General features: G+C 38.6%; 1 protein-coding gene across 6 annotated transcripts; it reads right to left on the bottom strand.

The window, feature by feature from the left end:
- Window positions 1-8,146: 8,146 nt before the first annotated feature.
- Window positions 8,147-50,292, bottom strand: ZFC3H1 (zinc finger C3H1-type containing). Of its 6 annotated transcripts, none has more exons than XM_051611172.1 (35): window positions 49,695-50,292; window positions 45,380-45,799; window positions 42,382-42,446; window positions 41,925-42,123; window positions 41,489-41,712; window positions 40,641-40,764; window positions 38,926-39,023; window positions 37,774-37,977; window positions 36,959-37,123; window positions 33,647-33,784; window positions 33,159-33,277; window positions 32,758-32,904; window positions 30,779-30,953; window positions 30,469-30,600; window positions 29,260-29,808; window positions 29,062-29,171; window positions 27,681-27,812; window positions 26,553-26,674; window positions 25,908-26,009; window positions 25,485-25,601; window positions 24,406-24,589; window positions 22,464-22,650; window positions 21,790-21,981; window positions 19,580-19,817; window positions 18,364-18,469; window positions 18,089-18,287; window positions 17,529-17,623; window positions 16,469-16,579; window positions 14,106-14,210; window positions 13,843-14,008; window positions 13,029-13,129; window positions 11,790-11,891; window positions 11,135-11,174; window positions 9,137-9,199; window positions 8,147-9,011 (listed from the first exon to the last, which is right to left on the bottom strand). In XM_051611172.1, exons 1-35 carry the CDS (start codon window positions 50,290-50,292, stop codon window positions 8,874-8,876), a joined length of 5,967 nt encoding a protein of 1,988 aa, XP_051467132.1. In that variant the 3' UTR covers window positions 8,147-8,873. The 6 variants fall into 6 exon arrangements, with proteins under 6 accessions (XP_051467132.1, XP_051467139.1, XP_051467149.1 ...); XM_051611179.1 differs by having other exon boundaries at window positions 41,925-42,120; XM_051611189.1 differs by having other exon boundaries at window positions 42,382-42,440.
- Between the last annotated feature and the right edge of the window lie 7,605 nt (window positions 50,293-57,897).

Raw genomic sequence — 57,897 nt, 5'->3', positions numbered from 1 at the left:
GCTGGCTTGCCTCCATGCTTTTAGCATTTGACTAAAGGATCACAAAAGCAATTAGGGACCAAGTACTGCTGATTTGACAAAGGTGGCATCACCACACACGTTTAACCAGGAACAGGACAGATCACAGAATGGTTGAGTCTGAAGGGACCCCTAGAAGTCATCTAGTCCAACCTTAAGCTGTTTGCCCAGGACCACATCCAGCTTTTGAATGCCTTCAAGGATGAAGACCCCACCACTTCTCTGTCCAACTTGTGCCAGTGCTCAGTCACCCTCACAGTAAAAAAGTGTTTCTTGACATTCAACCAAACCCCGTATGTTTGTTTGTGCTCATTGCTTCTAGTCCTGTCACAGGGCACCATTAAGAAGAGCTTGGCTCCATCCTCCTTAACACCTTTCTTTTGTACACATTGATAAGATCTTCCTCAAAGCCTTCTTCAGGAAAAGAGTCCCAGCTCTTGCAGTCTTTCCTTATAGGTGAGGTGCTCTAGCCCCTTGACTATCCTTGTGGCTGTTCAGAGTGCTCTCTCCAGTAGCTCCATACCTCTCCTGCACTGGAGAGCCAAACCTGGACACATCATTCCAGGTGTGGCCTCATCAGTGCTAAGGAGAAGGATCACCTCAGGTAACCTGCTGGCAGTGCTCTTCATGATGGACTACAGTCAGCTGGTGGCCACCACTGCCACAAGGACAATTTATTGGCTCATGTTCAACCTGGTGTCTGCCAGAATACCCAAATACTTTTCTACTAAGGTGCTTTTCAACCTGTACTGGTGCCTGATGTTATTTCTCCCCAAATGCAGCACTTTGCACTTCCCTTTATTTAACTTCAAAATGTTCCTGTCAGACCATTTCTCCAGCCTGTTGAGGTCTGTCTGGATGGCAGCATGACCCCTTGGCATATCAGCCACTCCTCACAATTTTGTATCATCAGCAAAGGTGCTGTGGGTACCCCCTGACGCATTCAGATCATTAAGGATGATGTTAACAGGTCTGAACCCAGCATTGACCCCTGGGCTACACCACTACTGACTGACCTCCAACTCAACTTTGTACCACTGATCACCACCCTCTGGACCTAGCTGTTGAACCAGTTTTCAGTCTACCTCACTGTCTGCTCATCCAGTCCATACTTCACCAGCTTCTCCATGAGGATGGCATATCACTTCCCATGATTATTGTCCATGGAAGAACTCTGCATCTTCCCCCTACATATGCCTGTGAGTTTAGCTTCCTTACAGACACCTAACTTGGTATGAGAGTGACAATGTCACTGTGGCTGTTAAGTGGGTTGTCAGGTGAGAGAAATCAGTTATGAAATCTTTAATATCAAACACCAGCATCTACTTATCCTTTAAGTACTGGTCAGGTTCTGATGCAGAGCTCTAACACACCTTGTAGTCTCAAAATAAATCAGTACTCCAAAAAATATAGGTACTGGGCTATTGTCATCGTGGATGAACAGGAAGAAGTATGTTTTAATTGGGTAAAAATTCCTATTCTTTATGTGATTAAATTTTTTGTGTCTTTGCAGGTTTATACAACTCAACCAGGAAAACTGACATTATATTAATGAGTTAAGCCAAGGCTTTGTTTTCCCTCCCTTCACTCCTCAGGGTTGTAATCTGGATAGGAAAGATAAAAAAACTCTTCCCTTTCTCACAGTGTGTGCTAGAAGCATGAAAGGGGTAAGGTAAAGCAGCTCAAGACTCTACCATCAAAGCACAGAATGCAATTCATATGGGAACAGCATTAACTCAGCACTACAAGCAGAAATAAAAAACAAATAGGTACAATTATATTACCAATGACTGCAATTCAAAAACTTGGATGCTTCTGCAAAACAACTTGATGAATGTGGAGGCCAACAGCTTTAACTTCTGGCATTCAAAGATTCTGAGCTAGCGAGCCTGAAGATCATTCATAGGCTGACAGTTCTTACTGACACCTGATGTGGGCTTAAAAGCTAGAGCTTGTAAGACAGAGACTTTTTGTCAAAGTCTGATAGTGACAGGAGAAGGGGCAATGATTTTAAACTGAAAGAGGGTAGGTTTAGACTGGACAAAAGGATTTTTTTTATTATTATGAGGGTGGTGAGACACTGGAACAGGCTGCCCAGAGAAGTTGTGGATGCCCCCATCCTGGAAGCATTCAAGGTCGTGTTGGAAGGGGCTTTCAGCAACCTGATCTAGTGGGAGGTGTCCCTGCCCCAGGGGACATCAGTCTATTCAGCTAACTAGGGTTTTGCATCAGATCAGAGCCCATCCCCTTTCTGTGCCTACAGAGATACCAATGCCCAAAGTTCAGAGCAAATAAACCCATGGCACAGTTATCCAGAATGACTGTATTGAACACCAGTGTAGCCATCTCTGTGTCTCCCGATACTAGCCCAGTGTTTCAGAACAGCACTAATTTTATAAATGTTACTGATGGAAATCCTGTTTGATGGTGAGTCTGCTTTCATAGTTGAAGGCTGCTGAGCTTTGAGACACTGATCAGTTGAGACCTTGGAGGAAAATTCTTTCCTTTCTGAATTCTAGAGAAAAGAGCTCACAAGCAGCCCTGAGCTCAGAGCAAAGCCAGTTGTTCAGAAGGACCTCAAAAAAGTGAGGTGGGGTGACTCAACATCTGACAATGCTTCGCTCTAAAAAAACCTGAAGAGTGGAATTAAAGCTCTAAGGAATCCTGGAACATGCACTGCTGAAAAAAAGCTGTCGTGAAGGATGCTATAAGTTAAGGAGTGGACAGATGCTCACTATACTCTTCACAGGAAGGTAACTCCTAGTGGGATCTTTTTTTCTGTTTTTTCATTTGATTTGCTCACTGCTGCCTTTCTCCTTTCCCCTGGCAAAAATTTAAGAAACTTGCAGATGAACTGGAGAATCACGTAAGTAAAGGGAAACAGACACAGCACAGTTCTGCCTCACAATCCCAGGCAGTAGGAACAGTTTTGAGGCTTTTCTCATTTTTACACTTCTGGGTAACAGGAAGCACAAGGACCCCAAACACAAAAAGCATGACAAAAGTAAAATATGAGTAAGAGCAAGTTATTTATAGAAGCACAGAAAAAAACAGTTTAGAAGTCACAGTGTGAGATCCTTGTTTTTTCTCACTTACAGATGGCCAACTAGGCTCTCAGGTAGTGAACTCCAGCTGTAAGAAAGTAAGAGCACCAGCTGCCCACCATGTCCAGGACACCAAGACTTAGGGAAGATAGAGCAGCTGGCAATAGCTAAAGCCAAGAGCAAGCTGGACAGTGCATCAAAGCTTCTTACAAGACTACAGTGCTCTTAAAGAAGCTCAGCGGAAGAGGTGCCCAGCTGACACCTCTAGCATGCTGTGTACTGCTGTTACAGTAGTGTTGAAGTTTACCTCCTGCTCTTGTCTAATGGAAGCAATATTCCATTTTATGTCTGTGTGTTCTCAGCTTCCTGCATACTTGCACTGCATCTCTTTAGTTTGCCAACCTCTTCACACCTCTCTGAAAACCCTGCTGCTCTTGAGATCAGGTAAACCTGCTCACTCATTAATTTCAGGCAATGTTCCTGTGACATTGAAAATTCCTGGATCTTTTTAAAATTTTGTATATAAACACAAAACATGCACTACAAGTTTTTTAAATCTTTCACCTGAAACAGGGCCTGTAGAATAGGAAAGACATGTATCTTTTAAGAGTTGCTAATTCCCATTAAATTTTGCTGTATAAAATGCAATTAACCAAGGGGCCTAGAAGATTAATAGCCTCATCCTTGAACCCAGTGAAAAGACAATGCATCTTGCAGAAAAATGCTTCTTATCCAAAAACTTTAAAAAATTATAGGAAAAGGTAAGCCTCCATTATCTTTTGAAAGTTTAAGACTACCTTAAGCCTTTCTATGATCGACTCTCTGTTGGGATCTAAGATGTCAATGTTGAAGTGCACATGGAATGGTGAATGATGCCTGATGGCTGGTGGGGGCTCAAGGTCAAAATATAAGCCTGAATTGTGAAGGTGATAGAGAGCCAAGGATGTGGAACTTACAGCAATCAACAGGTGGTGTCATATTGGACTGGACAAATGGTACCTCAACTATATCAGTCAAAGGAGGTGGGTGATTCTCCACCTCTGCTCTGCTCTCCTGAGATCCTACCTGGAGTACTCTGTCCGGTTCTGGAGCCCATAAGAAGGACCTGGAACTGTTGGAGCAAGTCCAGAGAAGGGCCACAGGGCCACAAAGATGATCAGAGGGCTGGAGCACCTCTCCTATGAGGACAGGCAAGACCTTCTAGCAGCCTTCCAGTGCCTGAAGGGGGCCTAGAGGAAAGCTGGGGAGGGACTTTTTACAAGAGCATGTAGCAATAGGACGAGGGATAATGGTTTTAAACAGAAGAGGGCAGGTTTAGATTAGACATTAGGAAGAAAATCTTTAGCATGAGGCTGGTAAGACGGACAGCTGGAACAGGTTGTCTAGGGAAGCTGTGGATGCCTCCTCTTTGGCAGTGTTCAAATCCAGGCTGGATGGGGGTTTGAGCAACCTAGTCTAGTGGTAGGTGTCCCTGCCCTTGCAAGAGGGTTGGAACTAGCTGATCTTTAAGGTCCTTTCCAATCCAAATAATTCTATGATCCTATTATTTCCTATCCAAATTTCTTAAATAATTGTTTAAAATCTTTCCGCTTGCCTCCTCTTGTTGCTTCCCTCTGCACTTACTTTCCAACATGCCTTCACCTTGTCATTTTGGAGAGCACATATGTAACAAATCTAGCTTACAACTGAACTTTGGTGAAAAGCAAATGGTATGACATCCCACAAATTCATCATTGTGTTGATGAGCGCTTTAATAACCAATACTGAAAGAGATTATCCTCATGTAGGTCTTCACTGAAGGTACTAAACAAAACAATGAATAGTTTACATTTATTTTTCCTCCTAATAAATGCAGCTGAATGTTTTGTTCGTGTTGTGTCTTTGCAATACCCAGAAAATGAAAATTACTGCAGTGGCAGTGGTTTGGTGCAGTTTATTGAAGACCTAGACTTTGTTGCCAGAAAGACTTAAAAGGCCAAATAATCACATCACTATTCATAAAGTAGCCATTCTGACCACAGAACAAATAGCAGCATAGTTTTATGTTTATGTTAACTTTATGTTGAAAGTTATTTTTCCTCTTGCTTGACTGAGTTTAGCCTTCCTTCCCAGTTACCCATCACTACTGCCTGTAATGGGAAAGTCATTTCTCAAAGAACAGAAGTCCTCGGGAGAGATGACCAATTTAAAAGACCAGTATCTAGATTAATTTAATACCCTTGGTTAAATTTAATTCTTCCTGGTGATGAATGAAGTTTTGCAAATGACAGAAAGAAACCACCTTGTTTGCTTCTTAAATGGAATGCCCTCCTTGTAACTACCAGAATAACAGAGCATGGAAAGGATTCAGTGGTAACCACAGACCTGTGGATGCACCAAATCCTTCCTGGCAGTTCTGTGTTGTGTTTCTTGCTTGGTGAAAAAAAAGTGTTTGTGCTGCTCTGAAAATCACACAGCTTCCTCATACTTCTTCATTCCAGCTCGTAAATCAACAATTCCCATTATGATTAGCCATGTTCGCATACCATCAAGCCAAGCCAAACTGGGTCAAAACAACACATATAAACTGGGAATATTTTAATTGAAACAATGTGGATTAAGACCAATGGAAGATGGAACACTGAGGGGTTTTAGTTCCCCTCCCCCATCTCAAAGTACATGAGAATCCATTAAGGCAGAGTACCTATAATTATTGATGAAAATTTAAAACTTAAGGTCTCCTTAGAAAGAGACACTAGGCCTTGTGTTATGAAGTCATTGTACTGCAAAGGACTTGCGCCAGTCCAAGGTGCAAGACAAGCCTAAGGTAAGGAATGTACAAGACAGCACTGAAAGTGTTGTAACCCTTGACAGTTTAAGCTTTTCTATATTTAACAGTAAGTAAAATAATACCCCAGTAAAAACAATACTGCAAGAGTTTAGGTGTTGCTGCAGAAAATTATAAATTGTTTGTCAGCAAAGTTCTAAAGACAAATTTTGAAAAAATATTTACCCACCTACAAGAACTTCAGAAAGCAGGATTCAGGGAACTACAGGCCTGTCAGCCTGTCCTTGGTGCCAGGGAAGGTTATGAAGTGTATCATCTTGAGTGCAATCATGTGGCATGTGCAGGACAACCAAGTGATCAGGCTCAGCCAGCATGGGTTCACGAAAGGCAGGTCCTGCTTGAGTAAACTGGTCTCCTTCTATGACAAGGTGACGTGCTTAGGGGATGAAGGAAAGGCTGTGGATATTTTTTACCTGAACTTCAATAAAGCCTTCACCACAGTTTCCCCACAACATTCTCTTGAAGAAACTGGCTTGATCATGGCTTGGACTGGTGTACTCTTCACTGGGTAAAAAACTGGCTGGACAGCTGGGCTCAAAGAGCTGTAGTGAATGGAGTTAAATCCAGCTGGCAGCCGGTCACAAGCGGTGTTCCCCAGGTCTGAGCGTTGGGGCCAGTTCTCTAATATTATCAATGATCTGGATGAGGTGAGGGGATTTGGTGCACCCTCAGTGTGTCTGCAGATGACACTAATTTGGAAGGGCTGATCTGCCTGAGGGTAGGAAGGCTGTGCAAATGAATCTCTACTGGCTGGATCAATGTGCCAAGATCAATTGTATGAGGTTCAACAAGGCCAAATGCCAGATCCTGCACAACAACCACATGCAACACCACAGGCTTAGGGAAGAGTTGCTGGAAAGCTGCCCAGAGACAAAGGACCTGGTGCCAGCTGAATATGAGCCAGCAGTGTGCCCAGGTGGCCAACAGAATCAGCAACAGTGTGGCCAACAGGACAGGGGAAGTGACTGTGCCTCTGTACTTGGCACTGGTGAGGCCACACCTTGAACAGTGTTCAGTGTTGAGCCCCTCACTACAAGACAGACATTGAGGTGCTAGAGTGAGTCCAGAGGACAACAAAGCTGGAGAAGGATCTCAAGCAGCTGAGGGAAGTGGGGTTGTTTAACTTGGAGGAAAGCAGGCTGAGGGGAGACCTTATCACTTCCTACAACTACCTGAAAGGAGGTTGCATCAAGGTGGTTGTCAAGTCTCTTCTCCTAAGTATCAAGGACTAGAGGATAGGACAAAAGGAAATGGCCTCAAGTTGCACTAGGGGAGGTTTAGATTAGGAAAGGATTCTCCACCAAAAGAGTTGTCAGACACTGGACCAGGCTGTCCAGGGAACTGGAGTCACCAGCCCTGGAGGTATTTAAGAGATGTAGAGATGTGGTGCATAAAGACATGGTTTAGTGGTGAACATGGCAGTGCTGGGTTAATTGTTGGACGTGATGATGCTAAAGGTCTTTCCAATCCAAACGATTCTATGACACCCTAAGTTTGAAGAAACTGGGCTTGAGTCAGCTTCTACAATACTGGATGTGTAGCCTGCAGGAAAACCTGGCCCTTAACATGTGTATTTGAGTCTTTACTTATAACTAATGTTTACATGTAAGCATTATCTTAAAAGGACTTCAGGTGCAGGATCACCCCTCCATCCCCCTAGACAAAAACCAGATATTCCCACTTTTCCCTGCTTTAAAGAGAGCTGCTTCATGTGTAAATTCAGAGAAAGTAAGGGTTTTGGAAGTTAGTGGAAGTTACATCACAAACTATTTCTCAAACATGAACACCACTTGTTCACTGTCATCTTCATAAGTCACATGCAAAAGGTACTATAACAATCTTTTGATATAATTTGGCACAGATGGAAAAACAGGTGGAAAGCCAGCCTGGTATGAACAGTCCCAGCACTGGTTCAGTGGGTTGACGGTATCTCTCTGCAATGTACATTTAGTGACTTTGAAAAGTGGGCCTGATTTTCATCAGTAAAATATACTTTCCGTTACTGAAGTGGTGTTACTGACAAATATTTGCTATGGGACAAACAACTGTGTACCTGAGGCAAGAGTTGGAAAAACCCATTGAGATGTAGTTACTCTACATCCATAAGAAGCAGCTTAACCACATTTGCCTACCTTTTGATCAAAATAACAAAAGACAACAGGTTGTTTTTTTTTAAAAAGGTCAGCTTGTATTGAAAATATCTCTGTAAAAACACCTGTAATACTACAAGGTAGTATCAATACAAAACAGATCAATGTTAACTTTCTTTAAACTGTTAAACTTTATTATAAATTAAATTTTCTTTACAAAAAAATTGCACATAATTGACCACTCTTAGGTTCTGATGCACTGGCATTTGCAATAGTTTCTTTAATCTTCAAGTTTAATAGTCTCTGCCGTGAGTCCAATGCAGAAAAGGGCAGTAAGCAACCCTCTTAGAGCCTTCAAGTGCAAGAAGCATACTTGTGGCCACGGCAGTTACACTTTCCTTAAGAGCGGCTGCTTTTGTTTTAAATCCTGTAATGAAAAAGTCTCAAAAAAGGTTTAAAAAAGGAAAAACCCAAAATGGACTACTTGCTTTTTACTGTAAACACAGCCCAGTAAATTAATCCCAAACACAGATCTCTCAGGCATCAGCGAGAGTGTCAAGTGAATCAGGAACAGCAACACAAAAAAAGAAAAAAAAAAAACAGAAAATAAAAGGAAAACATAAAAAAATAATGTCTGTCATTTTGATTAACTATACTTACGTAGATGACGTTATGAGAATCTGGCAGGGCCCAGAAGCAAGGCCAGACAGGAAGTTCATTTTTCCAGAGGTGGATCATGTTAATTGTTTCCAGGTTCAAGGAAAGCAGACTGGAGACTTGGTATGCTCAGCAATACTCATCTGCCTTACACAGATCTTAGGCATGGATCAGCCTGAAGAATCATTCAACTGATTTTGGCATTTAATAGGATTTATGGCTGACCGTACCCAGCGTTCAGTGATTCTTGCTTTCTGTTCTGTAAGTGTTTAAATTTAAAAGCTCATCTAGGCTGACTCCAACCTCTTGGCACTTGGAAACTAGTTTTCTCAGGTTATCAGTTTTACCTCCTCCTGATGCTTCAAACAAGAGTTGCTGTAAGAGATGGGGAAGCAGATATAAGATTTAGCCAAAGCTTGAGCATCACCACATCTATGGATATGGGATATGCAGAAAATTTAAATGAAACCTCAAACTGTATCATAAGGAGAAAACATTACATCTTTCCACAGTGTTGCACATAGAGGTAACTTCTGAAGGGCTCTCTGATATAAATGATGGACCTGTAAAATAAAAAGTATTAAAAGTCAGCACAATTTCATGCACTCATAATCAATGACTTGAAGCACAAAAATCTCTTGCACTAATTTAAAAAAAATTCAAAGTCAAGCATTAAATTGCTACTAAAAGCAAAGGCAAGTTTATGTCTGACCTTAATTCTGACCCTTGTATGCATATGATTAATTACATGAGGACATTCTATTTTTCTTCACAAGACTCTTGCCTCATTCATTGCACAGAATGGAACATGCTCAGGGAAGGAAGCAACTTACTGAATATTCTCTTTCACTAGTCAATATATAGACTCAGGGTCTTGCTTATTGCATACCACCCCAACCCTGCAATGAAAGCAACTCCTTCATAGGCTTTTTTCCCTTCAGCATCTATCTACCTGTGCTTTAACAATCAGTATGCATCTTTGCAACTCTAAAGAAAAAATGGTTTTCAGAGAGTTGTAATTTTAAGTATTTGTAGCCACTTTTATACTCTTTTAGCAAACCTTTACATGACCTCTGTAGGGAATAAAAGGTTCTCCAGGAACAGTAAATCCAGAATCTGAATCACAATTAAATTTTAAAACAATATCCTACTCATTTTCTGGAGTTATCTGGAATAGTCACTGATTCACATAAATAGCTGCAAGTGCTCACTACACCCCAAACTAAGCATTCCCCAAAAACCCAAGTGCACCACATGTGCTTACTTAAGTGATTTTACTCCATACCATATAGTCAGGTGAAGAAAAGCACCACATTTCTTCTGGGTGTAATGCAACTATGATGTTTTACCTATGCCTTTGTTCTAACTGGTTCATTTTAAGGATCCTCCTTTTGATTCATTTGAAATAGAGCTTTCTAACTTTCTAACCAAACAAACCAGAGACCTTCTAAGTCACTGGCCTCACAATAGGCAGTGCCTTAAAATGTCCATCTAATACAATGACTGAAGCAGTGCTCTGTGACTAATTACAGATTACACCAAACCATCAACACAGAGACAGAATTAAGCTTGAATAGGCAACCATGCCTTTGGTACCTCTGACTTTGAACTATTTGACCTTACAAGCCAAATAACTGTCTGCTTGCAGTGTGTTCTTTTTAAACATTCTAGCAGACAGTACAATGGGAAAGAAAATATTTAATATGCAAGTCCAACAATAGTCATGCTACCCATTATGAATCAGTTAAAGCTGAAATACTGTTTCAACAGAAAGACTACTGAGAGATAAGGATGCTGAGAATCAGCCACTACAAGAATAACACAAAACAAGATACAGGAAAGTGGCAGCAGCTCAGAAACACCACAAGCAAGTGCTGAGACACAAACCCAAGGCCTCATTATCCCCTCAATATGCAACATCTTTCCACTGGTAGAAAAGTATTTTGAAGGTAACAGCAACAATACCAGGAAGATCCATTCTGTTTGACTGAAAAGTGACTCAGCTGCTGTGCCAAAAGCCTCTTCTATTTGTATATAGAGTCCTAAAAATATTTCCTTCTCCAAAGTACCAAATAAGTGAATTTGTTATCTTTGGAGAAGGAGACCTGATGTCTTTGGTGGGGTCAGGAACTACTCAAACTCGAATCACACATTTAGCTTGTAAAGATAGTCCTTAGCATGTTCCAGCACAAAAATCCTTCCTTCCCTCTACTTCAACGAGCAATCTCATCCAGGCCAAAAAAAAAAAAAAAAGGAAGAACACAGCCTCCCTATGGTAAGGGAAAGATACACCAAAACAGTAGGCCCAAGCAGTCATAATACAATCCATGCTACCTTGATTGCAAAGGTATTTATCATACTTGAGGCAAATGCTTTGGTTTTTTTACACACAGTATTTCAACTACGTAGAAATCCTGAGTTTAAGAGATGACCATTGCTTTGAATAAAGTTTTACAAAATATTATAATTATTTATTTTAGGAAGTTGTGCTGACTTACTTCTCTTTGTCCCATTAGAAAGCACTCGGCAGCAATGGCTCTGAGGAAAAGAAATATATAAAAATATTTATTCTTGAATTATTTTATATGCCATTAGTGGCATAACACTGACTGTGGAATGGAATTACGAATTCCTTGAGAAGAAACTGACTAACTTCCAATGATGTTATTCTACATGAAAAAATAAAGATAGCCATTTTTTAAAAACAACCTTACATGAGCAAGACATTTCAGTGGTTCCCCATTATGAACAAACACTGAAGAAAAAGATCAGTTCAGCATCACTGGATAATGGAGATTACTGCTATTGTGATATATAAAGGGGAGGGTAGAGAGGGGGAGACAGAAGTCAATAGTTGAATTAAAAAAAACAACTTGTAAATAACATAATTCATATTTATCTGCATAATATCCATTCACATAAGTTTTCCCAAGAGAGAAAATAATGTTCTCATTTTAAAGAAGTGACAGTACCTTTGTCTCTTGTAACAGTACCTTTGTCTCTTGTAACAGTTACTGTTTCAATAATAAGTTAATGAAAGAGAGACTTCCAGTACAAGCCCAATTGGAAGGACATGTCAAATTTACCTTTGTGATGTAAATCTTATAAACAAAAGCAATATCTATGAAAACAGATGTATGACTGTTGCATTACATTTTCCAGATGGCCAGGCATGTTGGGATATTATATGTAAACATCTTGGCTTGCAGTTTCAGAATTTGAACATTGCTCTCCTCCCAGTATTGCAGAAGCAGTCTGTAAAAGGCATTCATGAGAAAGGAACACTGCTCTAATCACTGGGAACAGAAAAGCAATCCAAAGATACAAACACATTACACAAAATGTTATACCTAATGTGAGCCAAGAATTGCAGGTAGGAAAACACCCAAGCCACCATATACAATATTGACTGCACATGCTCTCAGAAACAAAACTAAGAAGTTAAAATATACTTTCAGAGAATACTAAGAAGTGTGAAACCAGAGAGAAAACATCTTGGCACATGGCAAGATCCATTTTTAGCATGCACAAGGGAACCACATATTTGAAAGAAGGCAAATTAGTTTTATAGTCATGTGGCTAGGAGATACTGTTCAGTTGATCCTGCTCACCCATTTCATGTAGTAGCAACATTGTCTAAGGTAGCTGCAAGTTCCATCTAGATAGAATCGCAACTTGGTTTAAAATGAAGCCATTCAGCTTGATGTGCCCAAGGCAGGTGTCACACTCTCCCCATGCCCCCAACCACACACATTTAAAGTCTTGCTTTAAATTCTTTGGGGTCATTGTTGATGAAGAACAGTAAGTGCCTGGGGACTTTTCAAAATTATTGAATCACATGTTCATAAGTTCACCGCAGCTGAAGATGGTAAAACACACACTCTCTAATCTTGGAAGAGTGTCTTTTGAAATACTGTTCAAGTAAGACTCAGTGTGATGCTTATATTAACTGTTTTTGTTTCCCATAAGATTTTTTCCAAAATTAAGAACGTTATATCTTGGCTAAATAATTGTCAAGTTAAGCCTTAAGGTAACACTGCTACACACTGGTGTATTAATGTCTATTTGTTCTATGCTGGAACTATAAAGAGATTGTTAAGTAACAACAAGATTTTACTATGTATCTGACATTTCTCTACATATTTGAAACTTTGACCATTTGTAACTCTGCACTGTACATGATGGGTAATTCCTGTATAACTATAACCTTTCTGTAAACAGAACAGAACCCTGTCAAGTACGAGAAAGATTCAGATCATGTCAGAAGGCACAATATGCCTTAGGCACAGGAGGAAGTTTTACTTTTGCACCAGAAAGCAAAACATGTATATCACACACACAAAAAAGGTAGCTAACCAGCTGATTGTCTTGATTACAAGTATTTTTACATACCTCAGTGCAAGTCCTGGATTAGCAGGCATGGTAGAACAAAACCGTTCCAAGGTTTTGGAATGCTGAGATTTTGGAATGCAGCTCAAATAAAAAAGAATTACCTGTAGAATTTGAATTATAAACATTAATCCACTTTATAGATGTCTTATTTTGCTAAGAATAATGGAATGACAAACTATGAACGCTATGACTACAGTGAGTGTACCTACAAACCTTATCCCTTTAAGGGTACAGAAAACATTTCTATAGTAAAAAATGACTGTCAAGTTGCTAACACCATATATTTAAGTCCTACTCTGCAAGTAGTGTGAGAAATGCACTGGATGCTAGCAAAACAAGACCCAGGATTTCTATAAGCTTTCTGTCTAAGTGCTCAAGTTGGTTTTAGTTCTACTTTATTTCTCTTGTTTCCCAACTACAGTAATTTCTATGCTCAAAACCAACAGCTTAAGTACTGTTTCCATCTGCCAGTGTTAAGAGCTATGCAGACCCCTCTTGCTCATCCATCTCTGCCCTCCCTTTCACCTTTTCTCTATGGAAGAATAGTTTACCACTAAAAGCTGTATTCACCGTATTAAAGCGTGCCATAATCAAGTTTCACTTTGCCTTACATACCCTTTATTCAAAAGGTCACTACTAAGTCTTCTGCTCAGAACAATACTCTCTCCCTCAGATACTTTTTTCTTCTACTGATTCCTAGCTCTCGATGTTCACATACAACTGGTGCTGTATTCAATAAGTAAATTACAGGTACCTGCTAACAAGATCATCAGTCTCTTTGTTTAATTAAAATCATCCACAGACACATTTTTACCTTATTATGAAACTCATAATTGGTCCAATAATCAGCAGTACTAAAAGGAATTGGGTAACGTGTGGGGACTGTAACCAGACATCTGTTCACTAGGTCAGTAAAAAGCTTGAATTCTTGAACTTTGTTGTTGGATCCAACAACTTTGCTATTGATAAAAACAAGGTAACTGGAAGGAAAAAAAAAAACAAAAGAATAAAGATGGATCTGTTAGCCTTCACTTTATAGCTTTGAGACTAATGTACTTTCCTCCCTTAAGAACTTACTCTAGCCAGATGTTCTGAACAGTTTCCTGCTGCATCACTGCCCCCAGAGCTGCTTCATAAGCATCCAGTGCTTCACCAACACTTGCATGAAGAGACTGGCACAAACTGTTTATATTCAAAGTTAGAAAGTGTTGTATGTCACAAACAATGTATGTTCTTACATACTAACATAAGAAACAATGAAGAATTTTCCATTCTGAGATGCAAGAAAACAGTGGTTTTGCCTTGGCAGCATTATAGACTAATTTATCAGTCAATTTAAATAAACGGGTAAGTCTCAACTGCAGATAATAAACAATACAGACACCATGCAGTTTAAAATGCAACTCCTAACTTAAATAGAAATTAACTTTTATTAATTGTCTTCTACTCTTGTAAAGTTTCCTTTTACTAAACTTTATAATAGGGGTGCTCTGACTGCTACAGAATGGAGACAAGTCTTGAGTTTCCATTTGGAAAGCTCCAGAACAATACATTTCAAAAGTCATATTAAAACCACTTGAGAAATGGTATCAGACTGTAAAAATAAAAGTAGGGTTCTGAGACAAATACTACTGAGGACTGGGGGCAGAAATATGCTGGTCATGTCAGGAAAAAGAAATGACAAGAATAATCAAAGAAAACCTGAATTTTGTTCCACAGCTCCTGAAAGAAACATGTGGTCAGGCCTCACCAGAGGCAGCAATAGACACATTTTTTTGACTCTGATTCAGTGAATAATCCTTATTTCAAAGTGTAAAGTAACAGTGAAAAAGGGTAAGAAAAAGGTATGTTCAGTATGTTGTAAGAGGGGAAAAAATTCTAATAAAGAGGAAGACTGCAGAAATGTAAAGTCAAGACAGGACCAATGTTGATACATTAGAACCCTCCTGACTAGGATTATGTACTCAGAGTGCCTGATTCTACTCCTGCTTTCCCCAAGAACTACAAACTAAATCACAAACTTGCTACTCTCTCTAAAAAATTGTGTGCATACAGTTGTGCACACACAATTATCTTTCCAGGTAAAACGCGGCTCCTTGAGTTTGAGGTTTTGCTGATTTCAATCTGACTGCTTTTACCTAGTAGAAGTGAACTTACGTCTTCTGTTCTCTGTACCTGAAAAAAGGAAAGACATACATAGGCCCAAAGACCTCAGCACTTACTGTAACAAAACTCAACCAAAGAAGCACTCTATTAGCATTGAAAGCAACTTAGGCATGTGCTTCAAGAACACTGCTTTTCCTCTTAGAGACAGATGCTAAAATACAGAAGCATCTGAGCTTAACTTAAGGTTCCTAATGACTAAACAGTGACCTCAAGTGACTTCCTAACAATGATTCCACTGTGCAAGTATCAAACTTAAAACTATGAGGAACATTAATTATTTTCGAAATAAACAATTCATTTAAATTTGTATTACTGGACAATATTAAAAAGAAAACATCAAGGTAAGTTAATTGAAACCTTAACTAAAAGTTTTCTTTAAAACCATACGTTTTATTTGTTTATAAAAGTTTTCCACCAATTAATAACTAAAAGCAACCGTGGTGAAGGAGTTCTGACTCATCCCCATTCAGTATATGAAGCACTATCATCTCTGCCCCCCTTACTTACCTGAAAAGCCAAACAGCTACTTGTGAAGACTGACCAACCTAGACAGTGAACTCGCAAACTTCTTAGACTAAGTCAGCATCTTAGCAACCACAGTTATACTAGCATAAGTTATAGGTGACTAATTCTTTGGGGTGCTTGACATTCATAGATAGTGCTGCTATCAAAACAAACAGTGGAAGAAACAAAACAAACCAAAAAGATTGTGTATACATGACAAAGATCTGTCACCTTTGCAGTCTCTCACAGAGGAAAAAGTCATTTTGCTGTATTACTTTGCTACTGAGGGGCATCTGTGGCTAGCTCCAGCTTTTATAGCCTGTTGATGGAAGCTCCGTAAACAGCTGAAACAGTAAGTCAAGAAAGGTGGAGACACCAGGGCTACACAAAGTTAAACTAAGTGGGGGAACAACTGTAAAATAGAGACAATATAAAAGCCAGAAGAAAGAACACTACTAGCAGGAGCAATCTAATGCAAAAGTAAAACAAAAAATCATTCTGCAAAATGAACACACCTGTTCCTATCCCCAGAGGGCAGAATTTCTGAAAGATTTCTCAAGTGGAGAATTTAAGTTAGTTTGCAATTCATAGTTCTGTAAAACTGTCTCTGTTGTGCAGCAGGCAGGCAGGTTCTCTAAGGACTGGCAGATCATTTACTGAAAGAACCCAAAGTGATACACCCTTAGGCAAATAATGAATGTTCTGCTTTTGAAAATGGAATTCACTCAGATCCAACAGCTGTTTCTCAGAAATACTTCAGGAAGTCTCACCAGTAGATCTGCCAGAGATAAGGGATTTGCTGGTTTACAACATCATCTGTAAGATGTTCTTTATAGAGAGGTGATGTAAATTCAATTGGCATTGGAAAATTCAAGAGATATCTGTAAGAGAAAGAAGTAGCAGTACATGAGAATATCCCTCTACATGGAAGAGTCATGTGTGGATGTAACAATTGGCTCCAAAATCCTGTGACAGTAGGACATGTTAAAAAATACACTTTGCCTAGATTTTACTTTAACTCTATCCAGGTAGAATTTATCCAGAAAGCATTATAGGGAAATACAGGAATAGTTTACATAGAAAGCATTTACTCTCTCATTATGTACAAAGTTAAATACTGCTTTATATCTCAGATCCCCTTTCCCCACATCAAGTAAGGTATAATCATCTACCTACAGTCAGCTAACTGGCATTGCCAGTACTAAATTTAAGGTAGAGAAATGTAAGCAGGAATAACTAACACCTAACTTGCAGATAAAAAAAATTCAAAGCCTCATCTGCACAAGCTGTAGCACAGAAGGTCTTCCTTTGAAGGCCTTCAGAGGCATTTATTTTGACTACAAGGAAATTTTGTATTTCAAAACTTACAGAAGTTTCTCGATTTGATTCAAAAATCAGCAGGTTAGATACGAACTTGTGCCTTATCAGAAATAATAATCTGCTTATTAACAGCTTAATCTCTGGATTGAGGTAATTTGCTAGGTCTAAATATAGTATTTTAGGTATGCAATTTTAGGCTTCTAGTTTTGAAAAAAAAAAATGACAACAAAAACCCAAAACAACTCTGGTATACATATGACAGATTTCCATTCCTAAAACCTAGACATTAAACTTGCTGGCTGCTTCATCTTTAAATGCATGTGGTTTTATGACTTAGTGTATATGCAAAATCAGAAGTACAAACTTCATAAACTACAAAATTGTAATTCACTAAGGTTTTCACAAAACATGTCAAGCTAAAAACAGAATTTAGAAGTTCTGGACTGTCTTGTTCTTTAAGAAAATACCAATATTACAAAAATTTAAATAGAAAAAATATTCTAAATGTACCTTAAGAGATCCATGGGACCATGCTGTTGGCATGTATTCTCAAAGAAAGCTGCCACAAAATCTTGCAACAGTGGAAGAATACTGCTTGGCCTTTCCTGTTTCAGGTTTTTTTAAAATAAAACAAAAAAGAAAATCAGCCAGAAAATGACAAGAGCAATTTAAGCAAAATAAAAACAAGTGGCTTGTCCATCTCTGCAATGCTCCATTGTCTTCATTTTCTCAAAAATGAAGTTTAACTGGGTCAGTCAGCCAGTAGCAGCAAAAAAGCTGGAAAGGTATTAGAATGTTTACTGCTCATGTCTACTATTCTTGAGTAAGGATAACAACACTGGATTAGAGCACAATCCTAATTATAAATTTAGTATTTTATGTAATTCCTTTGATTATCTCTCATCATGTCACTAATCTTGCCAATTCTATTTTTGTCCATCTATATAAAGGAGAACTAGATTTAATAAATTGCTTAATTATATTTTTATAAAGTGTTTGAAATAACACATGAAATTCAAACTTTATAAAGCCAACAGACCAACAAAAGGAGTTCTGGAGTGGAATATTACCTGTGAAATAAGGAATTTACACAACTGATAAAAAATTTCTGCATTCTGAGGATTCTTCTCAAATGCTCCAATCCACACTTTGTAGGCACTGTCACTCTGCCCCATCTGCAAATACAAGGCGGCCAAACTCTCCAAGAGCTGACAGTTGTCTGGGCAGAGCTCCAATAAAGATCTACAAAGTTCTATCGCAGGCTCCCACCTTCAAGAAAAGTAAAGGTAAGTTTTCAAAAAAGCAGAGTTGAGCACTCCAGTTGAAAATGTCTGAAACATCCTACCTTTCCAGAAGTTTCAGCAAAGCTATCTTGTTTCGGTAGAGAGGAAAGCAGATAGCTATTCTCTTGTCAGCCTCTAGACTTTCATCAGCACATGTTTTGACCGCATCTTCAAAACAAAGAAGTATAGAATCAAGCCTTTATACCTCAATCAATGCCAAAATTACATGAAGCCGTAACATAATGAAAACATGTAAGTGTGGAAAGATATTTCCAAGGGTGCTGCTTCTGCAAATTATTTTTTGGAAAAGCTTTTTAACACTTACCACCACAATGCGAAGACAAAAGGTCTTCTGGAAGCTTAATCCCTCATTTATTTAAAAAAATGGAAATATCCTATCAAGTGTTAAAGCCACACTACAGATAGCCGTAGTGTTTCACTACATTCAAAGCTACATTACAGACAGCAGTAGTGTATCACTACATTAAAAGCTACATTTAGAACTATCTTCCAGGACTTTCGGCGTAGTTGCTGAAAGCTATTGAGACAAAAGCTAATATTGGATATTATTTTTTTTTCTCAGCACAATAAAGTTACCCAACAACAAACCCTCCATAAGGAACCACCCCATAATCACAGCTAGACTGCCTTCATTCCCACAGTTCAGCTACTCAATCTATCTCAGTATTCCCACACTGCCTCACCACCTGAAGCATAGATACATTGTCAGTGGCAATTCCATATTGCTGCTGGCTAATACTAAGTACTGACATTTATACAATGCTACTACAATGTCTACGTCTGTTAGCACCGCAAGTCAAGAATTCAATGTCTACTATTATCTTCATTTTACATCTTTAAAAAATAATTTGATTTACCTGAATGAAGACTAACACATGTAGCTCTGCCTCTTCTAAAGACATATGCTAATCTTCCAGGAAAGTAAATTATGAATAGCCACATCCCATTGAGGAGAGGGAGGGCAAGAGAGAACAACAGAAGCTTGGCTTTATGCTCACATAAGCCCAAACCTATCAGTGTCATACTGTCACAAGCCATTGGTCTTGATCTTGGTAAGAGTATCATAATTCAGAGAAAACGCTATGGCTCTGAACCATAGATAAACTCACATAGACTTTCCTCACTGTTCTGTTCAAATAAAGGTAAAATATTCACTGGACTAATCTCAATGGCTTAATGTATTCATTCCCGAAGTTGAATAATATTACTTGATTTACAACAAGCAATGTATTAAATAGTTTACCTCCTTAAACTTACCTTCAAACATAGCTAAAAGCACATCAGGATCAGTCTTCACATCTTGAACCGTTTGCCATGGTATTAAAAATGGCTCTTTGGTCATGAGCCTTGAAGGACTGACATTAGCTGGATCATAGAACTTGACTGGGAGAACACCAAATTCAATCAGATGTATGTACGCCAGCCAAGCCAAGCAACGGTCACTGACACACAGGCGTTCTGATACCATCTTTTCATTTGCTGATTTTAAAGCATTCTGTAAAGGTGAAAGGAAATACATTATATTTCAACCATAAAATCTTCAAGATAGAAGGCAGAAAAAAGGAAAGGAAGAGAATGAGTAATTTTTTTATATTCTCAGATCTTTTCCATAGAAAACAGGAACTAATTCTTTACATGAATCATATTTGGCTTCTTATGTGACTGTATTCAAATGGTATGTGTAATTTCTAGTAACAGGTTCAGAGAAACTGCAAAAGACTGTTATATTGAAAAGTTAACAAAGACTTCGAAAACATGCATGTCCCAGCATGCGTTCCATTTTTCCACTTAATTCTTGGGACAATTACTTCCAGTTGCTCAGAAATAATACATTAGCTCTAGAGGCAACTCATCTTCAAGTCAGATTCAGCTTGCTATGTCCTACTGGGCTTTGTGGTTTTGAGGTTTTTTTGTTTGTTGATTTTTTTTGTTGTTGTTATTTTTTAAATTAAGTTCTAGTTATAGAGCTACTAAGTTACAGTTACCTAAGTAACTGAAAGCAACACCACCTCTAGAGAAACTGTTTTAAAAAACACATTGGAAATATTACCAAGAACAAGGATACTACTTCAAATTTTCCTACCAGTCACTTGCAAAAGTAGAATAGCCCCACTAAACTGGCAGATCCCAAATAAAATCATTACAGTATGCAATTAGACAAAGTCTAAACTCTATTGCTCCTAAACCAGAACAGAATCTCATGGCTAGTCATGTGCCAACATTTTTCTGAGTAAGTGCAATACAATCAAAGAATGCTCTTTCAAGGAAATGAAAGCAGTTGCAAATTTAGGCAAAAATCAGCAGGATGCTTGTCCTTTAATAGGCAAAATCTGAAGTTTCAACAATATTTTACTGAATCATAAAAATATTTACTTCAGAAAACTTGCTTTCAAGTTTCCAGAGAAACATATTGATCCTCACTCTTCACTAGCATTTATTTAGAAATTATCTTTTCTCCAATACAGGTAAATAATATCTCCCCAAGACATTATTTTCAACTACACATTTCAAATGAAAATTTAAAAAAAATAAATGTTTGGTTTTTTGATGAAGCTTTGGGGAAACGTTAAGAGAAACCAACCCATGTTATTCCTTCATAAACACTAGATTTCCATATCAATTCAACACAAACTTCCTTCTTTTTGTTCACTCAGTCAAACACTGAGTTACATTGATCAGTGCTACTGTGTTCAGAACAGGTTTTGGAGACAGTCAACACAGCATTACACTTTTCTGTTTGAAATGGAGCTAGAAAAAAGCAGTACTGCCTTATACCACACAACTGAGAAAACATGTTTTAGGGCGTCGTAAGCAAGAGGTGCCACCTGCTGGTAGGAATGAAAAAGCTTGCAATTGGAACTACAGCAGCTCACATTTTTAGTAGGAGCTGATGTCAAAGCTTAATTTCTCACCTTCATCCACCACTTCTATTGTTTACAGAATCGGAACAGTGATCTAAATTATTACTTTAGTCATATTAAAAGCCTGAGATAACTTCAGAGTCACGGTATCAATAAAGTCTGATACAACGGTCTCCAAATTTTGGAGTAGGGCAACACTGCTGGATAACATCATGCTGTATCCTTCTCCAAGAACTACTAGCTTGATCATTTCTATAGCAGTAAACACCTGACTACCTGAGGCAAGGCATTCCTCACAGGCTCTTCACTGCAGGAAAGCGTTCTACAGCTTCCCCATAACCAAGAGGTAAAGCAATTTCCTAGGAATTATTTTGAGATTTAATGGTCTAGGCTACTAGCTACACAAGAAAAGAAAAACAGGTATCGAAAACCGCAAACGTTTTCACAATTGTCATTGTAAAATGACAATGTATCTCAAAACAGAAGTCTCTAGAAGAACTCCTTCAGTAAATAAAGGTACAGTTCTTCTGAAGACTCTTCAGAATCACACACATTAGAAAGGTGCAGGTACGAAGACAATTCCTGGGGTGATAAACTCCAAGGTACCTGTAGCAGAACAAGTGCATTCTGATGTCTTCCTGTAAACAGGCTTAAGTGAACCCTGTATAGGAGGGTCTCCAGCAGCTGAAAGGACAGGAGATTTGGATTTTCTTCCCACCCTGACACTTCCATAAGGAACTGTAGCATCCTTCCACATACATAGTCTTTTGCATCAAAGGAATTCTCCAAATTCAAAAACTAGAGAGAAACAATTCATATTAATAATGAATTATTATAATCAGAATACTAGCAAAGCTTTTAGGTTAAAGTTTAAAATCACATGAATCACAAGCTTCAGATCTTGTAGGTCTTTCATAGATCACAAAGTCTTTCACCACCCTATTAACCCTATTTCCCTCCTTCAAACCAAATTTTCACATTAAACTTCAAAAAACACTGTGTAAACATTAAAGATCAAATAGTCAAAATTAAATTTTGCAAGTTTAAGTAACAAAAAGAAATGCAATATAAATTTTAAATAACTTATTACCTGAGGAGAAGTGATGATTTAGACAAATATCCTGCAAACATAACTTTGAATTGCTTCATTTTCTGAGCAACTTTTGAGTTCTAAAGAAGCTAGGTGTTTTTCATTTCACACTTCTGTCACACACACTGGCTTTCTACAGCAGAAAATGCACTTATATAAACAGTTTGCATATGCTTGTCTTTTTACTTACTGTCCACCAGATTTGGTAAGAGGGGGCATATTCCACTGCTGTTTCACACATTTCCTGTATCTCCTCCTTAGTTCCTCTCTTTGAGAAAAGTCTGAGGTAGTGACACCAAATTTCAGGGTTTTCTTTATTGTTCTCAAGGGCTCGAGCCAAAACGTTTAAAGTAGAATCTAAACACTCAGAGGATGAGCTGTAAAAAATTAAGAAGCCACTCACATCAACTGTGTTTGAATTACAACTGACAATATCAATTATGAAAAGGCATGCTTATGATTAGAAAGAATTGACACAGGCAGCCTTTTTTAACATGTGCTGTCCTCTAGTATGAAATTTTCAAAGTTCCAGTAAATTTTCATCCTTTAAAGATTATTATTAGGTGCAATTATCACAGTGCATGGAAAAATAAGGAAAGGAGTGACTAGTGCTCTAGGAAAAGAGTGCCAATTTGAGGAAGTGTCAAATTTAATTGAAAATGTAGAAGATTCATCTGTAAGCAGAAGTCTCAAGCAACAATCATATAAAGGCACTTATATCATACAGACTTAAAAACTTAGGTAGAAATTTCAAAGGCTTACTAAATATTTGTTACATTTTTAATTCACTTTCTACAATCATCAAATATAAGTCTTTATTGTCAATTTCTCTATATGTCTTGCAGGTTTTCTCTGCCTCTAAACCATTATTTTTTTTTTTCTTTTTCAGGTAACTATTATGGGATAAATACCAACAAAGTAATACAAGATTAGCTCAAATAACTGACTGCAAACTACACAGCTGAGCTTCAATTCAGAAACAAACTTCCATAAAATAACAGAAAGCTTCTGAGGTGACATTTATTCTGAAAACAACTTTGGAAATTACTCTACATGGACATTTATGAGAAGAAAAACACACCCCCCAAAAGAAAACCAATACAGTTAACCATGTGTAAGCTTGAAGCCTTCCCAACCCCTTCTATCACCACTACCACCTACCAAACCCCCCCCAGTTTCTCCAGAGAACTGAGGCAGCTACTTTAAGAAAAGGATTAATTTCTTCCATTAGATTTTCTCCCTTATTTTCTCTGTGTTTTTCTGAGTATGCTTCGGAAAGTGTGCTGTTCTCATCCTGCAACTTGCTGGTAGCGTTTTTTTTTTTTGAGTACTGGCCTTTACAGTTCTATCCCTTGTGGTGTTCAGGCAGCTACTAATATAGCTAAACTAATCTTTTGCTACATTTTCCATTACCCGCAGTTTACACAAGGCTTTTAAATGAGGACTGCTCTTCTACAACCCCTTTCCTCCCTGCTGAAGTTGCTTAAGCTAGTACCTCACTATTAAAATCAAAGCCAATCTCTAGAATGATACTATTATGACAGAATTCCTACCAAAATTATCCAATTGCCAATAAAAACATGGTACCCTGCAGAATAATTTAAAGAAACAGAAACTCGAGAAAGTTAGAAATCCAAATGTTTAAAAATTACAAACAAAGAAACTGAGTGCTCTACTGGGCTGTTTCTACAGGGATTAAATCACATAGCAAAACTGTGTAAGAAAGCTTTCTGATCAAAGTTATTTCAAACATTATTCCAGCCATTCACTCTGCAGAAGAGAAACTGATCTGAGTTTATTGGTCCAGTACTTTATCATTTAAAGTACAACATTCCACTGTAATCTTGGGAATACATTAGGCTGTACACTTTTCAAACAATTATTCTACCTACACTACTTTCCATCAACTTCTGTTCTGAATGAGAACTTACTGAAAGAAAAACCAACAGTGTAATGTATTACTAACATACTATACTGCATACAGTAGGAAATCTAATCAATTTCTTAACCTGCTTCTAAGTAGTAAATTATTTGTGACATTGTTGAAAAAAGTTCTTAAACATCAGAAAGTGAACTTCACCATAGCAGCATGGGTAAAGCACAAAGTTAAATCTAAACCATAGCAGACTTACCCTTCATTTTGGTTCAAGTATTTGTATGCAAGTTTAATCCAAAGCTGTACATCACAGGGGTTTTCTTGGACACTTGCCTCCAAGTTGGAAATGTCATCAGTCTCACTTGTAAAATACCGGACATCATCTGGAGTCACCACAGCATCAAGAGCTGGAGCTCTTTTTTTATGTTCTGTGGGATGTGCTGCAAATAATTTATTTTTTTTCAATGTTTCTTTTCAAAACATAAGTGACGCATAAGATTAGAACTCACACAAGGGTTGGCATGTATATATTTCAAGTATAAGCACTGACCAGAGTAAGTTACGGTTAATTTCACCATCTTCTAAAACTTAGAATTGCGTCGTTTTTAGAAAGCTGGTGATATTTCAAATGTGAAGGCAAGAAATAAACAGCAGTTAAAGGCTGCTTTGATCAACAGACACAAACTAAGGCAGTTCATCAGGCAGCATTTGAAAATAAGGCACATCTGACAAATAAAAATTTATCCCCATTCTTAGTCTCTAAAAATCCTTTTTACGGGATTTGCTAACAAATCCTAAAGCTCCCACTTGCATGAGTCACATGTGAAACCCTGATGCCCTAGCAAGCTTTCAAGTGTCAAATGCCATCTAACAGCAGCTTATTTTAACTCCTGACCTCAACACGCTTAAGATAACTGAAGGGAACACTTGAAGTTTTACTACTTATGGGAGGGAAATTACTTAAATGCTTACTTACTACTGGAAGGTAAAAACTAAACTAAAAAAGAAATCCTAATGGCTTACAGACAAAGCTGAAACATTCTAGGGAAAGAACTCCTTATGCTCCTTTTAAGAACAGTAAGCAGAAATTCCACCTTAAATTCCAGTCACACATTACACTAGATTTTTTCTTTTCCATAAATACAACAAATTCAGGTCAAACAATTTTGCATACATTTTTAGGTAAAGTTCACATGCAGTAAATATGAAATCCAGAGAGCTCTTAAAAGCTTTTTTTTTTTTAAGAACCACTTTAAAAATCAGGTGTTGGGAAGAGGTTGGTAGGTATTTTTCCCCCACTACTGTTTTCTAACAGATGCCACACAGCCAGGTTACCATATTTAATAGGTCCAACGAACTGTTCCTCTTCACTGCTACTACTATCTAACAAAGGTTTTCTCCAGTACTTTGGTCTCCATTTCCTTTTATCTTTCCATGTTGTAAATGGAGGTGCTGTAAACAAGCAAAATAGTAGAAATTTTTATTTTTTCTGTATTCAAGATCAAAATACCTTTACTAAAGATTTTAGAGAAAAAAAAAGAGTGCATTAAGTTTCAACACTACTTATTTAAAAATCTATTGTGCTCAAGTGCACAAATCACTTTTTCAAAACTATTACACTGTTGCCTTAAAACAAACTCTGCTGCCTTTTATTTACCATAAGCAGGTATTATAATACCAAGATAAATAAACTAAGCAACCAAAAAATATTCTTGGTTTACAAAATCAAGGTACTTTTTAATCTACCAAGTTACTTACTGTGACTTTTACTCTCGTTGACATTGCTGGCCAGAAGAACAGCCATTTGATCCACAGACATACGGTCTCTGTTTATACCAAAGAGTTTTTCAACATATTTTTCTGAAATAAGAATATTTGTATCTTAGGGAAAAACAAATTAAAATGGATAGGTAATTTAACAGCAATTTAGCACTACCTATGCTGAATTAATGAACTACACCTACTCCAGGAGGCACAGTAATTTAACACACTAAGACAAAAAAATGAAACACTGAAAAAGTTCTGTTCAGCAACTTCCCTATATGGCAAGAGCATTTTTATAAACTTCAGCCCTACCGAAACAGGCAAGTCCAGTAGTTAGAAAAAGTGAGTCAGAGGAGGGGAAAAAATTCCATGCCCAATACTACATAATCCTCTCAATCTCAGCAATACTTTTTTTTAGTAAAATGTTCCAGAGAACAATTTTATTATTTTTCTTTCTGTACAGACACCAAGGTGACTACCCACTACAAAGGACTGAACTGGGCAAAAGCAGAAACCTATTTTTTCATATAGCTGTATCTTATACATTACTTTACATCAAACTCCTTGCATCCAGAGCTTTTAATGAAAGCCATTCCAGTCAGAAATTAAATAAAAGCAAACAAAAAGGCTCTTAAAAACCTGTGGCAGTGCTGATTTCCTCATCAGTGCTTTTTTCTGAACAACCAATCAGTTCTAAATTGTAAGACAGAATATCCTGAAACAGCTGCTTACGGCTAAGAGTACAATCTTTCATGTGCTGCCTAAAACAAACAAATATGAAATTAATATATTTATCACAGCAACAATTTAATAAGGCTTGTAACTAGAAAGTTGGTTTTAGTACATGCTAGGGTGAGGCATAAAGAAAATGATACTATAACCTGCTTCGAAATTTTTGAATACATCTGGATCTGCTCTAAACTAAAGCCTGCATCAATAACTTAATCCTAGTCTTCATTATTTCACTGTAACCTTACTCTTTAAAATAAAGATCTACACACACTTCATGCTAACACAAAAACACAGCTTTTAGAACTCTCCAGTTTAAACAAGGTAGTTAAAAGAATTAGACATAATTTTGTATTTAAAAGATTAAAACTATGGTTTGATGGTAACAGCTAAAAGTTGATCCAGAAAGCTGCTGGCCATCAAAAACAGCAAGAAAAGAGCTCAAGTCCACACCTATTGTATTTTTCCAGTAGTTAAGTTTTGCAATTGAATTTATTTCAGACCAATTCAAATCCATTTGCTCTTCTACCAACTTTTAAAATACACTGTTTAATATTAACAAACTGTTTTTAGTATAATTTAACACTAAGCAGAGAAATAATTTAGCCAGTATTTATTTTATCAGAAAACTAAAATTCCATTACTGTAATACTATTTTTTTAAAAAAAACATTTGGTATTTGCTCTATTTCAGTTAGCAGCATGATACATCTCTAGTGTATTTAGCATCAACCACTACCTGAGGTTCCATGATGGTCTGAAGTTCACCAAAAGGTGAAATATTCTCTAAACGTCCATACTGCTTTTCTAAATTTACATCTAAAGAGCATCCTTTCTTCATGGCTTAGATGAAAGCTTTTTTCCTGCCAACCAAGTATCTGCAATAGGGTATTAAAAACAACTTTCTTTTCTAGAACTTGTGCACAGGATCATAAATCCAGACCTTTTAAAGAAATTAAGAACATGCCTATTTTGGTCTTTGAGTCAGACATCTAGAAGGGATGTTTAGTCCAAACTAATAAAATTAAGAAGAACTCACCACTGACAGTCATCATCGTTACATGTGCCTGTTAAATCAAACCGGCAGAAACACTGCTTTGGCTCAATCATATTGCTATATGTTACTGAACTGAGGTACAGTTTTTCCTTGGTTCGAAAATATGGACTAAACCTAAAATGAAACAGTGAATTACTGTGACAAAGCTCAAACAGCAAGACATCAGTTCTACTACACAAAACATTTTTTAAAGTAATCACTTGTCCCTGTATTAAATCTCATTACCTCCAAAACCCTACTACTAACCAAAAAGCATCACCGACCTATGAGTTAAGAGCAAGTTGAAAGCCCTAGGAGAGGGAGGGAACAAAACAGTACTTCTCAATCTGATCTACTCTAGCACTCTCTTCTCCTTTAGGTGCAGAACTTCTGTTCATGTAAAAACAGGAAGTGTAGTAATCATCCAGTAGGGAAAGCAAACTGCTGAAATATAATTTTAGTTTAGTTCTAGAAAAAATACACTTATGGTCTAGTCAGTGCAAGATCAACTTCAAGTGGAAGTATAAATAGAACTGTTAAAGATTAACCTGAAAAAAGTGCAAAAAAAATCCACCTCAGATTTCAGAACATGTAAACAAAATCAGGCTGAGTGGAGAAGCCAATGCTTGTTTCAAATCCTCAGCTAACATCTATGTTAATTTTGCGACTTCTTGCTCCTTAAGGAATTGAAGCCATAACATACAAGAAGATAAAATGAATACTCCTTTGATGCATTCTCCACCTTTTGCTGCTTAAGAATATAGAAATAAAAAACCCAAAGAACATTGTAGCGTTCAACTGCTCCAATTTAAAACTCTTAACTTTTAGAAAACAAAAGTCTGATGTGTAGAAATAAAGCTCTCTTCAGTCAAAAGACATACGTGTCAAATTTATACACCTGCAGTTGTCTATTTTAAATCAAAATGGATCACTGTGGTCATGCCTCTTTCCACTGTTGGCTCAATCTCGATGCAGGCAATGTAAATCCTAGGCAAGTTTAAACATGGCATAATTGAAATACTTCTGTAATTTTTTTTTCCTGGATTTTAGATTGCTTCATATTGGATATAAAAATCCTGTTTTCAAATACTTAACTACTTTTTATTTCATTTAGTTATACCACACAACAATCCAGTTGCAAGAAAGAGTATGCAATGCAACGTAAAAGCAGCATACTGCGCAAAAGCTAGTGACCCCCACATCCCAGAAAAACTAACTAAAATAATTAGGTTCCCTAAACTAGAAAAAATGGTTTGTGGATATTCAGGTTTCTAACAGTAACCTGTCTTTCTGTACGTGCCTGAGTATCAAGGAAGACCAGTGAAAAACACTTGAACAAGAACACATATACACAGAAGTCAAAGAGATGCTACAGTCTTCATACCTGTAGGATTTAAATACTAGAAGAGGACTATGATATGGTCGAAATGGAAATGGTTTCACTTCAGTTTGTTTGTTTTGTGATGTAGCAAAATCCATGTCCACTGAAATTTCCTAGGAAACAGATAAAAAGATATACAGCAACTGCAATCAGTGCCACCTAATAAAGGCAACTTCTGTACTTAGTTTTAAAAGCACTTACCTGACCATGCAACAGATCTTCCTTAGGTACTATAAAGGCGGTACTTTTCACTAGCAGCTCTTTCAAGCTGTCAGCTTTAGCATAAAGTTTTTTCAGTTCATCAATATTCAAACCAAGGAACAGCTCAGGCTCCTCTGATGCTTTTTTAGAAAGTTTGTTTTTAGTTTCTTGTTTTGGAGTGTCCATATGTTTAAGATTTGGTTTCGTGAAAGAATTAGATTCTCTGAAAGATCTTCTTCGTTCACGGTTTGAATTAGATAAAACTTCATCATCAAAGTAGTTTTCTTCACTGTCCAAAGACAATTTGTCCTGTGTAAGATCATGAAGTGATGGCTGAGGTAATGTAAACTCAGATTCTTCTTCTGCATGTGGTGCAATATTTGATTGCTCCTTGGTTTGAAGTGCACGGGCCTCTTTCAATTTCTGAATCTTTAGAGCATATTCATACTCCAGTTGCTGTAGTCGTTTTTTCTCTAATGCAATTAATTCTGCTGAATGTTTTTTTGGACTTGATGCAGGGGAGCTCTCCAACTTCAACATTTTGTTTGGCTGAAAAAAAAAAATCCCTTTAATTTTCACATTTGCTGATTTATTGACAAGAGGTAAATGAATCATGGGCAAGATATTTAATTCAGAGTTTATATTTTAAACTCTTGCCAAAAAATTACAAACAGCAGGAAAACCACAAAAGATTTTGCCACAATTCAACTGGCAAGTTTTTCAGTTAAGTATTACCCTACATCATGTACAGGGCTTCAGCAGAAGTTCTGGCCACATTTAGAAGATGAACTATACAACAACCATGCACAGTGGGGGGGGGGGGGAAGGACAAAAAAAGAAAAATTTAGAGAAGTATTTTAGCTTTGTTTTTCTGTATTTTGTTTTTCAAAAGATCAGATCCCCACTTCAGCACCTTTGCTAGATAGTTTTAACAAGATCACTGATGTCTACAGACAGTGAAGTATTTCCTTCCTTTCCAAGCATACAGCTCCTCTTATTCTTTATCTATTAATTCGCCAGCACAGAAACATAGGCTTTGAACAGTTTTCTTTTAAAATGATTTATGCTTGTTCTGGAAAACCAACAGGAAGATTCCTACAGTGCTTTTGAAATGTCTACCTATTTCCACAAAATACCATTTTAAGTTTCCTAATCAAAATTGCTTCTGTTTCTCAAGTACAGCATTGTTTAAGAGCATGCAACACTTACTCCAAGATGATCTTGCTCCAGCTTTCGTTTCCCAATTTCCTTACTTGCTACTGCTTTTGCACGAGCAAGGTCTTCCCCATACTTTAATGCCAGAGCTTTTTTTACTGTAACTCGTTGTTGAACTTTATGAATCTGAAAAAAGAAAAATATTAAATTAAGATGCAAATTTTCAGATATGACCACATAATATATTCAGAAAAGACACGGGAATCAATGATCAATGCAAAGAAAGCCTGCTGTCTCCAAAAGTCAGGCTTCCCGTTTCAAGATTTCCAGCTCTAAGAAACAAATGTTTGATAATTAAAGTTACTTGTTCTTGAAGCTTCTTGAGAAACATCTTATTAGCATTCAAGATCTTCTCTGTTGCTTGTAGCTGTTCAGCCAGTTTGTTAATCTTATTTTCAGCAATCCGAACGTTCTCTCTCTTCTTGGCCTCTTGTTGCAACAAATGTTTCAAGACAGATTCATCCTTCATCAACAGAATTCTAAAAGTAGAAAACAAATGTAGCAATTTTTTTTTTTTCAAAGGAAAGTTTCTCAGAGCTACCACTGCTTCTCTGAAACCCTAGTCATTTAAGAACCCAGCTTTTTCACTTTTCAAACAACATTTTAAGTTTCTCAAGATAGTCTTAACACCCATGAGTCAATAAATACTGGTAGTACATACAGCAGATTTCAGTACCCAAGTTCAGCATGTCAGTATAAAGAAGATGAAAGCATTCTAGTTAGAAGGACAGGTGAAGGTAACCAAGTGGTGTGTATTTCACAGAATCACAGAACTGTCAAGAGTTGGAAGGGACCTCTAGAGATCATCTAGTCCAACTGCTCTGCTAAAGCAGGATTGCCTAGACCACATTACTCAGGACTGCATCCCGGCAGGTCTTGAGTATCTCCAGAGAAGGGGACTCCACAACCTCCCTGAGCAGCCTGTACCAGTGCTTTGTCACCCTGACCATAAAGAAGTTTTCCCTCATGTCCAGATGGAACTTCCCATGTTCTAGCTTGTGCTCTTTGCCCCTTGTCTTGTCAGTGGGAACTACTGAAAAAAGTCTGGCTCCATCCATCTTGTACCCACTCTTTAGATACTTATAAGCATTCCTAAGGTCTCCTCTCAGCCTTCTCTTCTCCAGGCTAAAGAGTCCCAGCTCTCTCAGCCTTTCTTCAAAAGACAGATGTTCCAATCCCCCAATCAGCTTTGTTGCCCTCTGGTGGACTCTCTCTAATAGTTCCCTGTCTCTCTTGAACTGGGGAGCCCAGAACTGAACACAGTATTCCAGATGAGGCCTCACCAGGGCAGAGTAGAGGGGGAGAATTACCTCCCTCGATCTACTGGCCACACTCTTTCTTATGCAACCCAAGATTGCATTGACCTTCTTGGCAGCAAAGGCACATTGCTGGCTCATGGATAATTTACTGTCTACCAGGATCCTTCTCACAACTGTTTTACAGGAGGTCCACCCCTACCTAACCTATACTGGTGTCTGGCATTCTTCCTTCCAAATTTTTCAGATTTTTAAATTTTTAATACTATTTTTAACACTAGCATATCCAAACCATAGATGTTCTCCCTTTGTTACTTAACAGCCCAATTCTTCCTTAGAGCACATACACATATTAGAAGATGGTTCTAAAGCTGTAGTTTTATGGCACAATAGCAGAGTAATAAAATACAAAATGCCATGCACTAAAGGAAGCAAGATAAAGACTTAGATGGCTGTGAAAAAAGGCAAGGCAGAGTAATGTCCTTAAATTTATGTGTGACCAGGAACCAGTTTGTTCACGAGACCACACAGAAATAGTCAAGTGACAAAAGAAGCAGAGAAGGGTGCAAAACATGTTTTCCACAGTAATTTAGATGGGGGAGAAACATGGAAAAGGCACACAGGAAAAGTTTCAAACAGCATACTTATTCTGCAGAAACACTCATTCTTCATTTGTATCAGGCATATACTATTGAAAGATGCTACCCTCAGAACATACCAAGTAGTGAAAAGGACACATTTTTTTCGTATTTTAGAGCTTTTAGGAGGCCCAGATTATATTCTACTCCTAACATAAACAAAGCTGAAAACAGCATGACAAATCACAATTAGATCTTACCACTAAACACCACACTGGCACTACAACGCAATTCCTTTTGTACAGCAAAAGAATTCAAGACTTAATAGTTCAAGACGACTGAAAACCAGTAGGTTGCTATAGTTTAAATCATATGCATTCAAAAAGATTATTTACTATTTTCATCCTGCTAAGCACACAAAGTAAGACTTACGATAGTGAAATATATACCTGTTTTTCTTAAGCTTTGCTTCTGCTTCTGTCACTTGTTTTGTCACTACTGCTATTCTCCCAATTCCATCAACTTCACCATCAGAATTTGCAGGGGATGAATTGTTCCTCAGTGGATCAGACTTAATTAAGCGTTGCTTCTCACGACTAAAACAGATGTTAGAAGCGAAGATGCTCAGTAGCTTCAACATTCATCTCAATGTGTACTGCCAATAGTTTCATAATTTTCAAAAAATTAGCAAAACAAGATTTCAAGTTAAAAGAATTTCCACAACTGAATCAACTACCTGCAGGTAATGGCAAGGTTTTAAAGCTCAAATTTTCCATCCAATTACAAAAATAGACTAGTAAAGGACTACAAAGAACACACATTTTACTTTAACATTAAAACTCAGTTGTACCTGGCAATCTCTTCTTTTAAGAGTCTGTATTCTATCTTCTTATCTTCTGGAAGAGCCTCTGGAGTTCTCATTGGATCATTTTCTTTTTCTGATTTTGGAGGGGCTTTGATTTTTGAGGCCTGTTACAACAAGGTTCAAGTCAATACTAGCTGCACTAGTTCAAAATACAGCTATTAACTAGTACTTTTAAGATGCATTTCAGCACAAACTTAAAGCTGTTCAAGGCTAAGATGATCTTTTAAGCCAGTATTTTTTGCTAGTAATTAAAGATGCATTGAATTTTAACTGAAAAATGAAACTGAAGCATATTACAAGTTCTATCTTCAGGATATCATCTTAACAAAAAAATAATTTTAATTAGCTTGTACAATCCAAATTGCCTCTTTCTGATGTAATCCACTATTTCTTGGCCAAAACCTAAACTTTAAATTTCATGTTCAAAGCAAAACAACCACAAAAAAAACCTATTAAATGCTGAAAGCGTTTACCTCAACATTTCTCCTTGCTTCTTTTATCATAGATTCTAGTCCTCCAAACACACTGTTAGTTGAGTTAGATGGCTCTCCATCAGACTCACTATCATCCGAGTCATTTAATGTAACCACAACAGACTTGTGTTTTGGCAGCTGTGAGAATAAAAAAAAAAAAATTACAGCAAGTAGTAGTTAAGAGACAGATACAACTAAGCACATATTTACTAGAAGTGAAAAGGGAGGTTAATTCATTTTGTTATCACTGCACACCAATTTCATATTTTAAGAAAAAACCTCAGTGTTTATGCATCTCACTATGAGATTGGTAGATACAACATGGAAAGTACACCAACATTTTCAACCTGTTCCCAAGTTACCTGCAACATATTTGCATCTCCATGGCCACAGCATACAGATCTCAAACCTTTGACTCCTATACATCATTATTTCAACTGAAATGAAAACTATCATCTGCCATTTGCAAACATGTTTTTTAAGTAATGAGAGGTAAAAATCACTCAAGTCTGCATTATAAATGCTGTGGCAGACATACCAGAACTCCCTCATCTTTTTGCAACACAGTTGTGATGCCTCTTGTCCCACAGTTATACTTAGGTGACCTTACAGTAAGCTCCTCAGGCAGTTAAAATTGGCAGAACACCAGAAGTACATAAAGAACAAATGAAACAAGATGAATCATTTTTTGCCAACATCATCAACCAAAACAGCTCACTGAAGATCTGATGACTGCAAATTCCAGCACAAAGAAAGATGCAGAAAAAAGCAGACAACTTAGTTAACCTCAAATGCTCTGGAGTTATTGCTTGGAAAGAAGCAACTTAGTTCACATTTCCAGGACTGCTCTTCCTATCTCCCAGTAAGTCTGGACAATTACAGTTACACATTTAACCTTTAGCTTACCCTTCAAAGTTTTAAAGTGTTCTTTAAAGCACACACTCCATAGAAAAACCTTACCTGATATTTGATATTCTCATCCTGGACAGTTCTTAAAATAAGGATTGTATCTACTACTTCTGAATGTACTACAGCATCATTTTTGCATCACCACAGCAGAGACAGGCACAATTCCAACTTATACTGGTGCAAGAACACTGGTGCACTGGTCCTTTCCTCAAATATTCTCTGGCAGTAGCCCCATGGAAACCTCAATTAATCATGCAAAGCAACTCACCCTTCTCATCTTCAAATGCTCAATACACCCCTACCCTATCACTGGCTCTTGGTATTAAAAGACCAAAGCTGCCAAGCTGTTTTTAGCACAGTTGTATAGGGCAGACTGTCTTTAACTGCCTTCCCCACTTTTCTTCTAGGAGAAAAGCTGATAATGGAGACGGTCTAAGTAAGGTTTCTCCAGGTGTTTTTTCCCAGGTGTTATTTTTTCATGTAGTTCAACAAAATGTTTAACAATCAGTAAAGTAACACCAGGCAACAACCATTAGTTCACTTTTTAAGCTCTAGTAAGAAATATAAAATACTACAAAAGGAAAAAAAGCACAAGTGTTCAATACAAATGGTTTCACAAGAGCAATTTATATTGTTTTCACAGAAGACAAAAATACCTTGTGACTTGTCTCCTTTGAAAAGTATTTGGCCATAATTTCTTTATGAGATATCTACCTTATTTTAAATAGTCCATAACCCAAACTACTTGAAAAAATATTAAAAAACGCAAAATGCTTTGTTCCTGTAAGAATTTTTGTAAAAAAACCACTATTCAAGACAGATTCAAATACAAGGTATTAATCTCTCAGCTTTAGCTAAGCCAACCATCATTAGCAACAGGCACCGAACTTCAGTTGCAGGGTTTTTAACATTTACATAATACCTTTCAACAACAGATTATAAGACATGTTATGTTACTAAAACAAGTCACCAGTAATGTGTTCTCCTTCATTTATGTAACAGCTTATGTAGCTGTTTATGTATGTAGCATTTATGTAACAGTTATATAGAAACTATCAGGACAATAGACTATGTGGTAACTTAGGGGTTGTTTTTTTCAGAATAGGTTTAGTATTTAACATGAGAATATAAATAAGTGTGTAATGATTATAGGATATAAGCATGGCCAGATTAATAAACTCTAGTTTATCTAGAATTTGAAGTAGATTGTGAAGATTGGTACAGACAAAAAAAATACATCCACTTAAATCTTAAGCACAATTTTTCTACAGCAAGGAAAGCAGGCCTTAGAATAACCAAAAAATGAATATTCAGATCTCTACTGTCTTGAGCTTTTTCCGTCATGGCACCAGGCGACCAACTGATCATACAGCCTGTATTTACAAGAAGCCTGTTGGCCAGCTACAGTTAGTAGCTAAGTGATTCAATAGCCTGACACTACATATTCCTTCAATTGTAGTTTAAGAAAATTGGTTTATTAGAAACAACGTAGTTTTGTCTGTCAGTGGACAGACTCAGTTATACTATTCGTTAGTGAACCTGCATGGGAAAGAGCTACAACAAACAAAGCTTTCTAAGATGTTTTGTTAAAATAATGACAAACTATCCACTCTATATGGTTCACTGCCATAAGCAGAACAGTAAATTACATGGGCTTCCAGTCTGGCATCACACAGGCAAATATGTTTTTATAATACATTTCCAACAATACAAGGAGACTGCAGACATCACAAACCAAATGCTAGCTGCACATACCTCCCATGACCACTCAAATGACGGTCAAGCTACATAATATGGCTTGAGCTAACGTAACCAAGCCTGAAGAGAATACTCTCTTCTCCAGCTTCCACCCACACTCATAGACATCTGCCACCACTTTTGTGCTAGCCCTGATGCTCACACTGTTCACTAAAAAAACTCAAGTAGAAAAAGTATTTTTTCCCCTCCAAGATTAGTCTTCCAGCCAATTTAGCATGATAGATTAAGCAATAGGACTAATGCTGCAGATCCCAGTTTAAAAGAAAGGAGACACCATTTGGCCAGGATTAGGAGAAAGAGCACTTTTTTTTGGTAACAGTGATTAGACTGGCTCAGCTACCACTGAACAGCACCCTTTAGTCTGTGCTAATTTGGAAAAGAAATTAAGTATATTTACAGTGTCTTTTAGCTCAAATGAGTGCTGGTGTGTTTTGATACATTCTTAAGCTGTCAACTCTTACTTCAGTGTAAAATCCCTTCTAGAAGGGAATCTGGACTATCAAAGCTATTAGCAATTCACATGTTTTATTGAAGCTCCACTGTTCTGTACTGTATTCCTAGAAAACCCCAAGTTTGCTGTTCACTTGCACTGAGGACTACTTTCATTCATAGCCTTATTAATAGAAAGCACCAATATTTCCTTACTGTGATCACTGCTCGCGGAGGTCTTGGTACTCTAACAAACTTTGTATTTTGTACGCGTGGCTGAGACACAGTATTAATACTGACAGCAGTCAGATTGCTTCTTGGCACAGACTGAAAATTATCTGGAACAGGAGGGGAAGGTGGACCACTGTTACTTGAAGCTTCCTAACAAAACAGAAAAAAAATAGGGTCATTAAAACACATACTATACACAGCTACTTTAAAAGATTGTTCCATACATGTCTTCGAATTGTGATTTAGGTAGACTATCCAAATGTATTAAACAAATCATGCAATCCTGCAATAATCAAAAAGGCACACAAGAATATGCCAGTTTTTCAAAGATCAACTGCAAAAAACCTATAGGTCCAATATCTATTTCATTTTTCAGAACAACAACTTTGCTTCTCAGATCTAAAAAAACAAACCAACAAAAACCAAACCAGGTAACCTCCTCTAACTCATTTGCTACCCAGTTGAAACAAAAGTTAAATATCTTTCTTACCAACAGCTGATAAATAATAAACCTTTTCAGCAAAAAATAAAATCCCCATTACTATTTTTCAGTACTTTGGAGTTTTATGATTCCTTCAGAAATAAAAGACAAACTACAATTTACAATTCAAATGGTGTTCCAGGATTACTTTTGTTTCAGTTTCTTCTGGGGGGCAGAGGGTGACAGAAATTCAAGAGAATTTTACTATTTTAAAGTCATCAGAAAGGCAGCATGAAAATAGCCTGTAATCCTCACTTAGCAGTTCACATTTAAATTTTGGTCAAGATTGCCATCTAGAGGTTTACATTCAATGGAATACCTCAGATCTGAAAGCTCGTTTGTTGGCTAGAGACTTAAGTAATTCTTCTCTTAAGAGCATCTCCTCTTCCTCTTCCTCATCAGCAAATGGAGGTTTTGGTGGCTGTTCAGGCTCTTCAGGGGGAAGTGGTGGAAGAGGTGGAGTGGGCTCAAGAGAAATACAAGAAATACCCTCCACATAAAGCTGGCTCAAGGACGGTACAGGCTGAGATAAAAAGGAAAATGGGAGTTAGAAATGTGAAAATTACTACTACTTCATAATTATTTTTAAAAGGATGAGACCTAAATTATTTCATGGTTTAAAACTAAATCAAACTGCAGTGGATTTAGATCACTGTCAATGGCTGCTGCATAACAGTCAAAGAAAGTAATGGAAGTAACAAGGTTACATTGGGATATTGAAGTATTATAGACATACAAAGTAAACATAAATAAGACTTCAGAACCAGGTGTAGTCTAGCCACAGAAATGTGGCTGACCAGATAGGTTCACACAGCTTGAAAAACCAGTCAAACAGTTTTATTAATTTGTCTTCGCTAACAAAATTAGTTTCCATTAATCAAAAATTCAGAAGCCATCACAGCAGGGAATGGCAGCTTTCTACTGCTTTACTAAGAAGATTAACAACCATTCAGTGAAGGAATGTGCTAAGAAAAAAACTACACTAATTTCCAGGTGGACTCTTAAGTGAGAAGACAGGCAACATACAGTAAAAACGCAGTTTGAAAGGAGGACTGCGATGAGCTACATTTTTTGTTGTTATTTTCTCCCCTAGGTACCAAGTCAGAATAATCATATCTACATGTGTGGCCTAGAGGGAAGAGGTAAAATTGCCTTACGCTAACCTAATTCATTACTTTTCTTTATGTGCTTCAGACAATTTTTACTTTGTTACAAAATAGCAGAGCTCTAACAATTAAGAGAAAATCTTAGCTCAATAGGGAGAACTTCCATTAAACAGGAATTCAACCAGTCAAAAATTAGCTGAAATAAAGAGTTTTAAAAGTCTAGCAGATAGTTCAAGGGAATCACCAAATAGATAACTGCATCAAAAACAGAATCTAAATTTAATCCTAACTTTAGCATTAAAAATAAGATACAAAACAAGAATGATCAACATTTTCAAAACCACACTCCTTTCGAGGTTACTTACCGGAATTGGAGGTGGCAGTGGCAAGGAAATTGGTGGTACTGGAGGTGGAAAGTATCCTATTGGACACTCAAAGAAAGGAGGTTGCACTGGAGAAGCAGCTGTAATTAAAAAAAAATCTCGAATGTAAGGAATCTGAAAGGTAATTACTAAACACCAACTTACGCTTATACTTCAACAGATTTAGTGCAGCAGAAGGAAAACGACAAATATTTTTTACTAGGCACCAATTTGAAAGGTAACATCAGAAACAGCACAATGCATGTATTTCTTACCTATTTGTGTACAAAAAGAGTACTTACCTGTCCTTTTTCTATTTTGCATACAAAATACAAGTACAGTCAAACAGTACTACTAATGTAATGATTCAGAATCATTCAGCCCTCATTTAATTTTCAAGAATCTACCTTTTTAAACCAGGTATTTCAACACAGTCTCCTGATCACTGGCTATCAGAAGGACAAATTAGGACAGAAGCACACTAAATGAACAGCTGATATTAAATTCTGACATGTAAGACTAGAGGTTTCTTCAAGAGAAGATTCATGTAACTTTCATGCTCAGAACAGCAGGTGCAGTAACTTAAAGTGTAAGAAAGGCTGATTTAAAAAAAAAGGAAGATGAAAAGCAAGACAATTAAAAAGTCAAATAAAGTAATATGCTTACAGAAGCTCTCTCAACACTCTGCATGCTGAGATGGAACAAGAAAACCTGAATACCTCAAATACACCTCAAACTCAGAGTCAATAAAGTATTTAGGCTGGAAGAGACCTCTGGAAGGCATATGCCCCAGCACAGGTGCTCAAAGCAGAGCTGCTCCCACAGTTAGGCTGCTAAGGACCTTGCCCAGTCGAGTTCCAAGTATATTTCAGAATGAAGATATCACAACACTTCCAGTTAACCTGTTCTACTGTTTGACCATTTTTCCCTTCTATCTAACCAGAACTTACTTTTTTAAAATGCAAGAGTTGCCCCTTGTTCTTCTATTGCACATTGCACAGAAGAGTTTGGCTCTGGCTTCTCTAACTGCACACTAGGTAGTCAAAGACAGCAGCCAAACGCTTCCTTAGCCTTCTCTTCTCAACACAAACTCAGTTCTCCCAGTCTCTTTCCATAAATGAAGTCCCCCACTCCCCAATGAACTCTATGAAAAACAGGCCTAAAACAGCTACCCTTAGTAAAAAATGTCCTTAGCTAAACTCCTAGCACATCACTATCTTTCTTCTACTGTGAAACCGGAAAACTGATGCAGTGTCATCAGTGTTTAACAGCCTCCCTCAACCACCCATTTAGTCACAGTGCTACAACTCAAAGCTGCAGTCCCACCTTTAACACCCACAGCCACCCTGCTGACTCATGTCACCTCATGTCCATTGGAAACCCCAGGCCTTTTTTTTTTTTTTTTACAAAGCTGCTGCCTATACAGTCAACAGCCTGGGGCCCTTGCTTACTATATAGTTGCTTTGGGATGTAAAAGATTAAACTCTCCAATACTGCAATGAGAACAATCTACCCTCAAAGACCTTCTAAATACCACAACAGCAGATCTGGAGAGAAAAAACAGTCACCATTAAAGCAAGAAAGAATTAGCTCACCTTAAAATTTTAGCTCTGTCACATCTCAGAAGAAATACTTTTTGTCTCTAAATGATAGCGCATTTCTTATTTGTTAACTACTTTTACCAATTATCATCTAAGAAAACTGTAAATAAGTCTTACCTCGAGAGTTAGTTTCACTATCTGTATCCATAGCAACTTCATCATAATTATCATATTGATAAATGCCTCCAGCACTCTCTGTAGACTGCTTATCAAAACACCATCTAAAGTCTGTATCTGAAGACTAAACACACAAAAAAATGTCTTTTATTTAGCTGGTCTTAGGTTATTCTTTTAGAGCAAATAAATTGAAAGTAAAGACCCTTATAATTTTGTCTTCCAATTGCTTCACAAATACAATTTACTTAAGCTTGTACAAAAAGAGCAAACTGAATATTACCTTTTCATCAGATCCACTACAGATAGTGACTCAACAAATTAACAAGCAGTTTTAAAACTGAATCTCTTTGGGGGATCGTGTGGGGGTGTCATAATACACAGAAGCCATTTTTAAATACCTATTAGACCATTATGTGGTATCTGGTAAATTGCCATGGTTATGTATTTCTGAAATGCCAAAAGATAATAAAATTCTTTATTATTTCTGTTAACCTGTCACGGCAATTACTAAGATTACTTGAACTACCCTTGTTAAGAGACCACAAAAAACTGCCCAAGGATCATCTTCACTATGACAGAGGTTGGGTGTTTAGGTGAAACATGTTCTAATCATTCTAAGACTGATGCCTTCAGATAGAATCCTTTTCTTGTCTCAGAAGGAGCCACAATACCACACTGAAACCTGCCCAGAGACTGTACACCAATAAATCAGATTGTTTAAAGAATGCCTAACACTATATGAATGCCAATCAATGTTTAGTAAACACGGAAAATACACACAACAGGAGCAAGAGAGAACTCACGAATCCTAAATAGAACACCTGAATACCATATAACATATTTGTTACCCTGCTTCTTGATCTCCTTTTTCCTCCAACTAGCTTCATAAATCGATTGTACTGCTCTTCTTGATTTGAGAGGTCCCTAATTTTTCTGATTTCTTCTTCTCTTTTTCTTCTCTCCTCTTCTTCCTCTTGTTTCCTCTGGTCTTCCTCTTTCTGACGCCTGTCTTGCTCCTTTTGCTGCTGCATCTTCTTCGATGTCTTTGTCTGTTTCCTCAAAACTTGCTTGGCTTTAAAAAAAAAGATACATTATTAACTCCACCTTACCTAATTGGTTGCCCCTAATCCTAGATTCTTCAAGAGTTCCGAGTAGCTGTACAAGGTTTTAGAAGGATTAAAGGCTCACTGCCCAATGTTTCACATAACATACTATCTTTTCAGGGCTTTTTTATTTCAGAGGTCATGCCATTGATAGTCATTTCAGTAACATTAAACTTATTACCTGTAGCACTACTTTTTTTTGTTGAATGTGCTTTTGTACTGGCTTTGACTTTCTGTGTTACACTTTTCGTTTTTGTCAATTTTTCCTTGCTTTCCTTCATCACCTGTTGCTCTTTTTGCTGCCATTTTTTACTAGCAGACTGAAGTGCAAGAAGCCTAAGTTGCAATTCAGACATCTCCTCCTCATCATCAAGCAGCTTCTTGAGAAGAAAAGAGAAGAAAGGATAAGACAAAAAGTCAAGAAACATCACTTAATTTATTTTTTTTTTTCAGTCTTCTAAAGTCTGTCCCAAGATTTTTACTATGAGTAAGCTTAAAAATCCTGCTGTACTGTTAAGTATTATTCCTTAAGAAGGGACTGTTTCTACTAATGAAACATGCTTGGACTGGAATTTGGAAAAAGCCACCAGAGTATGACAATGCAATTATACCTTATCTACAGAAGAGTACTTTCTTACCTTTTCAGATGTAACATCTGAGCTGCTAAGCTTTCGCACTGATGTTTGCTCTTTGTCTTCTGTACCTTTCAAAAGAAAACACCGTATTTTTGAGCTAGTTGTTACTCATAAGACAGAGCTACATTAGAATGATGAGCTGAATTTAATCGACACATTTTATCAATATCACTGGTACATAGCATAAAACAGAATAGCAGTTGTATGTGTAAGATCACATAACAAACTTTAATGTAAACTTGGCATATCTGATGAAATCCACATCACTATGATGTCAAGAAGCCTAAGGCAAGCTTTGTCATTTTTTAATAATTCTCTGTCTTAAAGCTGCTACATACGTCCCCAGAGAAATGAAAAGAATGAGAATGAAAAAAAAAAGCAAACATAACCACGATTTTGAGACACATGGAAAAGACAACTTCTTGCCATCTGTTTTATGCTACCATCTCATTTCAGCTGCTGTCCTGAGCATCTCAGATTTCATAGCAGCTATTTTAAGTAACTGGTCAGTCTTCTGCAGAATTAAATATAAAGCCCCAAAGCTGCAGCAACGCACTTGCTCCCTTTCACATCAAATGAGAATAGAGTCATCCTACAGAAATGAATAGTAATCAGTAATGCTCTCCTGCTGAACATTAAAACATTGACACTTTGATTTACTAAACTGCCCAAAATCCATTTGATTACTAGTATGGATACATATATACACTAACATTTTACATTTTATATAATATACCTAATGTATGTTATACTATTATGTATTTTTATTATACCTAATAGCTTAGCAAAGTTATAATTGTAAAATGTAAATATAACCACACATATATAAGCATATCTGAACCAGAGGAACAAAACAAACATTTAGAGAGAAGCTTGGATATCTTTTCCTGTTGGCCTTTCTTCAAATAGAGATTTCTTCCAACAATTCAAATTGACAGAAAGTAAGTTTGCACACGATACAGTTTTTATGCTCTTCCTAGCATTTTACAAAAAGTCACATTCAGAAAGGTGCTATTTAAAATATACCAAACTTTATACCTAAAGAAAAAATGGTATGGAACAAACGCTGAAGGTCTTCCTGCTTGTACATGCATGCGTTTTTTAAAAGCACATACAATAGGAAGCAAAATAATACCTCTCTACATCTATATGTATTCTAAAAGAAAATTAAAAAAATTAAGACACTAAGCCAAGATCGAAACCATTCAGTCGAGATACACACAGGGAGACTGAGATGGTACAGCAGTTTCTATGATGCAGACATATGCAGGGACATATTACACAAACCAAAATGCTCTTCCAAACCAGAAGGGGACAACACAGGCAGAACAGACTAATGGGTAAGAAGGGAAGTAAAGCAGGGAATACTGTAAAGCTTCTGTCAAATCAGGTGAACCACAGAAAATTATTTCTAGAAATAGATGCAAACTTTTAGCACAAGTTCTTCAACTTTCACAGGTCTGGAGAAACATCCAGTAGACCATTTAAAAATAAAAACGTCACATTTTGTTAATTTCCTAATATATGAATAATCAAGTAGTACACGTTCACTTGATACACATGAAGCTGCAGTAACTAAAGTTGGCTGGGTTTTTCTACTTTGGAAGTCTGTATTACATTGTCATAAGCAGTCATTCATACATAATGTCTACTTTCAGATCATTTTCATTTTCAAATCATCATACATTTGAGTGGTATGCCAAAATGCTCAAAGATGCATGTGCAAAGACACTAATCTTAATATGCACACTATATATATTTTTTCACTATCATATGAACTTTATTTTCAACTTCATTGCTTCTAAATTTCAAAGTTGGACCTTTTATTGAGATTGTTCTTCTTTTTAGATCTGTCTTTTACTCCTGCCTTGCCATGTTCTCTCCCTGCAGACTACTGTTTTCTTATATGCTCAGGACCTGTTCTTCTTCCTTGTAACTCCCATTAAACACTACCTCTTAAAGAATACCATAAACGGTAAAGGCATGGGGGAGAAATACCTAAAGTGAGCTGGTTTGACTACTATTGGTTTCCTCTTCCATTTTATTTACAGGCTTTGTCTTCCAAATTCTCACTCTGAAGTTGCATATAAATCATTCTGACTTTCAGTGTTCTAGTCCTACCTTTTTTCGTACTCCTACTAATTACTCACCTGTGTTCTTAACCCATCTATTTACTACTTTACCTCTTCCCACTCAAATTGATAGTTCACACACATTGACAAATTAGCTAAACACTTATGAGAACTAGATGAAGCCTCAGAATAGGAAGTTTAAATTAATTGGCTTTTTTTTGCTGCAAACTTAAAAAGTAAGCTCAAGGACTTTACCACAGGTCAGCTGGACCCGGTAACTTGTTTCTCACTAACCTCTTTGGTTTTGGTTTGCATGCTCTTTGGCCTGCATTCCAGAACTACCTGGACAAGATACTCATTTTACCTTTCAACTACATTTCTTCCACAAGTGCTTTCTATTTCTGGTCCGTGATTTCTTCACTATTCATTAATATCAATTACGACCAAAGTAATTCTGGTGAAAATATCTCATCTTGACTTGCTACACTGAAAAGAACATCTAACAGAGATGAAATGGAGAAAAAGATGCCTCTAAATGCTATATTTTCAGCTATAAAACACCGACATTTTGGTTCTGCAAAAACGAAAAAAAGAAAAACAGAAGGAAAACTATAAGTGAAAGCAAATTACTTCTGCTGTGAACAGAAATTGAAACCTTCAAGTCTTGTCCTCTTCCCTTCTGCTAATCAGGCAGTCTTAAAATAAACAAGCTGAAAAAAATCAAAACCACCACAAAACCAAAAACATGCTTCCAAGCAATTCCCTGAATTACATAAAACACAAATTAACTACATCACTCCTAGAATTTAAAAATTTAGCATTTTAATTAAATTAGTATTTTAACTGAAGTAAAAATTTCCCCAACATCTAATAAAATATGGTAATGCCAAGCAAAAAGAACTTTACAAGCTAAAATAACAAGTATTTACCTTGGCTGGATTCTGTGACTTCAGATTTTTGTGATAACTGCTTCGTGCCTTCTTTACCTTTTTTTAATCTGCTTCTCTCAGCTGGAGTAGGCAGTTTTTGTCTGAGAGGTTTCAGTTCAAATGCCTGAAAGCCTATAACCGGATTTTTCTCCTCAGGAGATACTTCTTTAATAGCATCCGTTGTAATACTGTCATTTTCTACAGTTGCTTGGTCCTCAGTGTCCACTGTTTTATCATTATCTTGTTGTTCATGTTCTTCCCTGTTGCTCAAAGCCAGTCTTTCATCTTTATTAATGTATTCAAGCTCTAATTGTATCTGTTTATACTTCAAGAGCAGATCCTCAAAACTTTCTTCCACCGAGTTTTCGTTCTTAGAAGAGTAGTTCTGCTTCCTGGATGGGGACCTTCCAAAGGTTTTGGCTGAGTCACTGGTCAAGAAAACTAGGACAAGAACATGTATGACCTTAAAGCAGTGGTGATATTACCACTGAAGACTGAACTATGACAAGCAGAACTTAAAATCATTCTCGTATTTTATTTTACCTTAAGGCTAACTTGTAAACTATCCCTTATAAAATGAGCCACATGCAAAAGATATACCTATTATTATTTATTGACAGCTTAAACAAACATTTTATCTAAACAATAATTTAAAATATCCTACTTAAAACAAAAATTTCATTAATTGCTGAGAAGCCCTGTCTCATTCACACCACCCTCCCAAAAACAATAGCTGTAATACTGAGAAGGTTCCCTATCATACTCTTTATGTTCCTAACTCAAGTATTGACTCCCCATCTGACATTCTGAAAAAAACAGATTAAATTCTTTCTCACTCCTCCTTTCAAAAAAGGTGAAGTTTAACCACAGCACAATTACACATTGCAGAAACTGTAGATCAAAAAAATGAGAAAAATTGACCACTGAAGTGAATAAAAAAAGTGGCTAAAGACTTGCATTTAAAACATTCAGGAAATGCTGAAAGAGGATTGCAAATTACCAATTGCTTGGCAAAGTGCATCTATGCACGCCCAAGGGATAGATTTTCTAGACAACATTCTGTCCAAGGCAGGCAATGGAAATATGCTTAGGGAACTGTATCCACAATGAAAGTTCTCACTACTATAGTTCACTTTAACCTGCACTTTGTCTTACCTTAACCTGACACTTGAAAAGCTAAACTATCCTGTAAAATAATCATGCTCCAGGGAAAATCTTTTAGGACACCACGTCAGGTTTGACTCATTCAACTTCCAGAATCAACCCCACTGTGATAATAGTTGACTCACACCAAGTTATGTGAAATGCTTCTTCATCAATGTTATCTCTTAAAACAATAAATGAAGTAAAACCAAAAGCTAAAACAGGTGTCCTCTGAATGTAGACATATTGAATCCTGAGAAAGATAGCTTTATATTGGTCTTCTGCTCACAACATGCATTAAAAACTTGGATGTTTTGCTATGTTAACTTCTAACATAAGTAAGAAGAATCTTGGTAGTCATGCCAGAAAAACAACTTCTGTAATATCAAGGAATGTTTTAATATACAACACTTACTTAAGCTTCAGCACAAAAAGGAGAAACTAGCAAAGACCAACTATTAAAAGCCAGAAGGTAATCAAACAACCTATAAATATGCTGAAAATACTAAGAGGTGTGTGCAGTATAGCAACAAATTATACAGCAAGTATATTTGCCAAATTAATTTCCAACACATTTCTACTTCCAAAAAGGCAACTCCATTAGTGATTTTGTGAGTCACAGGGAAGTTTGATGCTACTTATGTGATTAAACATAATTTATAAAACAAGCAGCTAGTATTTAATGTTGAAATATTGCGATAGCTTCTGAAGTTATCTGGAGTTGTGCAAGAAGACAAAACTTTTAGATGTTTTCTGTGCTTAGGATAATAAAATTGCTAGAACTCCCACAATGGCATAAAGCAGAAATTCTGTGTTTCACATATGTAGAAATCTTTTTACATGTGGCTCTACGCACAGACTGAAAAACTATATGGAGTGCTATGAAAGGCAGACAGGCACATATACATTCAAAAGTATTATTTCATCAACTCAAGAGAAACTTCATTATACAACAAAGGAATTTAAAAAAAAAAGTCCAATTAAAGAAACTGTGGGTTAGAAGTGCAAAAAAATGTATGCTGTGAAAAGTTCAAATTCAATGGAAGCAGAAAGTCACATTTTGGTTCCATATTTCAGACTCAAAATTGCACAATTCCCTATGCAAGAATTGCTGAGGAACGACTACCCAAAAGCTTTGTGTTGAAGTTGCTAGGAACTAAAAGAGAAAAGCCCATTAAAAGCTAATATCCAAAGAAAAGTAACAAGAATTCTTGAAGTGCTCCTCTGGTTCACTTGCTCCATTTATACATGTACTTCTATAAAGCACTATTTCCAAAGAATTTTTAAATAAGCCATCTCTCTCTCAGCACTTAAACATTTTGCCTTCTGGGGGAATTACAAATACCACTCCAGGCCAGAACTTGTACCAGTTGATGTGAAGGTCTCATATGAAGTCACATTTCAATGAACTATGCCCCCTACTCCATTAACATTAGCAACATGGAGGTACCTCAGTATTTAGGAATCCTGTCATATTGACTCCTTCAGGCAGCAAGGATATGAAAAACACAGAAAAGAACTTACACTGAGAGAAAATCATGGGCCTTCCTTAACTGCACGATCCATAAAAAACCGAATGTCACTTATAAATAAGCAATAGTATTAGAGCCTTCTCTACCATGTTTAAACAGAAAAGTGCATCCTAGGTATCAGGGGAAAAAAGAAAAATCTTCCTCATTTTCTGCTCTTAGTTCAAAAATAGGATTCTCAGCTTCCAAATGCTCTTTTAATTAAAAGCAAGAAGGCTGTATCAGTATTAACAAGCATTGTAAGGTCTGCTTAGGATTATATGTTTGCCCTCCAAATTATTTATTACATAGGATAATTTTCTGGTACTCAGAGCAACACTGCAAATTAAGAGACTTAAAATGTACTTTCAGCACTAGAACTGTCTTACTACATGACCTCAGGCAAATCACATCTTCACTTACTGCCTCGAGATAAGATCCTCCAACGAAGAGTTCTTACTGAAATTTCAACAATCCTGTAACCTTACCAGATGAGATTAAATAAAAGCATCTTTATCACTAGTTTACATGTTCCACATTTTAAAAAAATTACATGGATAAATAATCTTGTATCTCAAGTAACACAAGGATCCAGTGAGTAGCTTATGGGTTGTCACAAGTGAGAAAAATTCCTGTTCCTGGAATCAAGCAGCAGAGTCAAGCAAACAACACACATCCTTTGACTACTGGTACAACGGACAATAAAAAACTAAGATTTAGGAAAACAGATTTTAACCACTAGTTCTCTAGCTCAGTGGTTTTTACACTTGTCTATATTTTCAGTTAAGCAACAATGCAGTTACATCAAGTTTTAGTATCAGGCTGCCCATAAATGACACTTGGCATCAGTTCTTTTTAAATAGCAAACCTGGAAAAAGAGAGCAGCTTTTTCCATAACTCTGGCAGTTCCTACTCCTAAAGGAAAGAATTTCTTAAACTGTTAAAAGCCACCTAACTAACTCTAAGAGCAATCAGTGGAGAATATCCCCCAAAGAATGCAGAGTATGGCTTTATAGAGAACTAGAGCTTTTCCAAGTTACCCAAACTCCAACATAAACCACACTATGTGCATTCTGAAGTCCCCGTTCAACTTCGATTTAAAGTTAGCTTGAGCTACTGTGTAACAGCCTCCGAAGGGCTGGAAGCAAAGACTTAAAAACCAGTGGATCCTTCATTGCCCAACAAGGGAAATTAACAAGCTTAGGGTTTTAGCTTTACAACTGTGACACTTTAATTATATACATTAAAACTGCCGCACGAAAGACTGACCCCGCTTCACAATACTCGCACTTCGGGCTAGAAAAGCAGCTACCTGGGATTCAATCGGCTAAGGCTTTGTTTCAAGCCTACACTTTCTTTTTTCCTACACGGGACTGGTCGGCTAGGTTGCAAGCCAGGTCACGGCAGTAAGCCGGATTCCCAGGAGCCTGTCCTGGAGAAGCAGGGCCGGCTGCCCCAGCCAGCCCCTGGGACTGGAGGGCGGGCCTCGCTCCGTAACCCCTACAGCAATCCTAGAGCCTCGCTCCGGAACCCCTACGGCAATCCTAGAGCCAAAACAGGAGGAAAAAGCGTCGCTTCCCAGGGCTTGGCAGCTCTAGCACACCCAGGCCCACCCCGGCCGAGCGGCCTCCCCGCCTTTGCTCCCTCTCACGTCTCAAGGATACATTTTCGAGGCGAGGGCTCCCTCCAGCCCTGGCTGCTACCGAATCCGGAACCGCCTCCCCCTCCGGGCGGCCTTCCCGGAGGGTTACCTCCCCGATCGCCGCCGCCTCGGCTCCTACCCCAGCGCCCTCCTCCCCTGTAGGGCCGGCCTCGGAAGCGGTACCGGTCCAGGGCATTGTGGCTGCGCTCCCAGAAAGAGAGCCGGGGGCCCGTCTCGGAGTGCGAGCCCGACGATATCCGCGGCGCCGGCATGGGCGGCGGATGGGAGCGGAACGAGTCCTTGGGCCGATACCCGCCGTGGCCGTGCGGGTGCCCCATCTCCGGCGGGGGCTGGTGCCGCGAGCGGGGGAAGCGCCGGCCGGAGGAGGAGAGGGAGATGCCCTCGCGGAGGCCGGGAGGCGGCCTGCGCCTCGAGTAGGGCCTGCTGCTGACGAGGCCACCGCCGGGCTCGGAGCCACCGCCGCCGCCACTGGGCCCGAAGACGCTGCTGTCGTCGTCGCTGATTTCACCGTCTTCCAGCTCCCCTTCTTCCTTCGGGGAGAGCCCGCTAGGATCCAGCGCCGCCTCCGCAGGCGCGGCCGCCGCCTCCGCGGCCGCCATGGGGCCCAGGCCAACGGTCTCGCCGAGGCACAGCAGGGCCCGCCCCGGCCGCTCCGCCGCTTTCGTTTCCTGCGCAAGCGGCCGCCGCCCGCCCTGCCCCGCCCCGTCCCGCCCCGGCTGCCGCGAGGCCGCGCCCCGTCCTGGCTCAGCGGGAGGGGAAGACGTGAGTGACGCCTGGGAAAAAAGGAGGGAGAGGGGACTCCTGGGGGCGGGTTCTCCTGGGTAGTGTAGTTCTCTGCTCCAGGCCGTGCGAGGCTGAGGGCGGGGAAGGCGGCTGGGCCTATGGGGAGGCTGCTCCGGGCGGCGGATACCAATGGGGGCCGAGCCGCCATGTTGGTAAAGGAGGCGAAAGGGAAGGCCGCCATCTTGTTGAGGCGAAGCGAGTGTGGGGAGCTGGGGAGTTGTGCAGGGGTGCTGACCAGCCCTCTGCTGCTTTCTGCCGCAGCAGTGTCGATGGCAACTTCCTTAGCACCGTCCGGGCCATTGTCAACCGCGGCCCTTCTGGGGCACAGGTCCACCTGGACATCATGTGGGTGCCTGTTCCCCTGCGCCACACATCATTTCTCTTTTGGTGGGGCCCGTTCCCTGTCTGCCTCCAAACGGTGCAGAGACTTGTAAAGAAGGAAAAGCAGCCACTGTCCTGGCAGTGCAGGAGGCATCATTAACCTGCCAGCTCCCTCTCGGTAGATAAACTGCAGTTAATTTTTTTAAAATGTTTCTGGGAGGTGCTCGCAACTTATAGTTGCTTTGAATTCCAGATTAGCCTTAATATGTGATAAGAGTGAAAAGTGAGCATTGGAGAGGGTAAAGCAATTCCATGAACTCCATAACAGGGTTGAGAGGTAGGACTATGCAAACTGCGTGAAGTTCAACAAGGCTAAGTGCAAGGTCCTGCGTATGTGTAGGAGTAATCCCAAACACAAATACAGGAGAGACAGGACTGAGAACAGCCCTGAGGTGAAGGACCTGGGAGTGCTGGTTGAAGAGAAGCTCAGCATGAGCCAGCATGTGCGCTTGCAGCCCAGAAAGCCAACTGTATCCTGGGCTGCATCAGAAGAAGTGTGGCAAGCAGGTCAAGGGAGGTGATTCTACCCTGCAATTCCACTCTTATGAGACCCCATCTGGAGTATTGTGTCCAGTTCAGGGGCTTGCAACATAAGAAGGACATGCAGCTCCTGGAAAGAGTCCAGAGAAGGGCCACAAAGATGATCAGATGGCTGGAGCACCTCTCCTATGAAGACAGGCTAAGAGAGTTGTGACTGTTCAGCCTGGAGAAGAGAAGGCTCTGGGGAGACTTTATACTGACCTTCCAGTACCTGAAGGGGCCTACAGGAAAGCTGGCGTGGGAATTTTTTCCAAGGTCATGTGGTGATAGGACAAGGGGGAATGATTTCAGTCTGAAAGAGGTTAAATTTAGATTAGATTTTGGGAAGACATGCTTTCCTGTGAGCGTGGTGAGACTCTGGAACAGGTTGCCCAGGGAAGCTGCGGGTGCCCCCTCCCTGGAAGTGTTTGAATCCAGGCTGGATGGGGCTTTGAGCAACCTGGTCTAGTGGAAGGTGTCCTGGCTCATGGCAGAGGGGTTGGAACTAGGCTATCTTTAAGGTCCTTTCCAACCTCAACCATCCAATGATTCTATGACTTGTTTTAGTTTCACTTACCTAAGTTTGAATACTCCAGTGCTACCTCATTCTCTGTTTCAGGGACTCAGCTTCCTACAAGGATGTCATCAGGCAAGCAGTGATGGCTTTCTTGGCTATAAGGAGAAACCTTATTTTAAGTAAAGCCTTTCACCCTAAGTCAAATTTGTGTCTCCTGAAAAGCTCATAAAACTTGACTTTTAAAATCTAGAGCTCAGTCACTGAGAATTTCTTCACAATGATCATGTTAAATGCCTTTGCTGACTTGCCATTGTTCTAGAACTTTGAGAAAGACTACTGCCTTTTTTGTGCTTTTCCTGAGGACAAGTTATTAAGGTGGTTTTTTTTCAGTGAATAAAGCACAAGTACAAAAAATAAAATTCAGTATAATGTTATTATTTATTTTTATTATTTGCCTTTTTCTCTAGGTTTTCTTTAGATCCAACAAGAGTAGGAGAATGGATAATGCATATGCTTTGTAAAGTCAAAAATGTGGTGCCAAACTAACTTAGTTTTATTCACTCAAAACACTTTGCCTCCTCTTTTATTGACATAACCGGACAAACTAAATGACTTAACATAGTTACTGTCTCATTGACTTGATGTCATACAGAACTCAGGGTAGAGTAATTGAATGTCCTAAATGTCTCTAATTTCCTCTGTTTAAAACAGCATGGTTTCTATTAGAGTATTTTCAAGGAGGAATGAAGCAAGTTAAAAGTTCGCCTTTTTTGTATTTATGTGTTTTATCATACTACAGTATGATAGACTTATTTTTATCAGTTCTAGAGATACTATCTCTAGAAACTATTTTACATCTGCCACAGTACTAAAAACATCTGCAAATATGACACAGAGCCTATGGAAAACTTTCCAAGTAGCAGCTGGCTGTCAGGCATGTTTCTTAAATGGTGCTGGGTGCTTATGTCTGTGTCTGAAATACCATCTGCTGTAGTTACAATGAAGTTTCAGTATCACTAGATCTAAGCTGCAGACATTTCCCTCCCAGCAGACGTTTGCTTACTTGAGCATCCTAGAGCTCTGCATATACCCAATTCCAGCTTCCTGTGTACAGTTACCTTTGTTTCTAAGTGTTTTCACACACCGGCAAGAAATTAGTATCAGCACCTTTTAGAGTGGGAAGGGAAACGTCTGAAGAACTGTAAGTTATTGGCAAAAAACAGCAGTTCTATGGGAAGCTAACCTGATGTGGGTATTCCCACTCTATTGATTGTTACTGTATGTTTGCCTACAGTTCACCCAACAAGTGTGCTGAATTTATTCAACAAGACAAGGTGATCTGTAATATAAATTTCTAGGTGAGACACTTAACCATCTGAAAAAGAAGATCCTGAGAATCTCCCAGTGGTTTTGCATATCCTATGGTATCAAATGTTCCTTCTTTTATTTCAGTCATCTGATACTGCCTGCTTTTTTCTCTTGTCTAGGGTTATCAGGCAAATAAAATCAGGCAAATTTTCAGAAAGAAGTGGATTTATCAACTATATTCATCACTATTAATAAACAGGGCAGTTGACAGTGTTAAAATCTCTTCTGTAAAGGCAAGAAAATGGCATGTGTAAAAAGAATGTGTTGATCTGGTGGTTTTGAACATTTGAACAAAAGGCCATAAGTATTTGAAAACTGCAAGGGAGCTGCCATTCAAAGAGATAACATTAAGAAACTTCCTTGCTTATGGCATGGATAATACAGGAAGATATTTTTTTATGTCAGCTTTCATTGCAGAGAAGCACTTGAAGAAAAAAGAAGAGTTGTGCTGGGGGAGAAGAGCTGTGCTGGAAGAGGAGAGCGGTGCTGGTGGTTGGTGAGGAAGAAGGGAAAGAAGGTGCCCAAGCAGAAGTTTCCCTGCAACCCATGGCGAGATGGCAGCTGTCCCCCTGCAGTCGTGAAAGAATGTGGGGGAACATTCCCTGAAGGTGCCAGGAGGGGTGAACTGGGCCACTGGACTTGGATTTTGTGGCCAGAGGATTTGCTGCCTGTGGACTCTGACTGCGCAGCTGTGGAAGACCCTGGCGCGAGGGGAGTTTGTTCCCGAAGCAGCCCGTGACTCTGTGGGAAGCCCAGGCTGGAGCAGCTCCAGACCTCGTGGGAAGGACTCATGAAGGAGAGGTTCGTGGAGGACTCTCTCCCGTGGGAGGGACCCTATGGGGAAGCAGGGAAGGACTGTAAGGAATCCTTCCTGAGGAAGATGGTGCGGCAGGAACCACCAGCCTGTGAACTGACTCTAAACCCCATCCCCTGTCCCCCTGTGCTGCTGGGGCGAAGGAGGGAGAGAAACTGGGAACAAAGTGATTTGGGCCCGGGAAGAAGGGAGGGGTGGGGTAACATATGCAAGCCCTGCTCTGTGTGTTGTCTGTGTCCTGTGTGTGTTTGATGAGTGTGAGATTAAATTATTGTTTTTCCCCAAGTTAAATCTGTTTTGCCCGTGACCTTAATTGGTGAAGAACCCTCCTTGTCCTTTGTCTCAAACCATGAGCTTTGTCCTCCTCATCCCAGAGTGTGTCTGGGGGGGAAGTTGAGTGAGGGACCATGGGGCTGTTCCTTTGTTGTCGTGTTGGGCCCAAACCATGACAGTAATGCACCCCAGGATGGCATTTGCCCTCTTGGCTGCAAGGGCATATTTTTGGCTCATGGTCCACCATGGCTTCCAGGTATTTTCCCCCAGACCTGCTTTCCAGCAAGTCAACTCCTAACTTGTACTGGTACACGGGGTTGTTCTTCCCCCATATAGAGCACTCTGCACTTGCCCTTTTTGAACTTCATTAGGTTCCTCTCTGCCCAGCTCTCAAGTCTGTCCAGGTCATGCTGAATGGCAGCACAGCCTTCTGGCATGTCAGCCAATCCTCCTAATTTTGTATTATCAGCAAATCTGCTGAGGGTACATTCTGTCCCTTCACCTAGATCATCAATCAACACTTTGAACAGGACTGGACCCAGTACTGACCCCTAAAAACAGCAGGTTTGGTGACCCTCTAGCAAGGACCAAGCTTCACAGTGCCTGCATCCCTGCTTGTGTGCTGCTGCCCAGGTCCTGCTTTGGGGATCCCCAGGTCTGCAAGGTAATGAAAATCAATTTACTCTTTGCATTTCATCCACAGTTTTAGGGATGTTCTGTGTCCTGTCTGTGCTGCCTCAAACACAGATCAAATGTCTGTGGTAATTTTTTACAATTAGTTACATATGCAAACGCTTAAACAGATGATGAAGTGCAGCAGTTTTGATTACTTTGGTATTTTCATGCTTTTCCTAAAAGCTTTTTGAATACTTCAAATATTCCTTAAAACAGGAAGTCTGAAACTAAGGGCTCAGATTATCATGATTTAAAAGCAATTGTACCTTTTCTGTTTGACAGATGAATAGTGCTATGGGTTGGGTTGCGCACAGAATCATAGAATGGTTTGAGTTGGAAGATCATCTAGTTCCAACCTCCCTGCATGGACAGGGACACCTCCCACTAGATCAGGTTGCTCAGAGCCCCATCCAGCCTGGTCTTGAACACTTCCAGGAATGGGGCTTCCACAGCTTCCCTGAGCAACCTGTTCCAGTGTCTCATCACCCTCACACTAAAGAATTTCCTCCTAATGTCTAACCTAAATCTCCCCTCTTCCAGTTTTGATCTATTGCTCCTTGTCCTTTCACTACAAGCCCTTGTAAAAAGTACCTCCCCATCTTTTCTGTAGGCCCTTTCAGGCACAGGAAGGCTGCCAGAAGGTTTCCCCAGAGCCATCTCTTCTCCAGGCTGAACAGCCCCAATTCTCTCAGCCTGTCCTTGCAAGAGAGATGCTCCAGCCCTTGGATCATCTTCGTAGTCCTTCTCTGACCTTTCTCCATGAGCTGCATGTCCTTCCTATGTTGGGGGCTCCAGAGTTGGAAGGAGAAAGAAGTGAAAAAAATAAACCCACATTAACTTCACAAGAGACTTTTTTTTTTTTCCTGATGAGGTGTGTGAAACTCTACTATAACAGTTTAATCTATATAAAGGTACAATATTTTTCTTTTTGTTAAAAGCACTTTAGAAACATACAGAAGCAATACCCTGTCATGTCCTGCAGTTTTTCTCAGTTCTTTAAATTCCTCAATATAAATATTTTTAATGTAGTATTTTCCTACAGCATATCCTCAGAGCAAAGGATGATGAAGTTGGTCTTAGACATAAGTCAGAAGTTAGTTGTTGCAAAAGTAAAATGCACCTTTATTAAACATCTTTTTTGGATGGAGGGAATGAAGGGTTACAAGAAGGTGCTTGTTTATTTTTATTGGTCACAACCTGTCCTTCAGAACTGTGAGTACATCTGGATGACTGAGACTGCATTTTTTTAGCTAGGAAATAAATGACCCATTTCCCTTTACATTAATCCTACATATTATTTAATTTCCCAAATGGAAATACCACAGAATGTGTTACCCCACTCCTTGTGTATTTTTCAAGTAACCCGCTGTTTCACTGGTGTTGCAGAACACGCAGCTGCTTTTTGCAGGCTTTGGTCAAGCAGGAGTGGGTTGTTTTCTATAGCTGTAGGAGAGAGTACAAAGTGACAGGGGCTCAGCCCACTTGATACAGCTTTGACAGAAACCAAGACTGCTGGAGCTTATATACGTTGTTACAGCAGATACAGGCTGGGCTGCTTTGTAAAGGGGCCTAATAAGAGAGCAGCATCTGCACAGGAGAAAATTTTTTACAGCAGTTGTACCACTGTGTTCCTAATAACTCAGAGACTTCTCAACCTACAGCCATTCAGCTCATCCATCCTGGAATGCTGCTGTGTCCTTGACCAACATCTGAGCATAGGGAGGAGGCCTGCTTCCACATTCCTCCCTTTGAAACCTCACAATCGTGCCAAAGACCACGTCCTTGAGACTATCAAATGTTGTTCTCTGCTCTTGCCTCTAGGTTTGAGTGTCAAGCAGCATTTATTCCAGATTTCTTCTTCTCTTTCCACCTCTGTTAATTTCATGTCAAGGTACACAAGTCTCATCTGCAAGGCCAGGGTTAGTGTGGTTTCAACAGTGCCTCTGTACAGAGGTACAATTTTACTGTACAGAGAATGATTTGAATAAGGACATAGAGTAGAATTAACAGCAGTAATATGAAAACAAAACAAAACAAAAACAAAACAGTGCAAAATTACTTTTTACCTAGCAACCCTACATTTTAAAATGTCTTAAAACTCACTCCACAAATCCCAGTTATTGGGTTGTTTTTCTTTGGCTGCTCCTTTTTAACATGTTCACTCAAATATTGAACAGTTTCAGAATTGGCTGGGGTAGAGGTAAAACATTATTTTGCAGTTAAGGTGCATTTTTCACCCTTATAATCCAGCATAAAGACAAGTGTTAACCTGTTTTGAAGGGGGATTGTATGGATAGTGGTGATTGTAGTCATTATTAGGTAAGAATCTGCAGTGTTATTACCAATTTGCTTTAAATAATAGCTAATACACCATTTTTAATGGCTCATTTCACCTCATACATGGGAAGTACAATAGTACCCACTTTTTCACTTCCTTGCCTTTTCTGACATAGCTTGCCTTTTCTGAGAATATTGAGAGGGGAGAGGTGGCAAATGTCAAACAGCTGGCATTATATATCAAATACAACATGATCCAAACCAGTCCTGTGGGAGCCACGGGTATGCAAATGTGCTACTAATGAAGCAGGGTCCCAAGCAAGTACGTATAGAAGATGTCATCAGCTCATAGTTTTGTGAGTTACAAATAAACATCTAGTGTAATTTTGAAAAATTATTAATAAATGACAGTTAATAGTTTTTGTATAATTACTCTGTCACATGTAGAGTGTTGCATTTGTTTTCTAATAACAAGTGTTCCCCAGGGGTATCCAGTCCCCTGGTGCGAGTGGGAGTTGAAGCTCCATGCACATCAGTGTTGGATCGGTTCCCATGTATTGTCATCGGTGATAATCTCCGACAAGAAATTTCTGCCCT

The sequence above is a fragment of the Apus apus genome, chromosome 1 (assembly GCF_020740795.1).
Source record: "Apus apus isolate bApuApu2 chromosome 1, bApuApu2.pri.cur, whole genome shotgun sequence".
Taxonomy (NCBI): domain Eukaryota; kingdom Metazoa; phylum Chordata; class Aves; order Apodiformes; family Apodidae; genus Apus; species Apus apus.
Note: the sequence above shows the minus strand (reverse complement) of the source record. Positions and strands in the feature narration are given on the sequence as shown.

What these genes read in the sequence shown, in the direction of transcription:
- ZFC3H1 (XM_051611172.1), bottom strand. Translation starts at nt 50,292, where the DNA reads ATGGCGGCCGCGGAGGCGGCGGCCGCGCCTGCGGAGGCGGCGCTGGAT. An exon ending in CGTTGGACCTATTAAATATG is followed by an intron (nt 24,590 to 25,484) that starts GTAACCTGGCTG and finishes AATTATTTGCAG; the next exon opens with CACATCCCACAGAACATAAA. An exon ending in GCTTTTAGCTATGTTTGAAG is followed by an intron (nt 18,470 to 19,579) that starts GTAAGTTTAAGG and finishes TTTGTTTTGAAG; the next exon opens with ATGCGGTCAAAACATGTGCT.